General features: G+C 40.3%; 1 protein-coding gene and 1 non-coding gene across 2 annotated transcripts; one reads left to right on the top strand and one right to left on the bottom strand.

Annotated features, from left to right (window-relative positions):
* Positions 1-11,276: 11,276 nt before the first annotated feature.
* LOC123935829 (ubiquitin-like modifier-activating enzyme 1) lies at positions 11,277-30,262 on the bottom strand. The gene is made up of 26 exons (XM_045996634.1): positions 30,151-30,262; positions 28,408-28,524; positions 28,226-28,284; positions 27,956-28,124; positions 27,726-27,860; positions 26,621-26,727; positions 26,265-26,355; positions 26,021-26,153; positions 24,461-24,558; positions 24,231-24,377; positions 23,925-24,101; positions 23,692-23,796; positions 23,522-23,602; positions 22,977-23,132; positions 20,552-20,717; positions 20,242-20,438; positions 18,310-18,374; positions 17,891-18,086; positions 15,513-15,587; positions 15,189-15,378; positions 13,100-13,188; positions 12,800-12,892; positions 12,482-12,673; positions 11,891-11,992; positions 11,684-11,784; positions 11,277-11,537 (listed from the first exon to the last, which is right to left on the bottom strand). Exons 2-26 carry the CDS (start codon positions 28,522-28,524, stop codon positions 11,402-11,404), a joined length of 3,177 nt encoding a protein of 1,058 aa, XP_045852590.1. The 5' UTR covers positions 30,151-30,262; the 3' UTR covers positions 11,277-11,401.
* Positions 30,263-46,705: 16,443 nt separating this feature from the next.
* On the top strand, positions 46,706-46,810 carry LOC123935960. The gene has a single exon (XR_006817041.1). It is a non-coding gene; the product is annotated as a U6 spliceosomal RNA (small nuclear RNA).
* The last annotated feature ends 17,460 nt before the right edge of the window (positions 46,811-64,270 follow it).

Below are 64,270 nucleotides of genomic sequence, written 5' to 3'. Positions count from 1 at the left end.
TTCTAGTCGGGCTCGGAAAAGGTATGGAAGATATTAGAGAAACCCTCTCTGGAGATATAAAAGCCCTTTCTGGAGAAATTAAAGAACTAAAATCTAACCAAGTTGAAATCAAAAAAGCTATTAATGAGGTGCAATCAAAAATGGAGGCTCTCACTGCTAGGATCAATGAGGCAGAAGAAAGAATTAGTGATATAGAAGACCAAATGACAGAGAATAAAGAAGCCGAGCAAAAGAGGGACAAACAGCTATTGGACCACGAGGGAAGAATTTGAGAGATAAGTGACACCATAAGACGAAACATTAGAATAATGGGATTCCAGAAAAAGAAGAAACAGAGAGGGGAGCAGAAGGTCTATTGGAGAGAATTATTGGAGAGAATTTCCCTAATATGGCAAAGGGAACAAGCATCAAAATCCAGGAGATGCAGAGAACCCCCCTCAAAGTCAACAAGAATAGGTCCACACCCCGTCACCTAATAGTAAAATTGACAAGTCTTAGTGACAAAGAGAAAATCCTGAAAGCAGCCTGGGAAAACAAGTCTGTAACATACAATGGTAAAAATATTAGATTGGCAGCAGACTTATCCACAGAGACCTGGCAGGCCAGAAAGAGCTGGCATGATATATTCAGAGCACTAAATGAGAAAAACATGCAGCCAAGAATACTCTATCCAGCTAGGCTATCATTGAAAATAGAAGGAGAGATCAAAAGCTTCCAGGACAAACAAAAACTGAAAGAATTTGCAAACACCAAACCAGCTCTACAGGAAATATTGAAAGGGGTCCTCTAAGCAAAGAGAGAGCCTAAAAGTAGTCGATCAGAAAGGTACAGAGACAATATACAGTAACAGTCACCTTACAGGCTAATAATGGCACTAAATTCATATCTCTCAATAGCTACCCTGAATGTTAATAGGCTAAATGACCAATCAAAAGACACAGGGTATCAGAATGGATAAAAAAACAAAACCCATCAGTATGTTGCCTACAAGAAACTCATTTTAGACGTGAAGACGCCTCCAGATTTAAAGTGAGGGGGTGGAAAACAATTTACCATGCTAATGGGCATCAGAAGAAAGCTGGGGTGGCAATCCTTATATCAGATCAATTAGATTTTAAGCCAAAGACTATAATAAGAGATGAGGAAGGACACTATATCCTACTCAAAGGGTCTGTCCAACAAGAAGATTATGTAACAATTTTAAATATCTATGCTCCTAACGTGGGAGCAGCCAACTATATCAACCAATTAATAACAAAATCAAAGAAACACATCAATAATAATACAATAATAGTAGGGGACTTGAACAATCCCCTCACTGAAATGGACAGATCATCCAGGCGAAAGATCAACAAGGAAATAAAGGCCTTAAATGACACATTGGACCAGATGGGCATCACAGATCTATTCAGAACATTTCATCCCGATGCAACAGAATACACATTCTTCTCTAGTGCACATGGAACATTCTCCAGAATAGATCACATCCTGGGTCACAAATCAGGTCTCAACTGGTATCAAAAGATTAGGATCATCCCTTGCATATTTTCAGAATACAATGGTCTGAAGCTAGAACTCAATCACAAGAGGAAAGCTGGAAAGAACCCAAATACATGGAGACTAAAGAGCATCCTTCTAAAGAATGAATGGGTCAACCAGGAAATTAAAGAAGAGTTGAAAAAATTCATGGAAACATGATAATGAAAACACAACGGTTCAAAATCTGTGGGACACAGCAAAGGCAGTCCTGAGAGGAAAATATATAGCGGTACAAGCCTTTCTCAAGAAACAAGAAAGGTCTCAAGTACACAACATAAGCCTACACCTAAAGGAGCTGGAGAAAGAACAAGAGAGAAACCCTAAACCCAGCAGGAGAAGAGAAATCATAAAGATCAGAACAGACATCAGTGAAACAGAGAGCAAAAAAACAATAGAAAAAAAATCAATGAAACAAGGAGCTGGTTCTTTGAAAGAATCCATAAGATTGATAAACCCCTGGCCAGACTCATCCAAAAGAAAATAGAAAGGACCCAAATCAATAAAATCATGAATGAAAGAGGAGAGATCACAACTAACACCAAAGAAATACAGACAATTATAAGAACATACTATGAGCAACTCTACGCCAACAAATTGGACAATCTGGAAGAAATGGATGCATTCCTAGAGACATATAAACTACCACAACTGAACCAGGAAGAAATAGAAAACCTGAACAGGCCCATAACCAGTAAGGAGATTGAAAGAGTCATCAAAAATCTCCAAACAAACAAAAGCCCAGGGCCAGACGACTTCCCAGGGGAATTCTACCAAACATTTAAAGAAGAACTAATTCCTAGTCTCCTGAAACTCTTCCAAAAAATAGAAAGGGAAGTAAAACTTCCAAACTCATTTTATGAGGACAGCATCACCTTGATCCCAAAACCAGACAAGGATCCCACCAAAAAAGAGAACTACAGACCAATATCCTTGATGAACACAGATGCAAAAATTCTCACCAAAATACTAGCCAATAGGATTCAACAGTACATTAAAAGGATTATTCACCACGATCAAGTGGGATTTATTCCAGGGCTGCAGGGTTGGTTCAACATCCGCAAATCAATCAATGTGATAGAACACATTAATAAAAGAAAGAACAAGAACCATATGATACTCTCCATAGATGCTGAAAAAGCATTTGACAAAGTACAGCATCCCTTCCTGATCAAAACTCTTCAAAGTGTAGGGATAGAGGGCACATACCTCAATATTATCCAAGCCGTCTATGAAAAACCCACTGCAAATATCATTCTCAATGGAGAAAAACTGAAAGCTTTTCCGTTAAGGTCAGGAACAGCAGGGATGTCCATGATCACCACTGCTATTCAACATAGTACTAGAAGTCCTAGTCTCAGCAATCAGACAACAACAAGAAATTAAAGGCATCCAAATTGGTAAAGAAGAAGTCAAACTATCACTCTTCGCAGATGATATGATACTACTATATCTGGAAAACCCAAAAGACTCCACTCCAAAACTGCTAGAACTTGTACAGGAATTCAGTAAAGTGTCAGGATATAAAATCAATGCACAAAAATCAGTTGCATTTCTGTACACCAACAACAAGACAGAAGAAAGCGAAATTAAGGAGTCAATCCCATTTACAATTGCACCCAAAACTATAAGATACCGAGGAATAAACCTCACCAAAGAGGCTAAGAATCTATATGCAGAAAACTATAAAGTACTCATGAAAGAAATTGAGGAAGACACAAAGACCTCGAATAGCCAAAGGAATATTGAAAAAGAAAGCCAAAGTTGGGGGCATCACAATTCCGGACTTCAAGCTCTATTACAAAGCTGTCATCATCAACACAGCATGGTACTGGCATAAAAACAGACACATAGATCAATGGAACAGAATAGAGAGGCCAGAAATAGACCCTCAACTCTATGGTCAACTAATCTTCGACAAAGCAGGAAAGAATGTCCAATGGAAAAAAAGACAGCCTCTTCAATAAACGGTGCTGGTAAAATTGGACATCCACATGCAGAAAAATGAAATTGGACCACTTCCTTACACCACACATGAAATTAGACTCTAAATGGATGAAGGACCTCAATGTGAGAAAGGAATCCATCCAAATCCTTGAGGAGAATGCAGGCAGCAACCTCTTCGACCTCAGCTGCAGCAACATCTTCCTAGGAACAACGGCAAAGGCAAGGGAAACAAGGGCAAAAATGAACTATTGGGATTTCATCAAGATCAAAAGCTTCTGCACAGCAACGGAAACAGTTCACAAAACCAAAAGACAACTGACAGAATGGGAGAAGATATTTGCAAATGACATATCAGATAAAGGGCTAGTATCCAAAATCTATAAGGAATTTAGCAAACTCAACACCCAAAGAACAAACAATCCAATCAAGAAATGGGCAGAGGACAGGAACAGACATTTCTCAAAGAGGACATCCAGATGGCCAACAGACATATGAAAAAGTGCTCCACGTCACTCGGCATCAGGGAAATACAAATCAAAACCACAATGAGATATCACCTCACACCAGTCAGAATGGCTAAAATTAACAAGTCAGGAACTGACAGATGCTGGCGAGGATGCGGAGAAAGGGGAACCCTCCTCCACTGTTGGTGGGAATGCAAGCTGGTGCAACCACTCTGGAAAACAGCATGGAGGTTCCTCAAAAAGTTGAAAATAGAACTAGCCTATGACCCAGCAATTGCAGTGCTGGGTATTTACCCTAAAGATACAAACGTGGTGATCCGAAGGGGCACGTGTACCCGAATGTTTATAGCAGCAATGTCTACAATAGCCAAACTATGGAAAGAACCTAGATGTCCATCAACAGATGAATGGATAAAGAAGAGGTGGTATATATACACAATGGAATACTATGCAGCCGTCAAAAGAAATGAAATCTTGCCATTTGCGACGATGTGGATGAAACTAGAGGGTATCATGGTTAGTGAAATAAGTCAATCGGAGAAAGACAACTATCATATGATCTCCCTGATATGAGGACATGGAGAAGCAAAATGGGGGGTTGGGGGATAGGAGAAGAATAAATGAAACAAGATGGGATTGGGAGGGAGACAAACCATAAATGACTCTTAATCTCACAAAACATACTGGGGGTTGCTGGGGGGAGGTGGGGTTGGGAGAGGGGGAGGGAGTTATGGACATTGGGGAGGGTATGTGCTATCGTGCGTGTTGTGTAGTGTGTAAACCTGGCGATTCACAGACCTGTACCCATACGGATAAAAATACATTATATGTTTATAAAAAAAAATTGGAAGGGGAGGCGAACAATAAGAGACTATGGACTCTGAAAAACAACCTGAGGGTTTTGAAGGGTCAGGGGTGGGAGACTGGGGGAACAGGTGGTGGGTAATAGGGAGGGCACGTTTTGCATGGAGCACTGGGTGTTGTGCAAAAACAATAAATATTGTTACGCTGAAAAAATAAATAAATTAAAAAAAAAGATGATAGAAATGATGGGACTCGAGTTGGCATGGGAAAAACAAATTAAAACCCAAGCAATCAAACAGAGTTTAGTGACAGAATGAAACATTCCAATATCAGAATTATTGGGATCTGTGAAGGGGTGGAGAGAGAGAGGTCTCAAATATATATTTCAGCACATCTTAGCTAAAAACTCCCCTAATCTGGAGAAGGAAATAAGCATTTGTGCCACGAGACAGAGAGGACCCCTCCCAAGATCAATGAGCATACACCGACATGACAACATATAATAATGCAATTCTCAAATCTTAGATCCAAGGAAACAATCTTGAAAGCAGTGAGAGGGAAAATATTTCTTACATACAGAGGGAGGAACATCAGAATAAGTCATACCTGTCCACAGAAACCTGGCAAACCAGAAAGGGCTGGCAAGACATATTCAGGGTACTGAATGAGAAGAACATGTGGCCAAGAATATTTTATCCAGCAAGGCTGTCATTCAGAATGGATGGAGAGAGCTTCTAAGATGGGCAGAAGCTGAAATAATATCTGACCATCGAGCCATCCTGCAAGGAATATTAAGGGGCAGGACTCTAAAATGGATCAAGATATAAAACAGAAAATTACAGTCTGTAGAAACAAGGGCTTCACAGGCAACTTGATGACAAAAAAAAAAAATCATCTTTTTCAATGATCACTCTCAATATGAAGGTCCTAAATGCTCCCATGAAATGGAACAGGGTTGCAGATTGGATGAAAGAAAGGGCCTATCCATATGCTGTCTACAAGAGACTCATTTTGAACCTAAAGATACTAAAAGTGAGGGGATGGGAGAACAATTTTTCATGCCAACAGACCTCAAAAGAAAGCTGGGGTAGCAATTTTCATATCGGGCAAATTAGATTTTAAGCTAAAGACTGTGGTTAGAAATACATAAGGATATTATATCATGCTTAAAGGGCAGTTGAGATGTCATACTCAGGGTACAATCACTGCCTCTACTGAATTAAAGTTCCAGCTGCATTGCAAGGACTATGGCATCTTCTGCTGATTCTATGCCTATAATCAGTTTCTTTTTTCATGTAAAAAGCCAGCCTAACTTCCAGCAAACATGCAGGTGGTTTTTTGGTAGGCAAGAAGTTTGGTAGAACGGGCAGTGATGCGGGTCAGGAAACACAGCTGAGTGACCTATTAATGGAGACCATTGATGAATCCCTTTCATAGCCAAATTTGGATTCGCACAAATACAAAAGTATCTATGAGTATTGGAGAGGAGAGAAATAACCAATGCAACTATTCAGTGTCACTCCATGTGTAGCCCCTTTTGGGAAGAAAATCTATTCTTTCTTTGAGAGACTTGCATTTCACCTGCCAAACAATTTCAAAGAGAGCGTGGCTGCAATTTAGGAAAATAAAACACAGTCTACCTCATGAAACCCAGACGTTAAATTTAAGTGTAATGATAGAATTACAGCTCTGTAACAGGGTTATTCTTTACAGATTCAAATTAAAGCGGTATAAGCATTGTGTTACATGTCACATTGTTTAAAGCTATTCCAGAGGGAAAGGAAAAAAAATACAATATGACAAAATATTAACGTAAGTTTAATTATTTAAATGCACGTAAATGAATGAAAGGAGGGTTTTTAAACTTTTTAAAAAATAGTTGTGATAGTGATGGTATTGTTTTGTAGGATGTACAGTCCTTTGTTTTAGAGAAATATATTGAAGAACTTAAAAATATCGTATAGTGTTCCAACTTGATTTCAATGTAATACAGTGCTATTAACCAAACTGGCCATGACTTTAAGGTTATTGAACCTCCCTGATGGATACATGGAGCTCATTGTACTATGGTTGTTAATAATAATTCTTATAAATGCCCATAATTTTTTATTGTTTAAATTTACAAAAAAAAATTAATCTCTCCTCACAACATGGGGCTCAAACCCACAACCCCCAGATCAAGAGTAGCATGTTCTATCAACTGAGTCAGCCATGTGCCCCACATTGTTTTTAAAGATTTATTAACAGAGAGATACACAGTGAGAGAGGGAGCACAAGTAAGGGAGGTGGGAGAGGGAGAAGCAGCCTTCTTGTCTAGCAGGGAGCCCGGTGCATGGCACAATACCAGGCCCCAGGGATCATGACCTGAGCCGAAGGCAGACTCTTAATGAACGAGAACACCACGATGCCCAAACATTTTTTTTAATAAGTTGAGTAAAAATAATCTATGGGATGTAGGCAGGGATGGGCTAAATTTGTGATAAATGTTAAGGAAGACACTTGTTATGATGAGCACTGGGTGTTATATGTAAATGATGAATCACTAAATTCTACACTGAAACCAGTATTACCAGATGTGTTAACTAGAATTTAAATAAGGTTTAAAAAAATAAACTTAAAAAAAGTACGTTGTGTTGCAATTTACTTATTGGTCAGAAACAGGCAAAACTTTACATCTAAACTCTAAGGATTTAGTATCCAGAAAGGAGCATCAAAAGATCTTCTGGAAAGATGGCTATGGTGTATTCCAATCCTGATGCATGAGTGTATTATCTTTATAAGAATTCTTTTTTTTTTTTTTTTTTGGTTCCACAGTAAATTTTATTTAGACCTTTATAAGAATTCTTCAAGCAGTACTTTTATGTTTGTTTTCATTTTTATGTTTTGAGGAATTAACAACATGGTTCACGTTTTCTTAAGAAGTAATGAGTAAGTGTCCATCATAGATAAATGGACAAAATTGGTACACAAAGGACTACTCTCCAATCTTAAATGGAAAGGAAGTTTGAACAAATGCAATTGTACAATTCCACTTATATGAGTTTGAAGTAGTCAGATTCATAGAGAGTAGAATAGTGGTTGCCAGGGACTGGAGCAAGGCCAATTTGAAGAGTACTAAAGTTCCAGATATGGATGATGGTGATGTTTGCCACAAATATGAATACAGTTAATGCCACTGAGCCACACACTTAAACATAGTTAAAATGGTAAATTTATGTTACATATATTTTATCACAATTTTACTAAAAAGAAAAAAATAATGTATAATGGGTTGTTCGGAGTGCATGAAAATGTTCATAATAAAATTTTATAGTTAAAATCCAAATTTAAAAACCCTGTATATTAAACATAATTTCCTACAACATCAAAATCAATATATGAAACCAGAAGCACCTGCTTATGTTGAGCCTGATACAATCTACAAATTGTCTGTAACAGACATATCCTCCCAGTTTCCCACTGGCCTTCTAATTCCCTAGTTTCAATCATTGTCCAGAAGGATGTGAATTTATTCCTTTAAACTGAGGACACATGTTTCATGGAATCTACAGAGATATAACTGCAACCTGAAATGAGTGTAGGAGGGAAGTCGTTGTACACTTACCCATCATACACTTTTATCCCCACCCCAGACCGAACTTGGGTTTATTTGCCCATAGAAGCCTAATTGTCCCGGGAAGCAAATTAGTGAGGATGACCTCATTACTGTCAAATCTATGTTAGGAACAAGAGAACCCACTTTCAAACCAAGTTTTGAGCACCGCATCTCCTAATGCCTGTTCATGTACAGCTTTTTCACCTCGCAAGGAATGTGTAAAAAGTTAAAAAGAATGAGTAAAGGAGGAAGTAGCAGAAGTTAGGTCAGAAGGATAAGTGGAATATGATTATCAGGTTTGGATGATTCAGCAAGGATTCTGGTAATTACATCATTAAGAAGGGAGGCCATGCCAAAATTTTGAGCAAAGGACTCACCTTCACTCAGGTGTCAAAATCCAAGAGCACAATCTTCTTTTGTTTATTTTTAACTTTTATTCATTTTTAAAATTTTTTACCAGTGTTCCAGAATTCATTGCTTATACACCATACCCAGTTTTCCATGCAATATGTGCCCTCCATAACACCCAACAGCAGGCTCACCCAACCTTTTAAATCTCAACCTGATCAAGCCTCTCCTGCAACCCTGAGCAGTTATCAAGATGTTGGATTTTATGTGTCATCTTAAGTGGGCCACAGGATGCCTAGAGATTTCGTTAAACATGATTTTCGGAGGTGTTTGAGAAGGTGTTTCTGGATGAGTTTACCATTTGAATTTCTAGACTAAAAGAGGCAGATTGTCTTTTTTTTTTTTTTTTTTTTTTAAAACACAGGTAGGCCTCAGCCAACTTGTCGATGACCTGAATTGAACAAAAACGCTGGGCTTAAAGAATTGGCTCAGCCTATATTCAAGCTGGGTCATGGGTCTCGCCCTGCTTTGGACTCAGACTCCAACTGGAATAACTTTCTTGCTTCTCAAGCCTTTGGACTTACACTAAACTGTTGGCCATCTAGAGTCTTGTCTTTGCAGATCTGGACTACAGAGCTTGGATTTCTCAGCCTTCACAAGTTTATGTGAATGAAGCTTGTTGATATATCTCTCCTAAGATGAGTAATAGTTGCACGTGGTCTGTCTTTTAACTAAAAAAGGATACATAATGTTTATTGAGTCTGAATTTGAAGGGCCAATTACTCTTTTGGGTGTGTTACTCTGATCAATTTGTTGGGTGGCCCAAGAAGTTGCTGGTTTTAGGAGCCCACAGCAGCAGAAAATTCTGCAACAGTTCCAGACACCCCTGCAAAGTGCTCTGTGTATGTGAGACGTACAATCTAGCAGACTCAATGGGGCTTGGTCTGTGGCAGCTAGGGATACTCTTTGGAGCCTTTGATAGGGTTGTACATGTGACCTGTAGCACAGTCCCTTAGAATGTTTTAGTAAACCCCTGCCATGCTTACTCTGCCTTTGAGAACCAGCCTTTGGTCTGTTACTGGGCATTAGCAGAGACTACCATATAGGAACTGGACCGTGGAATAATGATGGAACCTCATATGCCCATTATGAACGGGGAGTTATCTGACCCATTAGGCCATAAAGTTGGGCATGCACAGCAACATTGCATCATCAAATGGAAGTGGTATACCTGAGATCAGGCCCAAGGAAGTTGTAAAAGCACAAGGAAATTAGATGACCTCGTGGCCCAAATGCCTGTGATCCCCACTCTTGCTACACTGCCTTCTGAAAGCCTGAACTGCTTGCCGCAGGGGGTTCCTACGATCGGTTGACTGAGAAAGACTCAGGCCTGGTCTCAGACAGTTCTACGCTATACATAGACACCACCTAAAAGTAGACAGCTGCAACAGCACAGCCCCTCTCTGGCACATCCCTGGGCTGGGGGTGAAAGAAAATCCTCCAGAGGGCAGAATGTTGAACAGTCCTGGGTGAGGTTTGGGTGGTATCCTTCACCACCCAAGTGGTACCAATGAAGAAGACACAGGTATGGATGTGCCAGCAGAAGACTGTGCCTTCTGCTATGTGGAGACGTGTGTGCCTTCCATTATCTGTAGGGACAGCTGGGAGACTCCTGCTGTCAGATTTAACATACGAAACCCCCTCAGTCTCAGAAGCAAGCCCTTTCCTCAATGGTAGGAGGCCTGAAGGCTTTTGAGGAAAAGAACAAGGAGTCCTAGGGAAAGGGGTTGGGCTGGAGCAAGAAAAGCCTTTGTTCTGTTGATGTGCTCTGCAAAATAATTTCATTAGTAAGTGTATAATGTATCTTAAGGCCCTGGCATCACAGTCCAGGAGAGCTTATGGAGCCAATTTGTGGATGGTCTCCATGCATCAAGTGAGGTGGGATGGGACCATGTTCTTACAGGAAAAAAAGTTTATGGAGTAGCGAAAGTACATTCTCAAATGATAACAGTATACATAGGCACAACACGTACCATACGCCACCTTATAGACATTAAATGCCGTTATCCCTCATAACAACCCTTTATTCCTTTATTTTTTTCACACGTGGAACTGAGACACAAAGCAGTTAAGGTATGTGAGAACGCAACACACATTGGCAAGGCTTAGTATTCAGACCCACAGTCTGGGTCCAGGGTGTCTACTATATCTCAAAATAGTATGGCAGGTGGCTGGAGGTAGCAAAGATAGGATTAGAAAGTGAGTGAAATTTAACACAGGGCAAAGGAAGACCTGCTCTGTAGCCTAAAACTGCCTCTCTCTTGTTTGAGGAGGTAGGACAGGAGGAAAAGGAATCATCACACCTCATATTTATTAGATGAGCTGCACTTAATCTTCTCTGTCTCATAACCTTGGATTTGGGACCCATTCCATGTTTCTGGGATGGGACTGAACTCTTTGAATTATGTCCTGAACAAAGGTATAGGTAGCCCATCATTTCCCAGACGAAACAGGCCATGGGCCATTGCCAAAACCAGGACATGCCACATCTGCGTTAATAAGCCTTTATTAACAGTTCCAACTCTAAATAGGAGAAAGCAACCACAAAAAAAGTTCTCAACAGGATGTAAAGTTTATGTGCCTGGCCAGCACATGTTTGGGCACAACTAGAAGGCATCTGAAAGTAAACTATCTGGGGTCTGGGGAGTCAGCGGATGGTGTAGCGTACATAGGGAACCTCGACATCCTCGCCAGTATCATCGTTGCAGCACAGCTCAAGCACCAGTGCCCTCACATGGTGACCCAGCTTTCGCTTCGACACATGGCTCACAATTTCTGTCATCCTGGGGAGAGAGAGGAGAGGGTCAGGGACATAGCAAGAGAGGAGACACATATGGGGCTGAAGAAGGTAGGGAAAGCCATGACCACAAGTAGTAAGGCTCTCCACCCCACACAGGGCCTTCCTCATCCTGCCCAGTGGCCAACTCACGGCTGATCCAACCGTTCCTGGAGTTTGGTAGCTGGCATGAAAAAGGAGTACAGCATGGATACACCTCGGGACAGCATGGTAATCTCTAATTTGTGCTCTGTCTGGAGAGGGTGGGACGGAGGACAGACAACAGTGTCACAGAAAAGGAGAATACGAATCACCTGCACAATCACCGCCCCTAGGTGGAGTGAGTGTAGAAAACCTCACCTTAAAGTAGTCAAGGAACTGTTTGAGAGTCATCTCTTCACCATTAGGCTGCAGCCCCTGCACCTCAAAGCGATCCCACAAGGTCCACTCTTGGTTATAGTACTGTAGGACAAACACAGGGGAGTCTAATATGGGCTAACCCAGATGATCCTAGCGTAACCACTGAACTTGAGTTTTTAAGATAGATCAATCACAACCTTCTTTCGTCCTAAGCCACCTGGGGCCCCATATCAGTGTGCAAGCAAGTGATAATCTTATTCTGACCAATGTGTCTACCAACAAGGCGATCCTGTTATCTTCTTCACTAATCTTCTACTTCCTTGACCTTCCCATTTAATATCTAACTATCCTGACCTTCTCATTACTTCTCAAAGATGCCAGTCACATTTGTACTTGGCACAATGCAAAGAACTGTATAATGAACGGACAGATGGTATACAAAGAGTATGGTACCCAAACATGCAAAGAGCATCATCTGCTATGAGTCAGCTGTCCAGGGATACAGGTGCACGCACACCCTACCCACCACATACATAAAGACTCACTCACTGATGGGCAAAACCAAAGGTTTTCATATAAGCAGGCCCCTACCTGGTGCCGGGGTGGGGCAAGAGGTTCAGAGAAGCTGAAGAAGGGCAGGGCCAAGTTCATAAAGCTGTTCTTATAAGATTCAAGCTGCCGGTGTCCCTGCACCACTTTATATAGCTCCAGACACACGAGGCCAACTATAGCTGCTGTGGTTGTGGCAATTGCAGGGATGATTTTCCCTGCAATCAGCTTGCTCTGCCAGAGAGAAGATGACCAGCAGAGGCCATCATTAGAGAGGTTCAGGGTCTACAGAGGAGGATAAATGTGGGAGACTCACCCTTGGGAAAGGGTGAAAGCTTAAGCTCTAAATACTACCATTACCTTATGCCGATCTGCAGGGGGAATATTATAATTTTCTGCTCGGAGGTTGGATGCAGCCACAATGAAATCCATATGAAAGTTGGTATTATCATCCTGTTGTGAATGAGAAGAGAGGACCAGTATGGAAGAGGGAGGGAGTGAGAAGAAAACAAGGTTTCTTGGCTACTAAGGATTCAACTATATTTGCACCTCAACACACTGCAGACCAGCCAAAGAATCTGGCAGGCCTAATCCCACAGAAGCCTATGATGCCTCAGCCTGTGTTCCCACCCTGTTGACGGTCCCAACCCTCCCCAGCACCTTTTCAAAGTTGATAGGGTACATCTTGAAACCAGGGAGTTTCTCTGGGCTGGGAAGCATGGCTTTGAGCTCCTGTAGGCGGCTATCATCTGTAGGAAGAGAGGGGCATGTTAGTCCTTTACATTCCAGGCCCGGGTATGAGGAGAAAGGAGACTAGAATGGGGCAGAGATTTCAGACAGCTCAAGGATCAGACAGATCATGGAGACACACTGCGGGAAAGTGCTGAGGGTGCAGGGAAATGTGGAACAGAAAACACCCACACAAGAAAGAAAGATGTAGACAGGAGTAGGACCATAAGAAAGAGATATAAATGGAGATGCTGAACAAAGATAATAGCAATAACAATGGATGTAGACAGTAACACTATTCAGAACATGTAAGGGATGGAAGCAGTCCAAGCGTCCATTCATGAATGAATGGCTAAAGAAGTCACATGTCCACACAATGGGCTATTACGCAGCTATCAAAAAGCCAGAGTGCTTTATGTTAGAGACAGAAAGACAACTACTTTAAGATGCCACTGACATGAGATATTTATCTCTAAGAATCCAACTTCATAGACACAGAAGACTGAACAGTAGTTGCCAGGGCCTGGGCAGGAGACTGGGGAATTACTTTAGCGTGGACAGAATTTCATAATTTAAAGGTGAGAAAGTCCTGGAGATGTTTCACAACAGCATTGATTTTATTTTAATGCTGCTAAACAGAACACTTAAAAATGGTTAACACTTGGGTGGCTCCGCCGGTTAAGTGTCCACATTTGGATCAGAGTCCTGGGATTAAGCCCCAAAGGGAGGCTCCTTCTCCCTCCCCCTTATCTGCTACTCCCCCTGCTTGTGCCTGTACATGATCTCTCTCTGTTGAATAAATACATTTAAACCTTTTTTTTAAGTGCTTAACACTATAAATCTTAGGTGTTTCTACTGTAACACTTTAAGAATGTAGGTTACGATACAGAGATAGGAGATTTTTTTTTTTAAAGATTGTATTTATTTATTTGACAGAGAGAGAGAGAGATCACAAGCAGGCAGAGGCAGGCAGAGAGAGAGAGGAGGAAGCAGGCTCCCTGCTGAGCAGAAAGCCCCATGCGGGGCTCGATCCCAGGACTCTGGGATCATGACCTGAGCCGAAGGCAGAGGCTTTAACCCACTGAGCCACCCAGGCGCCCCGAGATAGGAGATTTTAAAGAGTTCCACAGACATACATGGGAGATACTTGGAGGAGAGAGAAATGGTAACACAACAGAAATAGAGGGGAAGAAAATATGAGCAGCAGCAGTAGGGAAAAATGGGAAGAGAAGAGAAATGTGAACAGGATAAAATCAAAATGTGAAATGAATAATAGGAATGGCAGAGATATAAATTACGTATGGAGGATGGGCTAGAAGGAAATACATGCAGTGTTGACAACTCTAGAGATACACACAAAGAAATATACAGAGAGGAACAAGAGAGACGAGTTAGTTGGAAAAGAGCAGGATCGGGACAAATATACAGAGGAAAAAATGGAAAGATATATACAGAAAATATACAAAATAGAGACGGACTTAGAGAGTATCCAACAGATATGGGACAGCTAACAGGAGATTGAAGCTGGAAGTTGGAGGGTAGTTATAAATGGTAAGATGAGGAGGAAGACCTTGGTGAGGAAATGAAGAAAGACATGGAGGTCAAAACATACATTGAAAATACATACAGATGGAACTTGGGGATATGGATGGAGATCAGGAAGGAGTTGACCCGGGGAAGACATCAAAGAAAACTATTTGCCAACAGTCTGAAAAACAGAGGAAGAATAAAATGGAGGAAAGGAGAACAAAAATACAAACACACACACAGAAAGAAGATGTACAATTAATCCTGAGAGCCAGAATGGGAAAAAGAAAAATGGGAAGAGAAAGGAGGAATACATGAAAGAATTTTCTTCAATCACCCATCTTAACACTGGAGGAAACAAAGACCACAGGAAAGCATGGGTCAAACTCAGGCCTGGGAACTCAGAGCAGAGAAACCAGGACAACTAGTGTAGAAATGTGGACATAAGATAAATGGAACAGTGCTCTGAGCCAACTGGATTAAGCACCCTCACCAACAGAAGCACTGGCGTTTTGAAGCTCCCTGTCAGAGATGTGGATCCTGACACCAGACTTGGGGGCGAATTCAGGGATGTCCATAGACTGCAGAAGTATGGCCACAGCAGCTCGGTCCTGAGACCCCATCAGCCCATAGGTCTGGGCAAAGAGATTGGCAGCAGCCATCACATAATCCAGATGCAGGGGCTAGAAGGCAAGATATGGACTAGTGAGCAGATCGGTCCTCACCCTGGAAACTCAGGCCTTCTTCCCAGCCACCACTATCCACCCCAACCAAGGATAAAATGGTTAACAATAGAGGGAGGGAAGGGGAGACTTACATTGTTGACATCAAAGATGAGCGGGTGTGGACAGCGTTTGGGCCCAGACCAGAATAGGGCTCCAGAGCTTGTAAGCTAAGAGGATAGAAAGGGTTGGGGAGCAGGGCCTGAGAGGAGACAATCCTGACTCCTTATCTCAGACCTAGATGTCCCAGCTCACTATCCCTGGACATTGACTTTGTGATATATATGCAGAGCTATTTATCAGTATCTTACGAATTTTCAGGCATTAAACCAACTTAAATAACTTAGTAAGTACAAATTAATCCTCAAAAAACTCCCAAGATCTAGGTCATCATTATTCAGAGATGAGGATACTAATATGCAGAGAAAAAATATATGACTAGCTGTAAGTCAAATGAAGCTAGAATGTGAACAGATTGTACTCTTTTTTTTTTCTTTTTTTAAGATTTATTTACTTCTTTTGAGGAGAGGAGCGGGGGTAGAGGGAGAGGGAGAAACAGTCTTAGGCTAAGTACAGTAAGTCAAGCAGAGAAAGACAATTATCACGTGGTTTCACTTATATGTGGAACATAAGGAATAGCATGGATGACATTAGGAGGAGAAGAAAGGGAAAAATGAAGGGGGTAAATCAGAGGAGGAGACGAACCATGAGAGACTGTGGATTCCAGGAAACAAACAGGGTTTCAGAGGGTGGGGGTGGCCTTGCCAGTGATGGGTATTACGGAGGGAATGCACTGCACGGAGCACTGGGTGTTATACACAAACAATGAATCATGCACCACTCCATCAAAAACCAATGATGTATTGTATGGTGACTAACATAATATAATAAAAAATGTTAAGTATAAATAAATCAAAATCTTAAAAAAATGTAAAACTCAACACCAAAAAACAAATAACCCAACTAAAAATGGGCAGAACACACGAATAGATATTTTTCCAAAGTAAACATACAGATGACCAACAGACACATGAAAAAAAGTTCACCACCACCCATCATCAGGGAAATGCAAATCAAAACTACAATGAGATATAATCTCACACCCATTAGAATGGCTAAAATCAACAAAATAAGAAACGACAACTGTTGGTAAGGATGTGGAGAAAAAGGAACAGTCATGCACTGTTGGTGGAAATGGAAAGTGGTGCCACCACTGTGGAAAACAGTATGGAGTTTCCTCAAAAAGTTAAAAAGGGAACTACCCTATAACCTAGCAATTGCACTACTGGCTATTTACCCAAAGAATACAAAAATACTAATTCACAGGGATACCTGCACCCTGATGTTTATCACAACATTATGGAAACAGCCCCAAAGTCATTTAATGATAACTGCATAGATAGAAGATATGGTATATCTATACAACAGAATATTACCTGACCATAAAAAAGGAATGAAGTCTTGCCATTTGTAATGGCATGCATAGAACTAGAGACTGTTAGGCTAACTGAGTAAGTCAGAGAAAGACAAATACCATATGATTTCACACATATGTGGAATTTAGCAGATGAGCAAAGGGGTAGAGAGAGAGAGAGAGAGAGAGAGAGAGAGAGAGACAACCAAGAAACAGCCTCTTAACTCAGAGAACAAACTGATGATTAGCAGTAGCAACGTGGAGGGGGATGGGTAAAACAGGTAATAGGGAGTTGAGGGAAACTGGAAGTGGAGTATGAACCACGAGAGACTACGGACTCTGAAAAACAACCAGAGGGTTTTGAAGGGGCTGGGGGGTGGGAGGTTGAGGAACCAGGTGGTGGGTAATAGGGAGGGCACATACTGCATGGAGCACTGGGTGTGATGCCAAAACAATGAACACTGTTATGCTGTAAATAAACAAATTAAAAAAAAATTAAAAAAAAAAAAAGAACCAAGTTAAAAAAAAAACAAAAAAACAGGTAACAGGGATAAAGGAGTGCACTTATGATGAGTAGTGGGTATCACGTGGAAGTGCTGAATTACTCACTATATTATGCTCTTGAAACTAATACCAAACTGTATGATAAAACTAACTGGAATTTAAATAAAATCTTAAAAAAAAAAGATTTATTCATTTTAGAGTGGGGAGGGGCAGAGGGAGAAACTTTTTTTTTTTAAGATATTATTTGAATGAGAGAACACACAAGCAGGGGGAGTGACAGTGTGGGTGTAGGTTGAGAAGGATTCCCAGTGGAGCAGGGACCCTGATGCGGAACTCCATCCCAGGACCTTGAGATCATGACCTGAGCTGCAGACAAACACTTAACCGACTGAGCCACCCAGGTATCCCAAAGCACTGGCTCAGTTTTTCTTGAGGTCTTCTAAAATGGTCTTGGTGTGCCTACCATAGCTGAATTCGCTGTAACAAGAGCTCTTAGAACACTACCTGCTTCTAGAAAATGCATTCTGCCAAATGAACTCAGCAAGTATGTAATACCTGGTCAGGAGGAAAGTTGTGCAAAAGCTGGCAAATGTTGCTGGAGTACTGAGTGTGCCAGTGGTGGTAAGCCCAGGTCACACAGTCAGCCCAGGTCTGTGGCCGCTGTAGTACCAAGCTACGCTGCACGGCTTCCAGCATTTCCAGGGGTTGGGTGCCTGCCAGGCGCAGTGTCCGTTCCACAAACTTGGAGTCTCTGACAGGAATCAGAGGAAAAATGGGCAAGATTACACAGAGGCCCCAGGAGTGGGCTCAACTACATGGAGAGCTGGCCCCGACTTTCCAGTGGCAGGAGGCCTATACATTCATTAATTGATTCAGAACATGTGGCTGGTGCTGAGCCATACAGTGGATACAGTATGCTCGGCTGGCGTGTATGTAGAGCAGAAGTGAGAGAACATTTGGACAGGATTACTCACGTGAGATACTGGTTGACATTTTCTGCTGCGTGCTTAAAGAGACCTTCAAACTCATCGCGAGCCCACTGCAGACAAAGCAAAGACATTACATGGGGCTGAGACACAAAATGCGCTTCTGTAGGCACTAAAAGACCATCCGCTTGGATGCCTGGGTGGCTCAGTCAGTTGAGCTTCTGCCTCTGGCTCAGGTCATGATTCCAGGGTCCTGGGATCAAGTCCCATACCAGGTTCTCTGCTCAGCGGAGCTTGCTTCTCCCTCTGCCTGCTCTCCCTCCCTCTGCCTGCTCTCTCTCTGGCAAATAAATAAATAAAATACATTTTAAAAAAAAAGACCATTAGTGAGTGAAGCAATTGGGAACAATATGGCTATCACAAGATAACTAAGGAAGAAAGCCCCTCAAAAGTGCCCCTCAAACTACAAAGTCCTACCCTCGCAATTTAAAAACCAATGGCCTTGATCTGGGCAGTGGTTACACAAAATATACATACACATATATATATAGATGTATATATATATATAGAAAACTTATTCTTAAGATAGGTACACCCTCCTCTAGATGTGGTGTGTTTCAAGATGAAAGAACAAAGCTCACACCAAAAATAATACATGAATGATCCATACAGGTCAGGGGGACTGGACATAAAATAAGATACAAATTTTGCCCTCTGCAAATTACAAGGTCAGTAAATACAGCCACTGGTGAAGTGATCTGTAACCTAGAGATCCAGGTTCAAAGGCCAGCTCAGCCACAGTGCTGTGGCATACAAGGTAATGCCTTTATCTATGTATCCTTATTCTGAAAACATATTCCGTAAATGAAGGATCTATAACTCATGGGTTGATATGTTGAAATGACTATACATGTACGTATGAAAAGCTTACTTAAAACAGTGCCCAAGTACTCACTAAATGGTAAATACTTTACAAACCCTTGAGAGAAGTACTTCTCTCCTCCCTTTTTTCACATAAGGAATCTGAGATGTGAGGAGGTTAAGTCCTTAAAGAGTCACATAGGGAATTTATTTTAAGAGCTTGTTTTATAGTCCTTCTGCATGGGCGGCAAGGCAATAGAGTAACATCTAATAAAGGTTACAGGTATGGACACACACAAACGCACATATATGTCTGCAAACATACACGTGTGTACATGTACATATGCATACACACAGGCTGAGATGGAGACACAGGTACACTGCAGTGAATATATCAGTTTAAATACATCCATGGTACAGTTATTGGTAACTGCTGGGTTGGAAGCAAGTAGGTGAAGCAAGTAGTTCTGTTTCTCCTTATCTTCCTCCTACTCCCATACTCTGAAATACGGTCTTTAAGGGCTGCATTAAGAATCATAACACATAATTAATACATAATACATAATTCATAATACAGTGGTCATCCTCGGGTTCAGAGAACAGTGGAATTTGAGTTAGGTTCTGGGTATTGGTTAAATAGGTATGTTTACTTTGTCCATTTAGACAATACGTACACTGTTGTGTATGTACGTTATAGACACAGAATCATCCTGACATGCCGATTCTTAAACATATGGTGTGCAACAGGAAGGGGAATCCAAAAGTGGGCTAAATATTACAAGTAATAAAGAACTAGCAGAGATAATGCTAAGAATTTAGTTTTTAGCCAGAATATAATCTGTTTATATAAGATCACACTTTCTTTTCTCAAATGGAAGTTCCGTAAAATACATTACATATTATATGAATACCCATCTCTGGGTCTACAAACTAAACATTTTTAAGTTAAATGAATCATTTAGTAAGGCTTAGACTGAAGGGTGTAAAACGAGAGAAAGAGATTTGAAGAAAAGGTACATGTTACACTGGCACTTACATCACCTGAATGACAAGTCAGGTGGCTGAGAGGCTGTTAGGTGCCTGTCCCTTCCACCTCTCCCTCCCTCCAAAAGTGATCACCTGCAGTGTGTGTTCGATGGCATTGGGGAAGTTCTTCAGTGTGCAGATAGGGATGGACTTCTCAGGAGGGTCCTGGCTGGAGCTGTACGACTCTGTCAGGAAGGGGATAACCACCTGCACGCTGCCCTTGGTGCCCAGTGTGCCTGACTCCAGCAGTGGTTTACGGTAGTACACACAGCGGCGGTCTACATACATGCCTGTGGGAAGACGACGCGGGGTGGTAACATTAGGATGGGACAGGAGGACAGATACACCCCCAAACACACACATACTACTCTGCCCTTGTCCTTAACCCCCTCCCCAAACTCACGAGCATCCATATTGTCCAGGGCGCTGGCAATACCATCAAGGTTCTGGAAGAAGCTGTCGTCATAGATATGCTCTGTGTCAGGGCCAACACGATTCTGATGGCTCATTACCCGGATGTACGGATTTATCTGGCGCACAGCTGCAGCAGCTGTTTCAGATTTCAGTTTCTGGGTAGGGGTGGAGGAGGAGCTGTCATTCATATGTTCACCCTATAAACCTTTAGAGAGTTGTTCTGACAACTGGTTTATCTAATGGTGGGCAAGATCTACACTCTGAGTTCAGTAGGCTCCCTTCTTTAGCAGCAGCCTGACAAGTGTCACATGGCTGAGGCTGTGACAAACAGGCCCGAGGGGGAGCAGAAAAGGAACAATAAACCAAGTAGGAGACAACGGATCAAGTATCTGCAACATTCACTGCTTTTGACTTAACAACATCCAGAACTGGGATGCCGTTACCCAGATAAAGCCAAGGTCCTTGTACAAATATAAACAGTATACTCTGAAAGCCCAAGTCAGTCAGGTCACATTCTTCTTTTGCTCAAAACCCTCCACTAGCTCCCACTTTCACTTAGGGTATGAATTGGCCCATATTACTTCTACAGCCTCATCTCCTACCATGGTCCCTTCTGAATGACCTCTCTGTTCCAATGAGCTATTATTCCAACATCAGAATTTTGCTCAGGCTGTTACCTTTACCCAACACATTGCTTCCTAAATTACTTTCTCATTCTCTATCATCCAAGTCTTGAGGAAATGCGACCCTTCCACTGAGGACTTCCTTTACCACACTGCAAACCACTCTCCATGGCACTTCCCTCTCATCCTGGTTTTTCATGTTTCATTGTACTTTGCACCATCTTAACATCAGCCATGTACTTGGCTATTGTAAATTACTGTTTATTGCATCCATCCTCAAAATAAGGATCTTAAGAAGAGCATCTTCTATGTGCGGCTACAGCTACAAGAATTCCCTGTGCTAGGAATTTAAACTACATCAAAAACTAATGACGTACTGTATGGTGACTAACATAGTTTATTTATTTTTAAAGATTTTATTATTTATTTATTTATTTGACAGAGAGAGAGATCACAAGTAGACAGAGAGGCAGGCAGAGAGAGAGAGGAGGAAGCAGGCTCCCTGCTGAGCAGAGAGCCCGATGTGGGACTCAATCCCAGGACCCTGAGATCATGACCTGAGCCGAAGGCAGCGGCTTAACCCACTGAGCCACCCAGGCGCCCCGTGACTAACATAATTTAAAAAGAAAATTTAAGGGCGCCTGGGTGGCTCAGTGGGTTAATCCTCTGCCTTCGGCTCAGGTCATGATCTCAGGGTCCTGGGATCGAGTCCGGCAATGGACTCTCTGCTCGGCAGGGAGCCTGCTTCCTCCTCTCTCTCTCTCTCTCTCTCTGCCTGCCTCTCTGCCTACTTGTCATAAATAAATAAAATCTTTTAAAAAAATTTAAACTGGTAAAATTTTGTTATTCGTTGATTTGAAAATGGAATGATTCCATTACACAGTAGAAATATAAATATGAAAAATGTTTTCCAATACAAAAACGTCAGTCACAAAATCCAAATTATATGTACATTTTTACGAATGTTTTAAGTTATGTAATCTCTTAGGAGGCAGCTGGATTCTCTTCTCTACCACATTTCAATCTGTTAAATGTATAACAGAGGAAATACTCAGTTTTACATAATATTTTAATAGCATTTTCAGATAACTGTTGATATTGAAAAAAAATCAAAACCTGAGAATAACAGTGTTTTAAAGTGGAGATGCAAGGTAAGATCTTCAATCTGTACCACTATCTACTGGTTTGATTTGCGCTTTGAATGGATCCTTAGGTACTGCTCTCTCTTGTACCATTCTGCATTTCTTCAGTTGGGAGGGGGGAGTTTCTGAGTTAGGGAAGTCTTCCTAAAGTACCATCGAAATTTTACCTGACAAAGTAAGAGTAAAATGTCAAATGATGTCTTGGTAGTCTTAAAACAATTATGACCTTGGGGACTTGATGAAAAGTGTTGTGGACCTCCAGTCTTTTCTCACTAGACAAAGGCAGAAAGCTCTCCTTTGCTATGTTATGCATTCCAAATATCTAGGGCAGTGCAGAATAGCAGGATGACAAAATGAAACAAAAGACTCTGAGTAGCCAGAAATAACACAGAAGACTTCTCATACTGATCCTCCAAGATTGAGGGAGGAAAAAAAAAGTGGGGGTATGTATAAAATGATGAATGAAATGTAAAGACATGGTAAGTATTCAATTATCTGCAGAAAGAATGAGTGGTAGAAAAAAAGAGAGAAGAGAAAAGCAGAAAGAAAAATAGAGACAAAAAGACCTAAGCTACTAAGATTAAGGACAAGAAATATAGGAGAAAAGAGAGAGAAGCAGCTCATCCAGTTACCAGGTGTAACTACTCACCGTGACATCCCAGGGCCGGAACAAAAACTGTCGATTGAGATTGGACTTCTCAATGGTATCCATGTCTGTAACAGTGATTGCCCCATTCTCCCCACAGCCTAGACCAATCATGGCAAAGTTCTTGAGGAGTTCACAGCCAATGGCCCCTGCACCTACCTGAGAGGTTGCCAAGAAGAGAGACACAAAGAGTGAAAGCAAAGCAAAGAAACCTGTTAGTCCTCACTTCCCCTGAAGATACTGAGAAAGGGTAAGGGGGTCCTGTATTACATATTCAAATCCTAGAGGATTTGAATGTTTTAAGTTATGTAATCTCTTAGGTGGCTAGAAATCCTAGAGGATTTCTTAGACTGTCATCTAAGAAAGAAGGCCCCGGATGGCAGAATAAAGGCACATTATCAGGCTTTCCTGTGTGTGAGGAAAATGGAGAAAGGGAGGAGATGAGGGCACAAAACCAATTACCCTCCCTTGTGAGGCAGGAGACTCTAGAAAAGATTGGCCAGAGGCAAGTAAAGATGACTTGGCTGGTCCACCATGGCATCACTCACCAAGAAGTAATTTTGCTTGCCCAGCTTCTCTTGCAGGTCTGAGCCAAATACAGCCACCTGCCCATCATAACGGTTCTGGCACTGTGTCACGTGAAGGGAGGAGGATCAGAGACGAGCTGCCTTGCAGAGACCCCAAATAATACGCTCCCCATGGGGACCCCCTCACATACCGGGCGACATCTGTCCTCTGTGAGGGCCTGCCTGTCCTCGGGGAGACACTCAAGTGCATCAAAGTACAGCCATTGCATAAGAGGCATAAACTTCCCAGAGCAGGCCTGAGGAGATGGTAAGAAATGGGAGGTCATCAGTGCTTAATGAAAATCGGACCCAGAAGGACAGCCAGGGATGGAATCAGGAGGGTACCTGGTCTGTGCTCAGCTCTGCCCTCTTTACCCACACTGACCTTCACAACTTCCTGGGCAGCCAAGCCCCCAATAAAGGCGTTTATGGGTGCCAGATCCCCAGCAGCCACATATGCGAGTTTTCTAATAAGGTCCTCATCCAGGGAGTCCTGCTGCACCACTGGCAGGGCTTGGGCATTCACAGCCTGGGCTAAGGCCACCAGAGCTGTAGCATCCTCCTGGAAAGGCAAACAGGGCCAAGAGAGGACCAGTCAGGCCAACTGTGGGAATGAGACAGAGAGACAGTAGATGGGAGAGCAGGTGAGGCTTTGGGCCAAAGATGCCGGCTGGCTTGCCCACTCATCTACCTCATTGTGGGGCCGAGGAGACCGGCCATGCTGAGCACAGAAGCGGTGCAGGGCCTGGAAGCCAATGTGCAGCTGACCAGGGCGAGGAAACTTGGCAAAATCCGTTATCACAAAGTCTGGCTCTGCCAGTGAGGCTAGCAAGGATTTCTGTGGAGAGTGGGATATCAGCACCAGAGAAGTGAAAATCCTAGAGGTATAGAACCCTACAGCCCACCTCCACACATACTTACAAAGCTGATCTTCTTAGGTACTTTAACCTGACTGACAATGCCTCCCCGGGTATACTCAGAGAAGCTGGAAGTGTCACAGATACTAAAGGTATAGGGACCTAAGGGAGGAAAAGAACGGAGTGTCTGTTACTTCAACCACCATTCCTCCTACCCCACCACAGAGAACCAACAGCACCATCAAAACAAGAATGAAAATCGATCTTGACCCAGTCTACGCTAAAACAAACTATTCAAAATACAACAGGGAGGGAAAACAAACAAACACAAAATAAGTCAAGTAGCTTAATATGCACCTAATTGGAGTTCTGGAAGTCGTAGAGGATGAGGAGAGAAGGGAAGGGACGGGAGGGATAGAAAGGGGAGGCAAGAAGAAGGAGTGATATTTTGAAAAAAATTGTGGCCAGTAATTTTCCAAACCCAATACAACTGTAAGCCGACAAATAACATAGTTAAATAAACCCAAACAAAAGAAATTGGAGAAAAATGCACTAAGGTACATTGTCATGATCACATACATTGTTAATCATCAGTGGTAGAGAAAAAGAGCACATGACATACATAAGGAACGAAGAAAAGAATGAAAGCATACTTCTGGTGGAAAATAATGGAAGCAAGACAATACAGCAACATCTTCTAAAAGAAAAGAAAAACTGTCAAATCAGAATTCCAATGTCCACATAAATGGCTTTCAAGAACATAGGCAAGTAAAGAACATTTAAATCTCTAAAACACTAAACGAATCACCACCAGCAAATCTCATGAGTACAACAAATGGTAAAGGACATCCCTCAGGTAGAAAGAAAACTATACTAGATGTAAAATCTGGATCGACAGAAAATAAAAAATGGATTTAAAAAAAACACAAAAAAACCTTATTTTCTTAATTCTTTCAAGTCCCTCTCTCTTTTTTTAAGATTTTCTTTATGTATTTGATAGAGAGAGAGATCAAAAGTAGGCAGAGAGCCAGGCAGAGAGAGGGGGGAAAGCAGAGTCCAATGGGGGCTCAATCCCAGGACTCTGAGATCATGACCTGAGCTGGGGGCAGAGGCTTAACCCTCTGAGCCACCCAGACGCCTCTCAACTCTCTTTAAAGCAATAGGTTTTAAATCCAAGCAAACGTATTGAGGAGTTTATGACAGAGAGAAAATACACATGGGGAACCAGGAACTGGGAATATTCTGTTGTAAGGCTTTTTTTTTTTTTTTTTTTTTTACATGAGGTGATAAAGTGTTACTTAGAGACTATACACTAAATATATATAAAGTTCTGTATTATAAATTCTAAGGCAAACAAGCAAAAAGAGATACAGTGAACAACTAAGCAGGAAATAAAATCAAACACTAGTGGCATAAGCTTGCCTCTATAGTTCAGCTCACATCTATTTGGTAAGGTCCCAAGGACACATCTCTCCTAAATGTTAGCTCAGGTTTCGAAAGGCATCTCTTCTTGGCCTTTGGTCTAATTCATGCTACAGTTGTGTGTCACATTTTGGCCTCTCAATCAGCCCACGGCACTCCCTTTGGTTCAGGCAATCATTTCTTGTGCCCAGCCCTGACATACCCAGGACTTGGATCTCCATGGGGTAGGTGTCATTGAGTTCATCCATGCCCTGGACTTCTGTGAAGGAGACAAAGTCACCGCTCTCAAATCCATGCCGGGCCTCATCTAGGCAGGTGACAACACCTGGGCTATCCTAGTTCAAAGAAAAGTAAGCCTCAGGGGTAGGCTCCGGGTACCATGAGGAGACAGGGAGAATTACTGCTGCCCACCTTCCTGCCAGAACCCTTGGGGTGGATCTCCTTACCTTTGTAACCATAGATACCATAGCACTGAGAGGCTGCTCCCCATTGGAATCTGTAAGGATCATTTCCTCTCCAAAGTCACAGAACAACTGCCTGTAGGAGACAACAGGGCTAGAGCCCAAAACCTGTGCATCCAGGTACTCTATGAGCCCTTCAAGATGCAGTGAGTAGCTGCTAAGCAAACTCAGCCCCTTTCTTCTGGCGATGAGACGGCACTCATGCCAAATAAGGAAAGCTAAATATACAAAATCAAAACCTAGGCTTGGGTTGGCTGGGAGAAGTATGAGTTCAGTGGGAGCAAAAGGATCTTGCCTGGGCCTGGCAGGTGCTTGGGAGAAAGTGAGAGGCAGGCACTCACCCAAACAGGCCACGTGTGTCTGCCACGACCAGCTTGATTCCATGGCCATGACAGAACTCACCCACCTGCAGCTGGTCCTCCAAGGGAGTGTTGGTGAGGACCACCACCTATACAGAGAAGGAGGCTCAGACACAAGGCTTGGCAGTGGGGTGCAGGAGAGTTAAGAAAATAAAGGAGAAACGCGGACTGGGGTGGGTGAAGTGTCACGCAGTCCAGCACTGGTGGGGTGTCAGGAATGTAAACTTTGCTGGCTCAGTCTTCTTCTATTTATAAAGTATCTATCTGTGTCACGCTCAGTGAGAGCAAGCTCACTGATGGGAAACAGGATTCCCCAGACTCAGATAAGAAAGGTAAAGAGGTCCTGAAAAGACCAACAAACTCTTTTATTTGACAAACACAAAACCCTGCCTTCCCACCACCTAACAGTATCAGGGGAGACAAAAATGAATCATACTCTGGTCCCAAAGTCCAAGTTTATGCCCCCATATTCCACCCTCAATTGCTTCAATTCAAAAATAAATAAAATACCTGCTCAGATCTGGTCTGTGGGGATTTGTGTCTGTTGTTCCCTAGTCCTACACCAGGAATTTCACTATCCATTTCCTCTGGGAAACCCTACACAAGTATATCAGTACCCACAGTCCCCTCTTTCCAGTCTAGCTGTTTAACAAACACACATTTGGAACTTCCATTGTGCCAACTGCTCTTCTAAGTATTTAACCATCACAAAAACTTTGAAGTCATTATTGCTATTATTTCCATTCTACAGATACAAAAATAAAGGCAGATAAACTAAGTATCTTGTTCACTGCCAGGCAACGGCAAGAGCGAGATACCCACCCACCAAGGTATTTTGCTTCAGAGTTCAGTGTTCACAAACACTGCATCACAGAATTTGGCCATTCCTTCCCTTCTGAAAAGCTGTGAGATCCACCCACCCCGCCCCCCCCACCGGACAGTATCCAGGATCTAATTCCTGCCTACATCTCTGAGGCTCCCCCCATGAAACCTAAACACTGGGACAGTCTATTTAGTAACTCCTCAAATGACCAAGCAGAAACAGAATCTGGGAAAATTAGGCAAGAAGCACGATGCAGCAAGGTACCTGGAAACCACTAAGGAAGTCCTCAGTGAGGGTACCAGTAAAAGCGGTGACTGGCACATAGCTGTTGAGCTCAGCAAGGCGGGGCTGTGATACCTCAGCCCGGTTTTTACCAATGTCCTCCTCCCGCAGGTAGAACTACAACAGGGTATAGGAAGAGAAGTAAATGCAAAGCTCAAGGGGGGGGTGGTATCTTGGCAAAGGTAGTAAAGGAGCCAGGAAGAGGAAGGTACCTGGGAGGAGAGGTCAGCCCATTGGGCAGTGCCCTGGTCGTGCAGGGTGACAGCTTTGACCCCACCAAGGATGATATTCTTGGCAATTTCCACCCCTAGGCCCCGGAGGCCTGATACCAGTACACTGGATGACTGGAGATGCTTCATTGCCTCATGGCCAAGCACATACCTGCCAGGTTGGGAGAGAGTCTGGGTCAGGACTTGACGGAATCAATACCATCTTTTCTGTGCCCCTTCCCACTCCACATCCCCATACTTAGCCAGACTTACAGCTGTCGGGAGTAAAGACCCTCATCTATGTCTGTTTCCCTCTCTTTTTTTGGCATTCCCTAGGAATGAAGAGGGGAAAACACGTTCCGGGGCTTAGCAAGAAAGGAACTTAAATAGTTAACAAACTGCACTCTCTTACACCCTGCACCCCACCTATGAGTCTTTAAGGAGAAGATACTCACGTTGGTCGGTCCCGAGGGCACGTTAAACATTGCTGAACAGGTAGAAGGGCAATCACAACTTGGTTTTGGATCAGGCCCAGGCACACAGCGATTCTTGGAGAGTGGCGAGCTGGACATCTGAAAGAAAAGGGCTAGAGGTGAGCCCTCTGTGGTGGGTAGCCTTTCTTGTTGGTGGCAAGTTTGGAGGAGGGAAGGCCTTAACTACTAGCAGCGCTTTTTAAAGAAGAGAAAGATAAAGAAGAGATGCTACATGTTGGGGTTGCTGTGAGGAAGTGAAAAGAGGAGGTTAAGCTCAGATGCAGCTGCAGGGTGGATGGTAAGAGAGTGCCAGTTTAACTCTTTAAGCTCCATTCCTGCTAACCTCTGGAATGCCTCCCTCACTTCCCATTCCAAGGGAATGCAAAAAAAAAAAAAAAAAAGAAAGAAAGAAAGAAAGACAGACAGACAAGACGGTTCAGGCCGAAAGGACTGAGAAGAGGCTCGCTAGAATCTGAAGTTCTCTGGTCAGTCGGTAACTCTGAGCGCACACAGTCAGTAGATGCTGGGAGAGCACTCTACTCTGGTGGAAATCATGGGGAAGGGGATATCTGATAATGGTAAGGAATCCCACGAAGCAGAAAGCAGAAGGTGAGGGCACCTGAGGGAACACCTGAAAGGCTCTCAGGGAAGACTACAATGTGTGACGTGGAGTCAAGGGACACTGAGTGAAGCTACGGCAGCTGTTGACTTTTGAATTCACAGACAGGCCTCGGATGAGGCTGGGAAGACTTGTACCGGACAGAGGTGGTTAGGACCCAAATCGATAGGGGCAGATACTTATGGAAGTGAGGGCGGCACTGGGAGAATCCTCTGATGGAGGACAGCTTTGTGCAAACAGTTCCTGTGTGATGTTCGCCAGTGACGAGGCTCGCAGGGAAGATAGATCAGGGTTATCTGGAAAGAATGCTGGGACCACAAAGAAAGAGACTCTTCAAAAGTAGATACGGAGGGCTTGTCACTGAAGGGCAATGCGGGGCCCAAAGGAGTTTCTCATGGAAGAGGCTAAGGTCTTGAGGAGTTAGGGGAGGTGGGCCATTAATTACAAATGCTGGGTCTAGAAGGGGATGCAGAAAGAAAGACGTCTTTAGGACTGGGTAGTGAAGTCGAACGTAGAAACAAAGCAACAAATATCTGAATAGAAACGCTGGATCCGGAGGATCTCTGGCAGAAGAAGCTATGATGAGAGATGTGAGGAAGAAGTCTCTGACAGAGCGCCAGGCCTAGATGCTCTGCATAGTCTGGTCCGTGTTTTTAGCTTTGCAAGGTGACCAGGAAGACGATGTCAGCAAGCGATGGGCCGTCTGAAAACAAAGTTCCTCAAAAACCTTTTCTGGGGGAAATGGAAGTCAAATAGAACTTCCGAGACCACGGTCTGGTCCCCTTGGAGGCTGTGAGAAGTGCTGGCAGACGAATGGATAATTTTGGTTTAAAATCCTTGATGGCATATGTTCGCTAGGTACGTTCAAACTGCTGACTTTAGCCGCTCTGTCTGCAAAGGAATGAGATTTGTGCCTAGGTACGTTTGACCTGAAACTTACTTAAAAGCTGGTACGGGGCCTTGGGAAACACTAGGTCACATTCTTAAAAACAAACGTGGGGCCCGCCCCAGGATCAGCCCATAGGCTGCCGCCACAGAGACCCAGCTCAGGCCCCAGCAAAGTCCCAGAGCATCACGCCCCGGGCCAGGGAGGCGCCTTCACTGACCCTTAGTTACCAGCGCTGCGTCCACGGATCGCCCCGCCGCCCACTCCTCACGCAGCCAAAGCAAGCCCAGCAGCCGCCCTCCTTGTCCTCCTCCGTCCCCGCGGACTGGCTAGCGGAGAGTCACACTGCCACAGCCTTCCCCCTCTCCTGGCAGTCCCTTCCACGAACGAGGCCTCCTTTACCTCAACCGCCGAAACAAGATGGCAGCCGCGGAGCCCGAGGTTGAAAAGAGTCGTTTGGTGCTACTCCCGTCGCGCCTCATTGTGAATCACGTATGACGTCAGCAGCCTTTGTGCGACTCATTACGCCGCCGGCTGTGGGCAGGAGGAGCGCCACTCCGTCTGGTGGCTGCCTCGGGTAAAATGGGTATAAGTTAGTATACACATAATTCCGGCACTGAAAAGCTCATGGAAAATAGCAAAGTTCACGTAAAGCTCCCGTGTTTTGCTCACGCTCACGAATTATGCATGGCACTGTGTAACACAGAAGTCAGGTCAAGTCCGCGCCGAAAAACGGACCGAGCAAGCAGGCGACAAACTGAAGCCGTGATAAAGGTTCCCACAATGACTCGTAGGTTTTGAGCCATGGAATTTAAGCCTTTACAATTTCAAATCCGCTGTCAGAACAGACCGATTTCCACTCCAACCCCTGAACTGCACACTTGACTACAGACCAGTGCCTCACTTTCCCCTTCTGAGCAACTGTGATAACAACATCCGTCACTTTACCTCAGTATGAGTCATGAAGTTTGAAATAGTACGTATGTGAAAACATAATAAAATGAAAAGAACGTTGTTACCTAAAAACTTTACAACGTCGCCTTATACCATGAAACGTTACTTTTATATTTATTTATGTAAAACTCAGTTTTTTCATGCTAACAAAGATTATTTATGGTGAGGATGTACCCAGTCATCTCAGAAACCTTCGCTTCTAGGCATTGTGTCATTATAAGGCCTTGAAACACGCTTTCTGAGGGATACTGGAAAGCAAAGTGATCAATGTTATCAGTGCCCATTAAACAAGAAACACAGATGCTAACTAGATCATCAAAGGCACCAGGATGTGACAAAACTCAAGGCACATGTTAAGCACCCAATGCATTTCTGATGAATAATAATAAATGTCATATTGACTGATTGCTACAAGATGGCAAACCCTGTATCGAAAATATATTTCCATTAAGGACCTTAGGGAATCATTTGATGAAATTAACCCTAAAAACCATCTTGCCCGGCCCCCTTTCCTGTGGAAATTTTGATTAACAAGGCAATCTCTTTATCTGTCATAGATCTATTCAAATTTTCTGTTTAAAAAAAAAGTTTCCAGTGGCTTGTGTTTTTCTAGTAATTTGGATATTTTATCTACGTTAAGAAATCTGTGGACATTTTGATTTCTATTTTCCTGACAATGAGTGATGTAGAGCATCTCTTCATGTGTCTGTTGGATATCTATGTATCTTCTTTGGGGGAAAAAAAAAGTCTATTCAGATTCTCTGCTATTTTTTTGTTGTTGTTATTGACCTGATTAGTGATGATATATTTAGTGATTTTTATATATTTTGGATATTAAACTCATATCAGATTTTTAAAAAGTAATTTGTGGACATATAAGTATACCTAGTATAGTCTTTTAATTTTTTTTCAGTAAAGTTCCTAGTGATGTCCTTATTCCTTCTGGTTTTAGTAATGGAGTCATCTCTATTTTTTCCCCTTTTCGTCTAACCTAATGTTTGTCAGTTTTGTTAACTTTTTTAAAGACCCAACTTTTGACTTTTGTTGATTTTCTCTGCTCTGTTTACTCTCTCTAATTTTTATTTACATCTTAGCCTTTGTTATTCTCCTCTTTTTCTTTTTTTTTTCTTTTTTAATCTCTTTTTGTCTTGTGGTTATAATTTCTTACTCCTAGTTTCTTGAGATGTGAGTTTGGGTAATTGATTTGAGATCTTTTTTCCTCATGTGGGCGTTTACAGCTACAATTTTTTTTTTTTTTTTGAAACTGCTTTTGTTGCACCCCATGCTGTTTTACATATTGTGTTTTCATTTTCATTTATTTCAAGGTATTTTCTAATTTCCCTTGTGTATTCTTTTTTGGCCCACTGAGTATTTAAGGATGGGTTGTTTCATTTACACATATTTCTAAATTTCCAGAATTTCCTTCCATTACTGATTCTAGATTCATTCCATTGTGGCGAGAGAACATATTTGCTATGATTTCAATCCATTTAAATTATTGAAATTTATGTATGATCTAGCATATGGCCCATCTGGGGAAATACTGAATGTGCATTTCAGAAGAATGTGTATTCTATTGGTGGTGGTAGTGTTCTGTATATGCCTGTTAGCCCTGGTGGGTTATAATAGTGTTTATATCTTCTAGTTCACCAGTGACCTTTTGTTCTTGTGTCCCTCTTTGGATATAGTTAACCATTTCCCTCTCAAATTTTGTCTGTTTTTGACTCAGATATTTGGAACTCTGTTGTTAGGTAGGCATGTTTATAATTCTTGTATCTTTTGACAGGTAGACCTTCTTACCAGTATATAATGTCCTTCTTTGTAGTAAAATATTTTACTTAAAGTCTGCTTTGTCTGCTAACAATATATCCACCACTGCATGCCTTTGGTTACTACATGCGCGGAACTTTTTATAACATCTTTTGAGCTGAATCTGTTAGTCTGACTCTGCCATTTGGTTTAGACAGCATACAGTTGGATCATCCATTCTGCTTAGACTTTCACTTACAATTTTTCTCTTGAATAGATACCTACTTTATTTTATTGAAGTATTATTGACATACAATATTATATTAGTTTCAGGTGTGTAATACAGTGATTTGGCAATTCTATACATTGCACAGTACTCACCAAGATAAGCATAGTTACCCTCTATCACCATACAAAATTATTATAATAAGGACTACATTCCCTATGCTATAATTTTCATCCCTGTGGTATATTTATTTTATGATTGGACTTTTCTATGTCTTAATCCTCTTCACCTGCTTTACCCATCTGCCCAAATCGCCTCCATTAGTTTGTTCTCTGTACTTACAACTCTCTTCTGTTTTTTGTTAGTTAGCTCTCTTTAGATTTCTCATATAAGGGAAATCATATGACATTTGTCTTTCTCTTTCTGACTCATTTCCCTTAACATAATGCCCTCCACATCTATACCATTTTCCAGTTTTCGTTTCCACCAACAGTACGTAAGTGTTCCCTTTTCTCCACATCTCAGCCAACATTTGTTGTCTCCTGTGTTGTTGATTTTAGCCATTCTGACAAGCGGGAGGCGGTATCTCATTGTGGTTTTGATTTGTATTTCCGTGATGATGAGTGATGTTGAGCATCTTTTCCTGTGCCAGTTGGCTATTTGTATGTCTTCTATGGGAAAATGTCTATTCAGCTCCTCTCTCTGTCTCTTTATTTGGAGGAGTAGTATTTTTGGTGTTGAGTTGGAAGAGTTCTCTGTACATTTTGGATATTAACCCTTACCAGATATATTATTTGAAAATGTCCCCTCCCATTCTGTCGGCTGCTTCTTCATTTTATTGGAGGGTTCCTTTGTGAAACAAAAATGTTTAGTGTGGTGTAGTCCCAATGGTTTATTTTTGCTGTTGTTTCCTTTGCCTAAGGACACATCACATTGCTAAGGTCTGTGCCCAAGAGATTACTCCCTATGTTATTTTCTCAGAATTTTATGATGTTAGGTCTCGCATTTGTCCTTTCATCCATTTTGAGTTTATTTTTGTGTATGGTGTAAAAAAGTGGTCCAATTTCATTCTTTTACAAGCTGTCCAGTCTTCCAAACAGCATTCACTGGAGAGACTGTCTTTTCTCTATTGCATATTCTCATCTCCTTCCTTGTAGGTAAATTGGCAATACAACTGTGGGTTTAGTTTTGGTATCTCTAAACTTTCCCACTGACCTATGTGTGCATTGTTTTGTGCCAGTACCATACTGTTTCCATAACTTCATAGTGTACCATGAAATCTGAGATCGTGAAACCTCCATCCTCGTTCTCCTTCTCAAGATTGGTTTGCGTATTCAGCATCTTTTATGGTTCCATAAAAATTTTAGGATTATCCTAGTCATGTGAAAATGCTAATAGGGATTTGATTTGATAAGGATTGGTAGGGATTATATTCAATCTGTAGGTTGCCATAGGTAGTATGGACATTTTAACAATATCATTTCTTCCTATCCATGAGCATGGAGTATCTTTGCATTTGTTTAGTATTGCCTTCAATTTCTCTCTCTCTTTTTTTGTTAATTGTCCTATGATAGTCACCATAAAATATATCATTAGTTTTTGATGCAGTGTTCCAGATTTATTGTTTATATATAACATGCAGTGTTCCATGCGACGCATGCCTTCCAATTTCTTTCATCAGTGTTCTACAGTTTTGAGGGTACGGGTCTTTTACCTTCTTGCTTAAATTCATTCCTAAGCATTTTATTCTGTATAGTGCGATTGCAAATGGGGATTATTTTCTTAATTTCCTTATCTGCTACTTTGTGTATATAAATGCAACTAATTTCTGTATATTAACTTTGTATCCTGCAATTTTACTGAATTCATTTATTAGTTTAGTAGCTTTTGGGGGGAGTCTTTGAGTTCTCGCTACATAGTATCATGTCATCTGCAAATAGTGGAAGTTTTTCTTCTTTACCAACTTGGATGCGTTTTATTTCTTTCTCTTGTTGGATTGCTATGGCTAGGACTTTCAGTACACTGTTGAATAAAAACAGTGAGAATAAGCAATCTCTGTCTTTTAACTGGATATTTCCTAGTGAACCATTTTAAATATCTAAGGGTTTGTTTAAATGTCTTAGGTTTTTTTGTTCATTTTTGTTGTCTTAGTTCTGGATTTATTACTAAATATTTTAGGATCATTCTATTAGGAGTTGCCTTGGAGATTAAAATTGACATATTCGATTGATTTAATGCCAGCCTCATTTAAAAAATATGTATAAACTTTGATTCTTTGTGTCTTCACCTTTTTTTGTTATCACAAATGACATCTTTGTACACTGTATTCCCACCAGCATGGATTTATAATTTTTTTCTCTGTACACAAGGGGTTCATATTAGATAAGAGAGAAATAATTACTGCATTAATTCACTCTTATTGTTGTAACCAATTTCCACAAATAGATAGGGGTAAAACAACACAAATTATTCTCTTAACTCTTCTGAATATCAGAAACTTAAAACTCATTTTACTGGGCTGAAATCAAGGTGTCAGCAGGGCTGGCTCAGCTAGAGTCTCTGCTGGGATAACACATATTCTTGACACTTTCAATTTAGCAGCCTCCTGTATTCATGCACTCATGGCCTCTTTATCTTCAATTTCATCACTCCATGGCTCTTTTCTTTTTTATGTCTTTCTCTTCTATGACTTCACCTGCATTCCTCTTCCAAGGAACATGTCGAGACTGCTCGAATAACACAATATAATTTCCTCATCTCAAGGCTCTTAATCTTATCATATTTGTAACATTCCTTTTGCTAGATAATATAACATGCACAGGATCTGTGTGGACCCCTTTGAGTTTTGCCTTAATTTGAGCTTGTTTAGCTGGCCAGATGTGTAGATTGAGGATTTTCATCAGATTTGGGTATTTCTTTTGCTTTATATTCTTTTTTCTTTTTTTTTTTAACTTTTAATATTTTTTTATTTTTTTAATTAATTAATTTATTTTCATCGTAACAGTACTCATTGTTTTTGCACCACACCCAGTGTTCGTGCAATACGTGCCCTCTCTATTGCCTTCCACCTGGTTCCCCAACCTCCCACCCCATGCCCCTTCAAAACCCTCAGGTTGTTTTTCAGAGTCCATATTCTCTCATGGTTCATCTCCCTTTCAATTTCCCACAACTCCCTTCTCCTCTCCATCTCCCCCAAACTCCCTTCTCCTCTCCACCTCCCCATGTCCTCCATGTTCTTTGTTATGCTCCACAAATAAGTGAAACCATATGATACTTGACTCTCTCTGCTTGACTTATTTTGCTCAGCATAATCTCTTCCAGTCACGTCCATGTTGCTACAAAAGTTGGGTATTCATCCTTTCTGATGGAGGCATAATACTCCATCGTGTATATGGACCACATCTTCCTTATCCATTCATCCATTGAAGGGCATCTTGGTTCTTTCCATAGTTTGGCGACTGTGGCCATTGCTACTATAAACATTGGGGTACAGATGGCCCTTCTTTTCATGACATCTGTATTTTTGGGATACATCTGTATCTTTCTCCACATCCACTTCAACACATGTTGTTTGCAGTCTTGATATTTTCGGTCATTCTAACTGGTGTCAGGTGGTATCTCAATGTAGTTTTAATTTGAATCTCCCTAATGGCTAGTGATGATGAACACTTTTTCATGTGTCTGATAGCCATTTGTATGTCTTCATTGGAGAAGTGTCTGTTCATATCTTCTGCCCATTTTTTGATATGATTATCTGTTTTGTGTGTGTTGAGTTTGAGGAGGTCTTTATAGATCCTGGATATCAACCTTTTGTCTGTACTGTCATTTGCAAATATCTTCTCCCATTCCGTGGGTTGCCTTTTTGTTTTGTTGACTGTTTCCTTTGCTGTGCAGAAGCTTTTGATCTTGAAGTCCGAAAAGGTCATTTTTGCTTTTGTTTCCTTGGCCTTTGGAGACATCTCTTGAAAGAAGTTGCTGTGGCTGATATCGAAGAGGTGACTGCCTATGTTCTCCTCTAGGATTCTGATAGATTCCTGTCTCACGTTGAGGTCTCTTATCCATTTCGAGTTTATCTTTGGGTACGGTGTAAGGGAAGGGTCGAGTTTCAGTCTTCTACATATAGCAGTCCAGTTTCCCCAGCACCATTTATTGAAGAGAATGTCTTTTTTCCATTGTATATTTTTTCCTGTTTTGTTGAAGATTATTTGACCATAGAGTTGAGGGTCCATGTCTGGGCTCTCCACTCTGTTCCACTGGTCTATGTGTCTGTTTTTATGCCAGAACTGGGCTGTCTTGGTGATCGCATCTTTGTAGTAAAGCTTGAAATTTGGTAAAGTGATGCCGCCAGTTTTGTTTTTGTTTTTCAACATTTCCTTAGCAATTCGGGGTCTCTTCTGATTCCATACCAATCTTAGGATTATTTGCTCTAGCTCTTTGAAAAATATCGGTGGAATTTTGATCGGAATGGCATTAAAAGTATAGATTGCGCTAGGCAGTATAGACATTTTAACAATGTTTATTCTTCCGATCCAAGAGCATGGAACAGTCTTCCATTTTTTGTGTCTTCTTCAATTTCTTTCATGAGTGTTCTGTAGTTCCTCGAGTACAGATCCTTTACCACTTTGGTTAGGTTAATTCGCAGTTATCTTGTAGTTCTTGGTGCTATAGTAAATGGAATTGATTCTCAAATTTGCCTATCTGTATTTTCGTTGTTAGTGTATAAGAAAGCCACTGATTTCTATACATTGACTTTGTCTCCTGCCACGTTACTGAATTGCTGTATGAGTCCTAGTAGTTTGGGGGTGGAGTCTTTGGGGTTTTCCATATAAAGAATCATGTCATCTGTGAAGAGAGAGAGTTTGACTTCTTCATTGCCAATTAGGATACCATTATTTCTTTTTGTTGTCTGATTGCTGTTGCTAGGAGTTCTAATACTATGTTTAACAAGAGTGGAGAGAGTGGGCATCCTTGTCTGTTCCTGATCTCAACGGGAAGGCTGCAAGCTTTTTCCCATTGAGGATGATATTTACTGTGCGTCTTTCATAGATAGATTTGATGATGTTCAGGAATGTTCCCTCTATCCCTATACTTTGAAGCGATTTAATCAGGAACGGATGCTGGATTTTTGTCAAATGCTTTTTCTGCATCAATTGAGAGGACGATGTGGTTCTTCTCTCTTCTCTTATTGATGTGTTCTATCACATTGATTGATTTGCGAATGTTGAACCAACCTTGCAACCCAGGGATGAATCCCACCTGGTCATGGTGGATAATCTTTTGAATGTGCTGCTGGATCCTGCTTGCTAGGATCTGGTTGAGAATCTTAGCATCCATATTCATCACTGATATTGGTCTGAAATTCTCCTTTTTGGTAGTGTCTTTGCCTGCTTTGGGGATCAGCGTAATGCTGGCTTCATAAAAAGAGTCTGGAAGTTTTCCTTCTGCTTCAATTTTTTGAGACATCTTCAGGAGAATTGGTGCTATTTCTTCTTTGAAAGTTTGGTAGAATTCCCCAGGGAATCCGTCAGGTCCTGGGCTCTTGTTTTTGGGGAGGTTTTTGTTCACTGCTTCAATCTCGGTACTAGATATCAGTCTATTCAGGTTGTCAATTTCTTCCTGGTTCAATTTTGGGAGTTTGTAGTTTTCCAGGAATGTATCCATTTCATCAGGTTGCTTAGCTTATTGGCATATAACTGTTGGTAATAATATCTGATGATTGTTTCTATTTCCTTGGTGTTAGTTGTGATCTCTCCCTTTTCATTCATAATTTTATTAATTTGGGCTTCCTCTCTTTACTTCTGGATTAGTGTGGCCAATGGTTTGTCGATCTTATAGATTCTTTCAAAAAACCAGCTTCTAGTTTCATTGATATGTTCTACTGTTTCTCTGGTGTCTACCTCCTTGATCTCTGCTCTAATCTTGATCGTTTCCCTTCTTGCATGTGGAGTTGGTTTGATTTGTTGTTGATTCTCCAGTTCTTTAAGGTGTAGAGAGAGCTGGTATATTCTGGATTTTTCAGTGTTTTTGAGGGAGGTTTGGATGGTATGTATTTCTCCCTTAGAACCGCCTTTGCTGTATCCCATAGGTTTTGGACCGAAGTGTCTTCATTCTCATTGGTTTCCATGAATTGTTTAAGTTCTTCTCTGATCTCCTGCTTGATCCATGCATATTTAAGGAAGGTGGTCTTTAGCTTCCAGATGTTTGAGTTCCTTCCAAACTTTTTCTTGTGTTTGAGCTCCAGTTTCAAAGCATTGTGATCTGAGAATATGCAGGGAATAATGTCAGTCTTTTGGTATCAGTTGAGTTCTGCTTTGTGACCGAGTATGTGGTCTATTCTGGAGAAGGTTTCATGTGCACTTGAGAGGAGTGAGTATTCTGTAGTTTTAGGGTGGAATGTTCTTATATGTCTATGAGGTCCATCTGGTCCAGTGTTTCATTCAATGCTCTTAATTCTTTATTGATTTTCTGTTTCGATGATCTATATATTACTGAGAGAGGCGTATTAAGATCTCCTACTATCAATGTATTCATATCAATGTGACTCTTTATCTTGATTAATAGTTTTCTTATGTAATTGGCTGCTCCCATATTGGGGGCATAGGTATTTACAATTGTTAGATCATCTTGGTGGGTAGTCCCTGTAAGAGTGATGTAGTGTCCTTCTGTATCTCTGACTACAGTCTTTAGTTTAAAATATAATTTATCTGATATGAGAATCACTACCCTGGCCTTCTTTTGAGGCCCATTGGTATGAAAGATGCTTCTCTATCCCTTCACTTTCAGTCTGTGTGTATCCTTAGGTTCAAAATGGGTCTCTTGTAGACAACATATGGATGGGTCCTGTCGTTTTATCCAATCTGCAACCCTGTGTTGTTTTATGGGTGTGTTTAGGCCATTCACATTGAGAGTGATTTTTGATAGATAGGTTGTGATTGACATCGTGTTACCTTTGAAGTCTTTCTGTCTGTAGATTGTCTCTATTTCTGTTCAATGATATTCTTAGGATTTTTTCACCTGTATATAACCTCCCTTAATATTTCCTGCAGTGTCAGCTTGGTGGTTGCCTAGTCTTTTAAGCCTTGCCAGTCTTGGAAACTCTTTATCTCTCCATCCATTTTGAATGTCAGTCTTGCTGGGTAGAGTATTGTTGGCTGCATGTTCTTCTCATTTAGTACTCGGAATATATTTTGCCAACTCTTCCTGGCTTGCCAGGTCTCTGTGGACAGGTCTAACGTTATTCTAATGGGCTTTCGACTGTATGTAAGGAGACTCTTTGTCCTAGCTGCTTTTAAGAGGGTCTGTCTAGAAGCATTAATTCCTCATTCTAACTATCAGGTGTCATGAGGACTTTTGAGAATCTAATATCTTGGGGCAAAACGACTCTGCCTTTGTACATGAACATTGTTTCCATTCGTGAGATTGGGAAAATTTTCATAGACAACTTCTTCCACTCTATCTTCTAGACCTCTACTTTTTCCTCCCCTTCAGAGATTCCAATAATTCTGACGTTGGAATGTTTCATGGCATCATTTATTCCCCTGATTCTGTTTTCATGGCTTCTGAACTGTTTGTTCCAGGCCTCCTGCTGATCCTTTCTCTCTATCTGTTTGTCCTCCAGATCACTAATTCTATCTTCTGTCTCAGTTACCCTAGCTTTTAGAGAATTTAGATTAGATTGGAATTCATTGAGAGCATTTTGAACATCATCCCTGGTGGCTTTCAGTTCTGCCCTAACATTGTGAACATCATCCCTGGTGGCTTTCAGTCCTGCCCTAATCAATTCTGTTTGGTCATCCATGGCTTTCTCCAACCTAGCTATTGCTTGGATAATTGTTAGCCTGAATTCTTTTTCTGACATATTGTCTAAGTTGATAGCTATTAGCTCTGTTGCAGAAGGTCCATCTTCTGCATTTTTCTTTTGTTGGGTATTTCTCCTCCTAGTCATTTTGATAAGAAATGACTGAACAGATGCAGCTGGATGTATTGATTGTGGTGCAGTCAAGGTGCACCCTGGAATGCTTCTGTGCAATCAGGATTCCCCACCCAAATGAGAGAAAAAGAAAAGAAAAAGAAATAGAGAAGAGAGAGACAAAAAAAAAAAAAAAAAAGAAAAGAAAGAAAAGTAAAAAGAAGAAGAAAGAGAGAGAGAGAGGAAAAAAAGGGAAGATAAAGGAGAAGGCTCAGCCCAAATGGGCCCAAGGTAAGATTTATGAATTATACAAATAAAAACAGGCAAACAAAAAGACTGTTAAAAGTATATGACAAGAAAAAATATATATATAAAAGCAGGAAAAAAAAGGAAGAACCTCATCAGAAAGAACCCAAGTATAATATTTATATACTATCAGGACAAACACAAATACACAGAAACACTGGCAGAAGGAAAAGATGGAGAGTGGTTATAAATTCTCAGTGTGGGCGAGGAAGGTTATTTGATTCTTTCTGGAGGTATCTTGATGTTTTTGTTAAAGGACTCAACTTTCCTAAGATAAAGGGGGATTAAAAATTGGTTTACCTATAGGGGTAGCATTGATTGGGGAAAGGGGATTACCTTGAAGTTTCACTCTATATGTATATTAGAAAATAAAAATTAAAAAGAATAAACTAGACCAAACTAAATTGAAATTAAAAAAAAATAAAATTAATAGAAAAGCAAAAGGAAAACACGGGTGTATGTAATAAAAAGTTCAGGTTAGAAGGTTATTAAGGAATTTGATGTACTGGACATCTCAATGTTATGGTAAATAGGCTAAAAATTATCTCTATGTATAAATAAAAAGAACCAGAATATTGGTAAAGAGTTAAAAATAAAAGTTGTTTTAATGAAGTAGTGGTGGTTTTTCTCTTGTCATCTTTTTTTTTTTTTTCTTCCTTCCCAGTTGGTTTTCTGGGGGAGGGGCCTGCCACGTGGGTTTTCAGACAATGATGTTCTCTGAATTAGGTCCTCCAGTCCCCCTCAAGGGGTTGGGCTATGAGGAAACCGTTTTTTTCAGGCTTTTGTTCTCTGGAGGTTTTTATGTTCGTTCATCTGTTTTCTCTCATCTTGACAGCTTTTGATGGTTTTTGGAGGTTTAGAGGAGAGCAAATGGCACCCAGACATCCATCCTACAGAGAAGCCTCAGAAAGCTCTGCAGAGCTTCTGGCATAGTAGGTTCTGAGTCACGATCCCTGGGGATGCAGGATCTCCTCCTTGTACCCAAAACCATGGCAGTGGCGGCTGTCTGGGCAGCTCCAGACCTCCAGAGAGGTTCCAAGCGGTGATCACACCCTGAGATTTTCCTGCTGTCCCAGGAAGGTAATCCCTGTTTTTCAGAATGCCAGAGCTCCAGGCTAATACCTGTGTGCATATCTCCCAGGGGAGCGTGTGGGACGCACGGGTTCGGGAATGCCATCTGGCTGGGCTCCCCGCGTCTCTCGGGAACTGGACCCAACGCATTCTCAGGGGTGCTGCCGATTCAGGCATGCTGGAGGCTCAGGGACCAAGACCTGCTTTCTCCACGGCACTCTCTCTGGCTCAGCAGCAGGGGAGGCTGTCCTGGGTCTGGGGACTTAAGCCCCTGTCCCTAACTGCCCAGATTCCCACAATATCCCCCTGCAATCCTTTGCTCTTTTTTTTTTTTTTTGAGTGCTTTCAACAAGACTCCAAGCTAATGCTGGTCCCCAGACACAGGGCACTCTCGTATTGGGGTATTACTTTCCAATCGGTGGCCTCTGGTGGCTCCCTCCCCCTTTTGTTTATCTTCTTATATCAGTCCAACATTCCTACTCTGCTTTACCTGCCACTGGTGTCTTCTGCTCCTGTAGAGATCCAGACGTGTATAATTCTGATCTCAGACTGATTTAATGGGTGATTGGAGTTCTTTGGTAGGTAATCAGCTCACTTTAGGGTACAGGTTGAAAAGGCGCCTCCACTTACTTCCCCACCATTTTGACCCTCTATTTATTAGATTTTTTCTGAATTGCCTACATTCATGGCAAGAACCAAATGGGTTTCAGAACAGAAATAAACAGGATTAAAGAAATGGACCACAAAATAATTTATGCATGACCCATGTATTTTAGATAATGATAGTTTCAAAACTGGGTCAGTATAACAGTGACATCATAATTTTCTTAAGTATACAAATGCTCCACATACAGTTCTCCCATTTAACATTTCAAATGAAATGTATAATTCAAAAAGAAAACGTATAGTCATTAACCAATAATTCTGCATTTTTCTGTGTGCCCTGGGTCCCTGTCAACTACCAATCACTTTATCTCTTTCAGATTTGACCATTTTGGGTTATTCATACGAAAGAAATTATATAATATTTAATCTTCTGTGTTCTACTTCTCTTAGCATGTTTTCAAGGTTTACTCCTATTCTAAATGGATAATTCTCATTTTTACAGCTAAATAACATTATTATACACATATGCAATATTTTTTCCATTCATCACTTGGTAAACAACTGAATTGTTATGTTACTTTTTAAAAAGTTAGTCTATGCGTACAACCTAGGTTATTCTCTATATTTGTTAATTTGACACTGTGACTCTATTAAGTACTCCCCATACTAAATACTGCACTATTGAAAAGGTCAGCAAGTAGAGTAATTAAGAAATGGATTATGGGTTCTACATATTTGAAAGAGAACCATTTTAAATGTTGAACAAATGCAGATTATGGAATCCAGAATAGAAGAGACTTTAATGATACTCAAGTCTTAATTCTGTTTAATGATTGAAAAAAATAACTAGGGCCAGAGAGATGTTGCATGGCATGTAATTAGAGCAAATGTGATTTGAAAGTTAAGCTGCTTTGAAAGAATAGAAATTATCTGATGCAAATTCTGGTATATTTTGAAGTCATTCTCTGTATTTGGTAGTCATAATTGATATGCAGTCAGCTTTGTTACTCCCACTTGAAAATAGTACCCACTGGAGTACATGTTCTAGAATAATCATCTGTTTTTAAATTTAATGTTTTCATTTTAGATATTGCCAGGCTTTGCATGTTTGGGAAGGGTTTTGGTCAGCTAAGTCAGCAGACTAGCACAATACTTGATATTTTGGAAAGTCTGATTCAATATTGACAAAATTTATAATGCCATGATTTAGGTGGTGTGGCTAGTACTGTGTTTCTCTTTTAGGGAGCATATCCAGTTTTTCCCAGGTTCCAACTTCGTAAGCATAGATATATCTGTGGTAGTGGAGACATTTGTCAAGTATCCTTTCTAGTGCGAAAAGTGTTTTAAAGTGTGTTACATAGATAAAACATTTAGCATATTTTATGTACAATAAGGTATTTTTAAAAATGATTACAAGGCAGAATTTGAATAAAGTGAGAAGTTTGGAAGACGTTAGTTTTACTGTTTAGAAATCCGTATGAATTTGTTTTCTCAGTCATTTGCCAAAAACAAAAATGTATGGTATTTAAGTATATACATCCATGGATCAGTGTGGATATTCCTCAAGAAATTAAAAATAGAGCTTTCCTATGACCCTGCAATTGCACTACTGGGTATTTACCCCAAAGATACAGATGTAGTGAAAAGAAGAGCCATCTGTACCCCAATGTTTATAGCAGAAATGGCCACGGTTGCCAAACTGTGGAAAGAACCATGGTGCCCTTCAACGGACGAGTGGATAAGGAAGATGTGGTCCATATAAACGAATGGAGTATTATGACTCCATCAGAAAGGATGATAACCAACTTTTGTAGCAACATGGGCGGGACTGGAAGAGAGTATGCTGAATGAAATAAGTCAAGCAGAGAGAGTCAAGTATCATATGGTTTCACTTATTTGTGGAGCATGACAAAGAACATGGAGGACATGGGGAGATGGAGAGGAGAAGGAGTTGTGGGAAATTGGAAGGGGCGATGGACCATGAGAGACTATGGACTCTGAAAAACAACCTGAGTGTTTTGAAGGGGCAGGGAGTGGGATGTTGGTGAACCAGGTGGTGGGTAATAGGGAGGGCACGTATTGAATGTAGCACTGGGTGTGGTGCAAAAACAATGAGTACTGTTATGCTGAAAAGAAATTTTAAAAAAGTGAAAATGGAATAAATAAATAAATAAATACATCCATGTATATGTATACAAAATTGAGTTATTCCACCAGTATCTACAGACTTGTCTCAGAGATTTTTATGTTATCATCTGACACATTATAGGAAAGCTGAGTGCCACTAAAGGGTCAATATCATGTTTCTTTATATAAGATAATAACGTGTAAAGATGAAAAAGTAATTTTCTCTCATTTCTTGTCCTTTCCACAATCATTTCCCGGGTATATCACTAAAATTTTTGATCAAGGGTCCAGAGACCTTTGTCTCTAAAAGGTCATATTGAAATTATCTGTTATCTTTTACAGGGCATATGAAGGCTCTCTGTCATATCTGCTCAACTCTGCCTTTGTTAATGTGAAAACAACCACCACCATACGTTGTAAAAATCAGCATGTCGTCATTGCTCTAAGATTATACTTAGAAAAATCAGGTGGTGGGTTGGGTGTGGCCATTTATGGTTGACCTCTGATTTATGTTCTTGGAAATCTATTAAGGATTAGCTTAGTAAGTATATGGCTGGCTCTCATTATAACCTCTTCAAGGAATTTGTGCTTAAATATTTTGTTCATATTCAGTCTCCAAAAAGGGAAAATTCTACTCACCACTTCATGCCAACACATAAAAAACTGGACAGACTGAAAAACCATCACCTCTTCATAGATCCCTCAGAGAAACAAGGTCACAGACCAGTCTACCACGGAAAACATTAGAAATAGGCACATGCAGAAAATGACAACTTATTGGGGTAAATCCCATAAAAACAAACTACTTTGGAAACCAGTGCTAAGGTAGGAAAAACTGTACTACAGTTAAAAAGTTCCTGGACAATCAGTGTGGATGACACAGGGTTAGAAAACCAATAAGTAAACAGGTGAACAGATAAGGTATAACTTAGGTATAAAGGGAATACCAGATAAAGGGTCAGGTTGGGGAAAAGGATCACAAGCAATATTTGAAATAATTACGATGTAACTTGTGCACCCCCCCCCCATTAATGCCAGACACAAGACCAAAAGTCCCAAAGTGCCCTGAGCCTAATTCTAGGCCCATTATATTTAACTGCAAAAATTTAAAGATAAAAATTATTGAAGAAGCCAGAGGGCAGAATTAACGATAGAGGAGTAATATAAGAATTACATTCATCTTCTCAGCAACCATGCAAGAATAAAGAAGTCCCACCAAACTAGAATTTTGTGCCATGTGAAATTCTTCAAAAGTAAAGGGGAAATATTTTCTTAAAAATTGAAAGTAGTTCTCAGTAGATCTACCTTGGATGATTTTTTAAAAAAGAAGTTTTTTTTTAATATGAAAAATGATATATGTCTGAAACAGTTACACACAAAGTAAGAGTATTAGAAGATAATATGAAGTGGATAAGTGAGGGTAAAATAACTCATTTTTCAAAACTGTATAACAGATAACAGTTTGGCCAAAATAATAATAGTGATAGTATATATGATTATGTAAGCTAGTGTATAAGTTAAATGAAGGAGAATACTGGTACTAGAGATGAGAGGGAGGAATTGGGAAATTTTTCATAAAGAATTTGTAAGACCTGTGAAGTGAATACATTATTTGAAAGTAGAGTCATATGAATTGTCAATGTATATTGCAGACTCTAATGCAAACCCCAAAAGAAAGTACAAAATAGAACAATATACAACATGTATGCAAATATACATAAAACCACTATTTTTATATCCCATATGTAATATATAGAGAAATACAGTATATGTTAAAATGCAATATACTAAGGAAGGGAAGAAATGAGTCATTTAAGAAACAAAATGGTGATTGCTTTGGCAGCACACACACTAAAATTAGAAAATACAGAGAAGATTAGCATACCCCTACACAAGGATGACACCAAAATTTATGAAGAGCTCCATAGTTTTAAATGACAACAATAAATACCTACCCATAGTTACTTTGAATGTGAATGGACAAACTGCTCCAATCAAAAGACATATGGTGACAGTGAGATACAAAAGTAAGACTCTAAAATATGCTGCCCAGAAGAGACTTATTTTAGACTTAAGGACGCCTGTCGCGGCCGGCGTGACAACACGAACAGGAACAAGAGGGTAAGAGGATGGTGAGAGAGAGACAAAGAAACAAAGAGATGGGGGCAGGAGGAGCACTGAGGAGGATGTCCAACAGTGCTGAGTTTATTAGAGGCATTATGGCCATATATATATAGTAGTTCTACAATAAGAGAAGCAATGCATCTGTGTCTAGCTAAACAACCACAGGTTCCCGTAATCAGTTCCCCTAATCAATCTCGTAAATGACTACACACAGACTTCATGACGCCAAAAGGCTGGAGCTAAAACATTGTTTCAATATTGATTCAAGAAGTAACAACAAACCCGAGAGTAATTTACAAGCTTGTACTGGGACGTCAAGGACCAGTTAAGGATTTATAACCCCGTCTGAATTGTGTTTAAAGCTAACTACATGTGGGAAGTCATGTAGGTGAGCGCACAACACATAGCACAGACCCTTTCTCAGTGCTACTCAGTTATTTCATCCTAAGCCTTTTGTTAGGCTATTTGGACTTTAAAGGAGATGCAAGTCAGGGCCTGGTGTGGTCCTCATCCCAAGCCTTATTGCGGCCTCCCACAGATGCCTGAAGATTGCAAGCGACAGGGTAGATAAACATTTGTGCAAAGAACATCAAAACATAGCTGGAGCAACAATACTTGCATTGGACAAAGCACACTTTAAAACAAAAACTCTAAACAGGGACAAAAAAGGACACTAAGTAATAATAAAGGAGAGAGTTCAACAAGAATTTATAGAACAATTGTAAATATTTATGCACTCAACATGGGAGCACCCCCAAGACAAAAGCAGTTAATAACAAACATAAAGGAACTAACCCTTTATAGTACAATAGTAGTAGGGGAATTCAACACCTGACTTATCTAGGTGGACACATTACCCAAACAGAAAATCAACAAGGGGACAATGACATTGAATGATACATTGGACCAAATGAACTTAAGAGGTATACTGTGAATATTCCATCCTGAAAAGGCATAATACACATTCTTTTCAGGTGAACATGGAGCATTCTCCAGAATAGATGACATACTGGGTCACAAGCCATCTTCAACAAATTCAGATATATAGAAATCATACCGTGTTGTTTTTTTTTTTTTCCCCACCATAATGCAATGAAACCAGAAATCAAACACAAGAAGAAATCTGGAAGGACCACAAGTACATGGAGGTTAAATATCATGCTAATAAACAATAAATGAGTCAACAAATATATCAAAGAAGAAATTGAAAAGTATATGAAAACAAGCAAAAATTAAAATGCAAACAACCAAACCCTTTGAGATGCAACAAAAGTGGTCCTAGGGGTGAAGTATATAGTAATATAGACCTACCCTAAGAAGCAAAACAAATCTCATATAAACAACCTAACCTTCTACATTTCTCAGAAATGTATTCATTCATTTCTCAGAAAATGAACAACAAACAAAACCCAAACCAGCAGAAGGAAATAAATAATACAATTAGAGCAGAAATAAATGATAAAAATACTAAACAAAATAGAAAAGATCATTGAAATCAGGAACAGTTTCTTTGAAAAGATCAACAAAATTGATAAATCTCCAGCAAGACTCATAAAAGAAAGAGAAAGGAAAGAAAGGCCAAGGAGGGGGGGGGGGGGAAGAGAGTGAGGAAGGAAGGATAGAATGATAGAAGGAAAGAAGGGACTCAAAATCATAAAGTGGAGAAATAACCAATATCACAGAAATACAACTGTAAGAGAATATTATGAAAAAAATATGCCAACAAATTAACCTAAAAGAAATTGATGAATTCCTAGAAATATAGCCTGCCAAAACTGAATCAGGAAGAAAAAAAAAAAATTTGACGAGATCAATATTCCACAAGGAGATTGAAATGACAATCTCCCAACAAACAAAAAGTCCAGGGTCAGATGGCTCCACAGGTGAATTCTTCCAAACATTCAGAGTTCATGTCTATTACCAACCAACCCCAGAGAAAGAAGAAGGACCTTTAAATTCATTTTCTGAGACCAGTATGACCTTGATACCTAAACAACATAAAGACACCATAAAACAAAACAAAAAATGGAGAACTAGAAGCTAATATGTATGATGATGTTTAATGCAAGAAACTTCAACAAAATATTCGTGAACTAAATCCAACAATACATAAAAAAAAATCATTCACCACAGTAAAGTGGGTCTTATTCCCAGGATGCAAGGGTAGTTCAATACTTGCAATTCAATCAGTATGATACACCACATCAATAAGAGAAAGATTAAAATATATATGGTTGTTTCAATAGACACAGAAAAAGCGTTTGACAAAGTACAATATCCACTCATGACAAAACCCCCCAGCAAAGTAGATTTAGAGGGAATATATGTCCACATAATAAGGGCCATATGTGACAAAATCACAGCTACCATACTTAATGATGAAAACTGAGAACACATATTTCCTCAGAGATCAAGAACAGGTCAGGGATATTCACTCTCATGTCTTAAAGTCAACTTAGTACTAGAAGTCCTACCTGTAGCAGTCAGACAAAAAAAAAAAAAAAGACATTTGAATTTGTAGGGAAGAAATAAAACTTTCAGTGTTTGCAGGTAGCATGATACACTGTATAGAAAACCTAGAAGATGCCACCACAAAACTCCTAGGACTGATAGATGAATTCAGTATCACAGGATATAATACCAATGTGCAGAAATCTGTTACATTTCTGTACACTAATAATGAAGTAGTAGAAAGAAAAGTAAAGGAAATAATTCCACTTGCAATTGCATCAAACACAGTAAGATACATAGAAATAAATCTAACCAAATTGGTGAAAGACGAGCACCCTGAAAACCAGAAAACAGGAATGAAAGAAATTGAAGACCATACAAAGGAATGGAAAGATATTCTATGTTCATGAACTGCAGGAACAAATATTGTTAAAGTGACCATACTACTGAATGCTATCTACATATTTAATACAATCCCTAACCAAATACCAACTGCATTTTTCACAGAACTGGAATGAAAAATCCTAAAATTTGTAGGGAACCACAACAGACCCCAAACAGCTAGAGTAACCTTGAAAAAGAAAATCAAATCTGGAGGCATCACAATTCTAGATTTCAAATTATATTACAAAGCTGTCGTTCAAAACAGTATGGTGCCAGCACAAAAAGGTATGTAGCTCAATAGAACAGAATAGAACACCCAGAAATGATCTCACAATTATTCGGTGCATTAATCTTTAATAAAGCAGGAAATAATGAATATGGTATTGGGAAAAATACAGTCTTTTCATTGAATGGTGTTGAGAAAACTGGACAACAACATGCAAAGGAATGAAGTTGGACCACTTTCTTACAGCATACACAAAAGTAAACTCCAAATGGGCTGAAGACCTAAATGTGAGACAGGAAACCTTCAAAATCTGAGAAGAAACACAGGCAGAAATGTCTGTGACATTGACTGTAGCAACATTTTTCTAGATCTGTATCCTGAGGCTAGGGAATAAGCAAAAATAAACTATTGGGACTATATCAAATAAGAAAAAAAGAACAACTTTTGCACAGCTAAGGAAACAATACAACAAAAAGGGAACCTACTGAATGTGAGAAGATATCTGAAGATGACATATCTGAACATGGTTAGTAGCAAAAATATATGAAGAGCTGATGTAACTCAACACCATCTGCAAATAATCCAATTAAAAAATGGGCAGAAGGCATGAACTGACATTTTCCCAAAGAAGACATACTTGGCCACAGATACATGAAAAGATGGTCACCATCATTAATCATCAGGGAAAAGCAAATCAAGACTACAATGAGATATCATCTCACACTTCAGAAGAGCAAAATCAACAAGACAAGGAAAAAGTGTTGGTGAGGATGTAGAGAAAAAGGAAACTTTTGTTGGTGGGACTGCAAACTTATGCAGCTATTGTGGTAACAGTATGGAGGTTCCTCAAAGATGTTAAAAGTAGAACTGTCCTAAGGTCCAATAATTGTGCTACACAGTATTTACTCCAATAAAACAGAAATTCTTTTTTTTTTAAATTTTTTTTTCCATTTTATTTATTTTTTCAGCGTAACAGTATTCATTCTTTTTGCACAACACCCAGTGCTCCATGCAAAACGTGCCCTCCCCATTACCCACCACCTGTTCCCCCAACCTCCCACCCTTGACCCTTCAAAACCCTCAGGTTGCCCCAACCTCCCACCCCTGACCCTTCAAAACCCTCAGGTTGTTTTTCAGAGTCCATAGTCTCTTATGGTTCGCCTCCCCTCCCTAATGTCCATAGCCCGCTCCCCCTCTCCCAATCCCACCTCCAGTTTGTTTTGTGAGATTAAGAGTCATTTATGGTTTGTCTCCCTCCCAATCCCATCTTGTTTCATTTATTCTTCTCCTATCCCCCTACCCCCCCATGTGGCATCACAATTCCGGACTTCAAGCTCTATTACAAAGCTGTCATCATCAAGACAGCATGGTACTGGCACAAAAACAGACACATAGATCAGTGGAACAGAATAGAGAGCCCAGAAATCGACCCTCAACTCTATGGTCAACTAATCTTCGACAAAGCAGGAAAGAATGTCCAATGGAAAAAAGACAGCCTCTTCAATAAATGGTGCTGGGAAAATTGGACAGCCACATGCAGAAAAATGAAATTGGACCACTTCCTTACACCACACACGAAAATAGATTCCAAATGGATGAAGGACCTCAATGTGAGAAAGGAATCCCTCAAAATCCTTGAGGAGAATGCAGGCAGCAACCTCTTCGACCTCAGCCATAGCAACATCTTCCTAGGAACAACGGCAAAGGCAAGGGAAGCAAGGGCAAAAATGAACTATTGGGATTTCATCAAGATCAAAAGCTTTTGCACAGCAAAGGAAACAGCTAACAACCAAAAGACAACTGACAGAATGGGAGAAGATATTTGCAAACGACATATCAGATAAAGGGCTAGTATCCAAAATCTATAAGGAACTTAGCAAACTCAACACCCAAAGAATAAAACAGAAATTCTAATGTAAAGGGATACATGCACCCCTTTGCTAATGGCAGCATTACTTACAGTATTCAAACTATGGAAGCAGCCCAAAAGTCCATGGGTTGATGAATGGATCAACATCTTTATGTGATATATATACATATACATGTATATGTATGTGTGTGTGTATATATATATGTGTATATACATGTATATGTATATATATATCACATAAAGATGTTCATTCAATCCATCTAATCAGTACATATATATATGTGTAAATACACACACAGACACACACACATATATATATATATATGATATATGGGATATATACACAATATATATATACACCATACACACACACACACATACACACACACACACACACACACACACACGCACACACAATGGGATAATGTATGTGCTTCTAACAAGACTTGAAAATACAAAGGATAAGACTGGTAGAAGTGGTAGACTTCTGAAGCCACTATCATAATCGGTGATTCCATCATCCCTCTGTCAAAGATGGATGGATGGATCCAACAGACATGAAATCACTAAAGCCACAGTTGAACCCAGCAGCACCATTAATGAAATAGGTATACTTGACATCTATAGGCAACTTCAAATTCTGTCCATAAGACAAAAAAGGGACCCAAAAGGAATAGAAATAATGTCATACCTACTCCCAATCCAAAGGAATTAATCTGGATATCCATAACAGAGAGGAAACTTGAAAAAACCCCAAAACATAAAGGTTAAACCAAACACAAAATTACATTTCTGTCAAGGAGAAAATGTCATGAGAAATGGATACTTTGAGAGTAATGCAACATGTGTGGAATGCAGCAAAAGGAATGCCTAAAGGGATATTTTCAATGTGTATATTAGAAAAGAAAAGAAAAAAAAACAATCAATAATCTTACTTCCACCTTCGGAAATTAAAAGGGGAGCAATCTGAAATAAAATAAATAAAAATAAAAAATAAAATAAAGTGATGATGAAAATAATAATTAATAACTAGATTCTCTTAAACACAGTCACATAACTTGCTACAAAATAGTTGAATTGGGGCACCTGGGTGGCTCAGTCAGTGAAGCGTTTGCCTTCAGCTTAGGTCATGATCCCAGGGGCCTGGGATTGAGCCCCACATTGGGCTTCCTGCTCAGGGAGAGTCTGCTTCTCCATTCTACTCTCTCACCATAGCTTCCTCTGCTGTGCTCATGCTCTATCTCTCAAATAAATAAATACAATATTAAAAAAATAGTTGAATCATGTTTTAAACCAAGCTGTTGTGCTTTTGAGTCTAACTTATTTGATTTAAAAGTATCTGCTCATTGATTTTGTGAAAATAAAGACCATCCAAAGGAAAACAATCAGAAGCCACTTACTGAGAACTTGCAAAAAAAAAAAAAAAAAAAAGTCATCCATCACTTGTATTTGACAGAGGATTAAGGCAGGTAGAAGAGTGAGACAACTTTATAGTTAAAGAGGGAAGGTTTTAGCTGTGTTTTGATTACAGGTTCTTGGCATGGAGAAGGCTGGAAGTGGGGGTCAGGACATTCAGGTGCTTGGTTTAGGAAACATATTTGAGTTTCTCTGATTATTAGTGCTGTCCTGAAAATCAGGGCAGAGTTTAGGGACATGACAGGCAATGACCACTCTAGCTGTTTCTAGGCTGATCGCTGTGGTTGTAGTTTGTATTCCTTGACTGGTTGCTGCAGAAGTTCTGGGTCAGAATTTTACGGTCATGAATAATTTGGCCATTGTCCACTGGTATATCGACTATCTAACTTCCAACCCCTCCCATGAATGCTAAGTACTCGGACTCATCAAAACCTTTAACACCAGGAATTAAAATGCTTCATTTATAGTAAAACTGTATTTTATACAGTGATGTTGAAATTGACAAATTTTGATTAAACAATTTGAAAAAATGCTATTGAATTCTCAAATTTGGGGCACTTCTCCATGTATATAAAATTATGTGTGTTATCATATTTATTTATCATTGTATGGCTTAATAACACAAAAACTTGTTTTTGCCCAACAGTAGTTTCCTTTATCAATCAACGTTAGACTCTCTAAATCAATCTAAAAATAATAAAATAATAATAATAATTATCACTTTTATTATAAAATTAGAGTAAAGAATGAGTACAGAGTATCAACAATACTAAAAGCTGATTCTTTGAAAAGGTCAACAGACGGTTATAAGCCTGAGCTTACTAAGGTAAATAAAAAGACATCAATTACTAAAATCAGAAATGAAATAGAGGTTATCACTAAAAATCCCACAGGAAAGTAAAGGATAATAAACTATCCTATATCCACAACTGATAAAGTAGTTGAATGGACTGATTCCTTGAAAGTCACCATCTGCCTAAAACACGTAAGAATAGATATTTTGAATCTTTTTAAAGTATCTTATTAATCTTATTGAATCTTATTGAATTAATCTTAATGAATATTATTAAAGTAATTGAATCAATATATAATAACTTTCTAAAACAGATAACACCAAGCTTATAATGAGCTCAAAAATGAATGCTTCCAACCTTTAAATGAAGAAATTATACAAATTATCTACAATCTTATTTACAATATGGAATCAGAGGATATACTTTTCAACCCATGCTGCATGGACAGCACTATGTTAATACTACAGCCAAGTACTTACAAGAAAATTTTGGACCAAATATCACATAATTGTTAGTGCAATATCTTCAATAAAATTTTGGTAATGATGTATTCAAAGAATTATACACCACAACGAAGTCAGATATGCAGCAGGTATGTCAGGATTGAATAGTCAATTAGTATAATCCATCAAATCAAATAGCTGAAACAGAAACAAAATACATGATCATAATAAAAAATTAAAAAGTCTGTTTTAGGCATGATTATCTGTTTTGATTGTGTTGAGTTTGAGAAGTTCTTTTTAGATCCTGGATATCAACCTTTTGTCTGTACTGTCATTTGCAAATATCTTCTCCCAGTCCATGGGTTACCTCTTTATTTTGTGGACTGTTTCCTTTGCTGTGCAGAAGCTTTTGATCTTGATGAAGTCCCAAAAGTTCATTATCACTTACGTTTCCTTTGCCTTTGGAGTCGTATTTTGAAAGAAACTGCTGTGGCTGATATCGAAGAGGTTACTGCCTATGTTCTCCTCTAGCATTCTGATGGATTCCTGCCTCACGTTGAGGTCTTTTATCCATTTCGAGTTTATCTTTGTGCACGGTGTAAAAGAATGGTCGAGTTTCATTCTGCTACATATCGCTGTCCAATTTCCCCAGCACCATTTATTGAAGAAACTCTCTTTTTTTTCACTGCATATTTTTTTTCCCTGCTTTGTCAAAGATAAGCTGACTATAGAGTTGAGGGTCCATATTTGGGCTCTCTACTCTGTTCCACTGGTCTATGTGTCTGTTTTTATGCCAGTACATGCTGTCTTGATGATCACAGCTCGGTAGTAAAGCTTGAAGTCAGGTAACCTGATGTCCCCAGATGTGGTTTTTCTTATTCAACATTTCCTTAGCAATTTGGGGTCTCTTCTGATTCCATACAAATTTTAGGATTATTTTCTACAGCTCTGAAAAATACCGGTGGAATTTTGATTGGAATGGCATCAAAAACAGATTGCTCTATGGATTGCTTTCTCACATTGAGGTCCTTCATCCATTTTGAGTCTATTTTCGTGTGTGGTGTAAGGAAGTGGTCCAATTTCATTTTTCTGCATGTGGCTGTCCAATTTTCTCAGCACCATTTATTGAAGAGACTGTCTTTTTTCCATTGGACATTCTTTACTGCTTTGTTGAAGATTAGATGACCATAGAGTTGAGGGTCTATTTTTGGGCTCTCGATTCTGTGCCACTGATCTATGTGTTTGTGGAGAATGCAGGCAGCAACCTCTTCGACCTCAGCCGCAGCAACATCTTCCTAGGAACATCAGCAAAGGCAAGGGAAACAAGGGCAAAAATGAACTATTGGGATTTCATCAAAATCAAAATCTTTTGCACAGCAAAGGAAACAGTTCACAAAACCAAAAGACAACTGACAGAATGGGAGAAGATATTTGCAAACGACATATCAGATAAAGGGCTAGTGTCCAAAATCTATAAGGAACTTAGCAAACTCAACACCCAAAGAACAAACAATCCAATCAAAAAATGGGCAGAGGACAGGAACAGACATTTCTGCAAAGAAGACATCCAGATGGCCAACAGACACATGAAAAGTGTGCTCCACATCACTCGGCATCAGGGAAATACAAATCAAAACCACAATGAGAGGGGAGGAGTCAAGATGGCAGGGAAGTAGGAGGAGGCACCATTTCAACCTGTACCCTAAAGTGAGCTGATTACCTACCAAAGAACTCCGACCACCCATGAAATCAGCCCGAGATCAGAATTATACACGTCTGGATCTCTACAGGAGCAGAAGACACCAGTGGCAGGTAAAGCAGACTGGGAACATCCGACTGATATCGGAAGATAAACAAAAGGGGGAGGGAGACACCAGAGGAGACCGATCGGAAAGTAACACCCCAGCACAAGAGTGCTCTGCGTCTGGGGACCAGCATTAACTTGGAGTCTGGTTGAAAGCACTCAAAAAACAAACAGCAAAGGATCACTGGGGGTAATAGTGGGAACCTGGGCAGTTAGGGTCAGGGACCTAAGTCCCCGGACCCAGGACAGCCTCCCCTGGCGCGGAGCCAGAGAGAGTGCGGCGGAGAAATCAGGTCTCCGTCCCTGAGCGGCCAGTGCACCTGAACGCCAGCGCGCCCGAGAACAAGTGGGGTCTGGCTCCCATGAGGGGCTGGGAGCCTGGCCAGATGGCAATCCTGAAATGCGCGCGTACCACACCCTCCCTTGGGATAGGTGCTCATAGGCGCTAGCCTGGAGCTCTGGCAGCCGGAAAAACCACACATTCCCAGCCCGGGACAGCGGGAAAATCTCAGTGTGCAATCTCTGCTCCGAACCTCTCTGGCAGTCTGGAGCTGCCTAGACAGACACCGCTGCCCTGGTTTTGGGTACAACGAGGAGCTCCTGCATCCCCAGGGACAGTGACTCAGAACCGACTCTGCCAGCAGCTTTTCCAAAACAGTCTGAGGCTTCTCTCTGAGAGGGAGGTCGGGGTGCAGTTTGCTCTCCTCTAAATCTCCAAAAACCATCAAAAGGTGTCAAGGCGAGAGAAAGCAGATGAAAGAACATAAAAACCCCCAGAGAACAAAAGGCTGAAAAAAAACAGTTTCCTGAAAAAAAAAAGAGCTCACCCCCTTGAGGGGAGCGGGAGGACCTAACTCAGGGAACATCACTGTCTGAAAACCCACGTGGCAGGCCCCTCCCCCAGAAAACCAACCAGGAAGGAAGAAAAAAAAAAAAAGACTACAAGAGAACAATCACCACTACTTCATAAATACAACTTTTATTTTTAACTCTTTACCAATATTCTGGTTCTTTTTTTTTTTTATACATACAGATAATTTTTTAACCTATTTACCATAACACCGAGATGTCCAGTACATCAAATTCTTTAATAACCTTCTAACCTGAACTTTTTGATACATACACCCGTGTTTTTCTTTTTTCTATTTTTTAAATTCTTTTTTAATTTTAACTTAGTTTAGTCTAGTTTATTCTTTTTTAATTTTTATTTTCTACTATACATATAGAGTTAAACTTCAAGGTAATCCCCTTTCCCCAATCAATGCTACCCCTATAGGCAAACCAGTTTCTAATCCCACTGTAACTTAGGAAAGTTGAGTCCCTTAACAAAAACATCAAGATACCTTCAGGAAGAATCAAAATAACCTTCCTCACCCACACTGAGAATCTATAACCATTCTCCCAATTTTTCCTTCTGTCAGTGTTTCTGTGAATTTGTGTCTGTCCTGATAATATATAAACCTTATACTTGGGGTTCTTTCTGATGAGGTTCTTCCCTTTTTTTTTTTTTTTTTGCTTATATATACAAATTTTTTTCTCTTGTCATATACTTTTATCACTCTTTTTGTCTGTCTGTTTTTGTTTGTATACTCCACAAATCTTACCTTGTGGCCCATTTGGGCTGAGCCTTCTCTTTTATCTTCCCTTTTTTCCCTATCTCTCTCTCTCTTTTTTTTTCCTTTTATCTTTCCCCTTTTTTTTTCTTTCTTTTTCTCTATTTCTTTTTCTTCTCGTTTTTCTCTCATTTGGGTGGGGAATCCTGATTGCACAGAAGCATTCCAGGGTGCACCTTGACTGCACCACAATCGATAAGTCCAGCTGCATCTGTTTAGTCATCTCTTACCAAAATGACTAGGAGGAGGAATACCCAACAGAAGAAAAATACAGAGGATGGACCTTCTGCAACAGAGCGAATGACTATCGATATAGACAATATGTCAGAAAAGGAATTCAGACTAACAATTATCCAGGCAATAGCTAGGTTGGAGAAAGCCATGGATGACCAAACAGAATTGATTAGGGCAGAACTGAAAGCCACCAGGGATGATGTTCACAATGTTAGGGCAGAACGGAAAGCCACCAGGGATGATGTTCAAAATGCTCTCAATGAGTTCCAATCCAATCTAAATTCTCTAAAAGCTAGGGTAACTGAGACAGAAGATAGAATTAGTGATCTGGAGGACAAACAGATAGAGAGAAAGGATCAGGAGGAAGCCTGGAACAAACAGCTCAGAAGCCACGAAAACAGATTCAGGGAAATAAACGATGCCATGAAACGTTCCAACGTCAGAATTGTTGGAATCCCTGAAGGGGAAGAAAAAGAAAGAAGTCTAGAAGATATAGTGGAAGAAGTTGTCTATGAAAATTTTCCCAATCTCACGAATGGAAACAACATTCATACACTAGAGGCAGAAAGATTTCCTCCAAAGATTTTAGATTCTCGAAAGTCCTCACGGCACCTTATCGTTAGAATGGGGAATTTTGTTTCAAGAGAGACCCTCTTAAAAGCAGCTAGGACAAAGAAGCTTCTTACATACAGAGGAAAGCCCATTAGAATAACGTCAGACCTTTCCACAGAGACCTGGAAAGCCAGGAAGGGCTGGCAAAATATATTCAGAGTACTAAATGAGAAGAACATGCAACCAAGAATACTCTATCCAGCAAGACTGACATTTAAAATGGATGGAGAGATAAAGAGTTTCCAAGACCTGCAAGGCGTAAAAGAGTATGCAAACACCAAGCTGACACTGCAGGAAATATTAAGGGGGGTCCTATAAGAGAGGAAAAATCCTAAGAATATCATTGAACAGAAATACAGAAACAATCTATAGACAGAAAGACTTCAAAGGCAACACGATGTCAATAAAAACCTATCTCTATATAATCACTCTCAATGTGAATGGCCTAAATGCGCCCATAAAACGACACAGGGTTGCAGATTGGATAAAACGACAGGACCCATCCATATGTTGTCTACAAGAAACCCATTTTGAACCTAAGGATACAACTAGACTGAAAGTGAAGGGATGGAGAAGCATCTTTCATGCCAATGGGCCTCAAAAGAAGGCCGGAGTAGCGATTCTCATATCAGATAAATTAGATTTTAAACTAAAGTCTGTAGTCAGAGATACAGAAGGACACTACATAATTCTTAAAGGGACTATCCGCCAAGACGATCTAACAATTGTGAATATCTATGCCCCCAATATGGGAGCACCCAATTACATAAGAAAACTATTAATCAAGATAAAGAGTCATATTGATACGAATACAATAATAGTAGGAGATCTTAATACGCCTCTCTCAGAAATAGACAGATCATCGAAGCAGAAAATTAATAAAGAAATAAGAGCATTGAATGAAACATTGGACCAGATGGACCTCATCGACGTATACAGAACATTCCACCCGAAAACAACAGAATACTCATTCTTCTCAAGTGCACATGGAACCTTCTCCAGAATAGACCACATACTGGGTCACAAAGCAGGACTCAACCGATACCAAAAGACGGACATTATTCCCTGCATATTCTCCGATCACAGTGTTTTGAAACTGGAGCTCAATCACAAGGAAAAGTTCAGAAGGAACTCAAACACCTGGAAGCTAAAGACCACCTTGCTTAAGAATGCTTGGATCAACCAGGAGATCAAAGATGAACTTAAACAATTCATGGAAACCAATGAGAATGAAGACACCTCGGTCCAAAACCTATGGGATACAGCAAAGGCGGTTCTAAGGGGGAAATACATAGCCATCCAAGCCTCCCTCAAAAACATTGAAAAATCCAGAATACACCAGCTGTCTCTACACCTTAAAGAACTGGAGAATCAACAACAAATCAAACCAACTCCACATGCAAGAAGGGAAATAATCAAGATTAGAGCAGAGATCAATGAGGTAGAAACGAGAGATACAGTAGAACGTATCAATGAAACTAGAAGCTGGTTTTTTGAAAGAATCAATAAGATCGATAAACCATTGGCCACACTAATCCAAAAGAAAAGGGAGAAAGCCCAAATTAATAAAATTATGAATGAAAAGGGAGAGATCACAACTAACACCAAGGAAATAGAGACAATCATCAGAAATTATTACCAACAGTTATATGCCAATAAGCTAAGCAACCTAGATGAAATGGATGCATTCCTGGAAAGCTACAAACACCCAAAATTGAACCAGGAAGAAATTGACAACCTGAATAGACCGATATCTAGTAACGAGATTGAAGCAGTGATCAAAAACCTCCCAAAAAACAAGAGCCCAGGACCTGACGGATTCCCTGGGGAATTCTACCAAACTTTCAAAGAAGAAATAACACCAATTCTCCTGAAGCTGTTCCAAAAAATTGAAGCAGAAGGAAAACTTCCAGACTCTTTTTATGAAGCCAGCATTACCCTGATCCCCAAACCAGGCAAAGACCGTACCAAAAAGGAGAATTTCTGACCAATATCACTGATGAATATGGATGCAAAGATTCTCAACAAGATCCTAGCAAACAGGATCCAGCAGCACATTAAAAGTTTATCCACCATGACCAGGTGGGATTCATCCCTGGGTTGCAAGGTTGGTTCAACATTCGCAAATAAATCAGTGAGATAGAACACATCAATAAGAGAAGAGAGAAGAACCACATGGTCCTCTCCATTGATGCAGAAAAAGCATTCGACAAAATCCAGCATCCGTTCCTGATGAAAACGCTTCAGAGTATAGGGATAGAGGGAACATTCCTGAACTTCCTAAAATCTATCTATGAAAGACCCACAGCAAATATCATCTTCAATGGGAAAAAGCTTGCAGCCTTCCCGTTGAGATCAGGAACACGACAATGATGCCCACTCTCACCACTCTTGTTCAACATAGTATTAGAAGTTCTAGCAACAGCAATCAGACAACAAAGAGAAATAAAAGGTATCCAAATTGGCAAGGAAGAAGTCAAACTCTCTCTCTTCGCAGATGACATGATTCTTTATATGGAAAACCCCAAAGACTCCACCCCCAAACTACTAGAACTCATACAGCAATTCAGTAACGTGGCAGGATACAAAGTCAATGTACAGAAATCAGTGGCTTTCTTATACACCAACAATGAAAATACAGAAAGGGAAATTAGAGAATCGATTCCATTTACTATAGCACCAAGAACCATAAGATACCTGGGAATAAACCTAACCAAAGAAGTAAAGGACCTGTACTCGAGGAACTACAGAACACTCATGAAAGAAATTGAAGAAGACACAAAAAGATGGAAGACTGTTCCATGCACTTGGATTGGAAGAATAAACATTGTTAAAATGTCTATACTGCCTAGAGCAATCTATACTTTTAATGCCATTCCGATCAAAATTCCACCGATATTTTTCAAAGAGCTGGAGCAAATAATCCTAAAATTTGTATGGAGCCAGAAGAGACCCCGAATTGCTAAGGAAATGTTGAAAAACAAAAACAAAACTGGCGGCATCACGTTACCCGATTTCAAGCTTTACTACAAAGCTGTGATCACCAAGACAGCGTGGTACTGGCATAAAAACAGACACATAGACCAGTGGAACAGAGTGGAGAGCCCAGATATGGACCCGCAACTCTATGGTCAAATAATCTTCGAAAAAACAGGAAAAAATATTCAATGGAAAAAAGACAGTCTCTTCAATCAATGGTGCTGGGAAAACTGGACAACGATATGTAGAAGAATGAAACTCGACCATTCTCTTACACCGTACACAAAGATAAACTCAAAATGGATAAAAGACCTCAACGTGAGACAGGAATCTCTCAGAATCCTAGAGGAGAACATAGGCAGTAACCTCTTCGATATCAGCCACAGCAACTTCTTTCAAGATATGTCTCCAAAGGCCAAGGAAACAAAAGCAAAAATGAACTTTTGGGACTTCATCAAGATCAAAAGCTTCTGCACAGCAAAGGGAACAGTCAGCAAAACAAAAAGGCAACCCACGGAATGGGAGAAGATATTTGCCAATGACAGTACAGACAAAAGGTTGATATCCAGGATCTATCAAGAACTTCTCAAACTCAACACACACAAAACAGATAATCATATCAAAAAATGGGCAGAAGATATGAACAGACACTTCTCCAATGAAGACATACAAATGGCTATCAGGCACATGAAAAAATGTTCATCATCACTAGCCATCAGGGAGATTCAAATTAAAGCAACATTGAGATACCACCTAACACCAGTTAGAATGGCCAAAATTAGCAAGACAGGAAACAACGTGTGTTGGAGAGGATGTGGAGAAAGGGGAACCCTCTTACACTGTTGGTGGGAATGCAAGTTAGTGCAGCCACTTTGGAGAACAGTGTGGAGATTCCTGAAGAAACTAAAAATAGAGCTTCCCTATGACCCTGCAATTGCACTGCTGGGTATTTACCCCAAAGATATAGATGTAGTGAAAAGAAGGGCCATTTGTACCCCAATGTTTATTGCAGCAATTGGTATGGTCGCCAAACTGTGGAAAGAACCAAGATGCCCTTCAACGGATGAATGGATAAGGAAGATGTGGTCCATATACACAATGGAGTATTATGCCTCCATCAGAAAAGATGAATACCCAACTTTTGTAGCAACATGGACGGGACTGGAAGAAATTATGCTGAGCGAAATAAGTCAAGCAGAGAGAGTCAAGTATCATATGGTCTCACTTATTTGTGGAGCATAACAAAGAACATGGAGGACATGGAGAGATGGAGAGGAGAGGGAGTTGAGGGAAAGTGGAAGGGGAGATGAACCATGAGAGACTATGGACTCTGAAAAACAACTAGAGGTTTATGAAGGGGCGGCAGGGGGGTGGGGGTGGGGTGGGAGGTTGAGGAACCAGGTGGTGGGTAATAGGGAGCGCATGTACTGCATGGAGCACTGGGTGTGATGCCAAAACAATGAACACTGTTATGCTGTAAATAAACAAATAAAAATAAATATATATATAAAAAAAAACCACAATGAGATATCACCTCACACCAGTCAGAATGGCTAAAATTAACAAGTCAGGAAATGACAGATGCTGGCGAGGATGTGGAGAAAGGGGAACCCTCCTCCACTGTTGGTGAGAATGCAAGCTGGTGGAACCACTCTGGAAAACAGCATGGAGGTTCCTCAAAATGTTGAAAATAGAAGTACCCTATGACCCAGCAATTGCAGTACTGGGTATTTACCCTAAAGATACAAATGTGGTGTTCCGAAGGGGGACGTGTACCCGAAAGTTTATAGCAGCAATGTCTACAATAGCCAAACTATGGAAAGAACCTAGATGTCCATCAACAGATGAATGGGTAAAGAAGAGGTGGTATATATATACACAATGGAATATTATGCAGCCATCAAAAGAAATGAAATCTTGCCATTTGCGATGACGTGGATGGAACTAGAGGGTATGATGCTTAGTGAAATAAGTCAATCAGAGAAAGACAACTATCATATGATCTCCCTGATATGAGGACGTGGAGATGCAACATGGGGGGTTGGGTGTTAGGAGAAGAATAAATGAAACAAGATGATATTGGGAGGGAGACAAACCATAAATGACTCTTAATCTCACAAAACAAAATGGGGGTTGCTGAGGGGCGGTAGGGTTGGGAGAGGGCGATGGGGTTATGGACATTGGGGAGGGTATGTGCTATGCTGAGTGCTGTGAAGTGTGTAAACCTGGCGATTCACAGACCTGTACCCCTGGGGATAAAAATACATTATATGTTTATTAAAAGAAAAGAAAAAGGAAGGATGAATACCCAACTTTTGTAGCAACGTGGACGGGACTGGAAGTGATTATGTTGAATGAAGTAATTCAAGCAGAGAGAGTCAAGTATCATTTGGTTTCACTTATATTTGGAGCATAACAAATGACATGAAGGACATTGGGAGA

Source organism: Meles meles, chromosome Y (genome assembly GCF_922984935.1).
Source record: "Meles meles chromosome Y, mMelMel3.1 paternal haplotype, whole genome shotgun sequence".
NCBI classification, from domain to species: domain Eukaryota; kingdom Metazoa; phylum Chordata; class Mammalia; order Carnivora; family Mustelidae; genus Meles; species Meles meles.
This window is presented reverse-complemented; position numbering and strand designations above follow the sequence as displayed.

What these genes read in the sequence shown, in the direction of transcription:
- LOC123935829 (XM_045996634.1), bottom strand. Translation starts at nt 28,524, where the DNA reads ATGTCCAGCTCGCCACTCTCCAAGAATCGCTGTGTGCCTGGGCCTGAT. An exon ending in CATGGAGATCCAAGTCCTGG is followed by an intron (nt 24,559 to 26,020) that starts GTATGTCAGGGC and finishes TTCCTCCCTTAG; the next exon opens with GTCCCTATACCTTTAGTATC. An exon ending in AATGTCAACCAGTATCTCAC is followed by an intron (nt 18,087 to 18,309) that starts GTGAGTAATCCT and finishes GATTCCTGTCAG; the next exon opens with AGACTCCAAGTTTGTGGAAC.